The 60,948-nt window shown below is 46.7% G+C and overlaps 2 protein-coding genes across 2 annotated transcripts; both read right to left on the bottom strand.

Moving 5' to 3' along the window:
- Window positions 1–223: 223 nt before the first annotated feature.
- ECH1 (enoyl-CoA hydratase 1) lies at window positions 224–18,356 on the bottom strand. The gene is made up of 10 exons (XM_081869381.1): window positions 18,193–18,356; window positions 15,610–15,790; window positions 13,972–14,060; window positions 13,158–13,282; window positions 13,025–13,073; window positions 10,312–10,376; window positions 7,535–7,605; window positions 6,725–6,796; window positions 5,069–5,219; window positions 224–800 (listed from the first exon to the last, which is right to left on the bottom strand). The coding sequence occupies exons 1-10, from the start codon at window positions 18,323–18,325 to the stop codon at window positions 696–698; spliced, it is 1,041 nt and encodes a 346-aa protein (XP_081725507.1). The 5' UTR covers window positions 18,326–18,356; the 3' UTR covers window positions 224–695.
- Window positions 18,357–20,233: 1,877 nt separating this feature from the next.
- On the bottom strand, window positions 20,234–37,262 carry HNRNPL (heterogeneous nuclear ribonucleoprotein L). Its single transcript, XM_081869070.1, has 13 exons — window positions 37,095–37,262; window positions 31,962–32,080; window positions 31,609–31,846; window positions 31,092–31,177; window positions 29,796–29,892; window positions 28,314–28,386; window positions 24,758–24,829; window positions 24,385–24,665; window positions 23,177–23,298; window positions 22,856–23,057; window positions 22,401–22,458; window positions 21,955–22,050; window positions 20,234–20,568 (listed from the first exon to the last, which is right to left on the bottom strand). Exons 1-13 carry the CDS (start codon window positions 37,233–37,235, stop codon window positions 20,510–20,512), a joined length of 1,644 nt encoding a protein of 547 aa, XP_081725196.1. The 5' UTR covers window positions 37,236–37,262; the 3' UTR covers window positions 20,234–20,509.
- Window positions 37,263–60,948: the final 23,686 nt, after the last annotated feature.

Here is a 60,948-nt window from a genome sequence, read left to right as displayed (position 1 = left end):
TTGTGAGGCATTCGTCTTGCGGGGCACCACTGTATCCGCATGCTCAAACTGCGATGTGTCAAGCCACCAGACAGACAGCACAGCAGAATTTTGATGTGTATTATTATTCCACCTTCAAGTTTCAACGTGGCCCTGATGACAGACCGGTGGGATCTCAGGGAAAGGAAGAGGTCAGCTTGACTCTCAGCTTATTTACTCAGGCAGAGGGAAGAGAAGGGCAAACTTCACTTTGTCATACACTTCTATGAATATATTTCCAGCTTATTTGTTTACGGATTTTTTTTTTTTACCTTTTTATTTGCAAACAGAATTAAAGCGGTACACCAATATAAGCAAGTAAACTGAGCCGAGAACCAACATCCTCGCAGCGGCGTTAACTGAAGCAGGGTTTATTCTCTGCCCAAATCATCTCCTCTCCTCCCAGAGCGTTGATTGAGTTTTAAAGGTTTATTTCCGGTTCTACCACTAACCTTCCTTTGGGTGGGGAAAGCACCATTTTTCAGAAGGAAGGCCTCTCTACCCCCCTCTCCTAAGGCATTACGTGTCACTCAGCTGCATGGCTGAGCCGGTATCTGAAGGCACTTACAGCCCCCTTCCTCTCGCAGGGGGTCCTGGAGTCCAGTCTCGCCCACGGCCAAAGCGGCAGCCCACCCTTACTGATCTTTTTGGGGCCTTCTGCTGCAAGCACAGAGCAGCTACAGCTTGGAGTAGGTTATCTGCTTGGTTGTCTTCTTTTCCATGATGCCTTGGGCGGACTTCAAGATGTCCTCTGTCTGAAGCATGCTCATGTTCCAGGTAGCCTGCAGGGCAGAAACAAAACGGGCTCAGAAGACAGCTGAGCAACAGCCTTAGCTGTTTGTTCTTTATGCGAGCATATCTTAAAATAAACTACCGTATTTTTCACTCCGTAAGACACACTTTTTCTCTCCTAAAAAGGGGAAATGTGTGTGCGTCTTATGGAGCGAATGCAGGCGGGAAAAGCCCCCCAGAGCCGCACACATGCTCCGTGCAGCTCTTGCGGGCTTTTCCCCAGGAGGGAGAAGGGCCTGACTGGCCGCGTCAGTCCCTTCTCCCTCCTCATAGAAAAGCCCGCAGGAGCCACGCATCCTTTAAAGAGCGTGCTTTTGTGGGAGGTGGGGGAAGGGACAGAGGGCAGCCCCTCAGGCCCTTCCTCCATCTCCCGGAAAAGCCCCCAAGAGCAGCACTCCCTTTCACTAGCCCCATGGAGCATGTGTGCAGCTCTTGGGGCTTTTTCTCCCTCCTGGGGAAAAGCCTGCAAGCGCCGTGCAAACGCTCCACGCGGCATGCATTCAGGCTCTGCTCAGCGCTCCCTTGAAAAAATATTTTTTTTCTTGCATTCCCCTTCTAAAAACTAGATGCATCTCATGGAGTGAAAAATACGGTAATCTAAAGAAAAACAGAGGAAGAAAAATAAAGGCAGAGTCCTCTTTCAAAGATAGACCTTAACCCTTATGTCACACAGAAATGTGTGCAGCCTCGCAGCTCTTAGTTGGCAGCTTCCCATTCTCCTCCCAGCCTCTCACCCAAGCCCCTTTGCCAACCCCCTGTCACCTTCAGGGGTGTACAGTTCCAATGAAAACCCGGAGCAGAGGACACCAAGAAAAGGGGGAGGGGGGAGAAAAAGGAAGAAAAATGGAAGAGAGGGACAGAAAAGAGAAAGACAAGAGAGAGATCAAAGGGACTTCTGATTTGCATTTTTCAGTTACAGTGGTGCCCCGCAAGACGAATAACCCGCTAGACGAAAGGGTTTTCCATTCTTTGATGCGCTTCGCAAGACGAATTTCCCTATGGGCTTGCTTCGCAAGACGAAAACGTCTTGCGAGTCTTGTGATTTTTTTCACTCCCCCCCCCCTTTTTCTAAGCCGCTAAGCCGCTAATAGCCTTTTAGCCGCTAAGCCGCTAAGCCTTTAATAGCCGCTAAGCCGCTAATAGGGTTGCTTCGCAAGACGAAAAAACTGCTAGACGAAGAGACTTGCGGAACGGATTATTTTCGTCTTGCGAGGCACCACTGTATATACAAAAAATTTTTCAAAATATTTTCTCTCAGCTAACATCCAGTTATTCTGCCTTCTGCTAAGTGATACTTACCCATCCTTCAGACCTAAACATCTCAGATTCATACGTTACGGTCAAACTTCGGTTGTCGAACATACAGTAGTACCTCGGGGTTAAGAACTTAATTTGTTCCAGAGGTCCATTCTTAACCTGAAACTGTTCTTAACCTGAAGCACCACTTTAGCTAATGGGGCCTCCTGCTGCCGCCGTGCCGCCAGAACACAATTTCTGTTCTCATCCTGAAGCAAAGTTCTTAACCTGAAGCACTATTTCTGGGTTAGCGGAGTCTGTAACCTGAAGCATATGTAACCTGAGGTACCACTGTAATCCGTTCCGGAAGCCCGTTCGGCTTCCGAAACGTTCGGCAGCTGATGCGTGACTTCTGATTGGCTGCGGGAGCTTCCTGCACTCAAGCGGAAGCCGCGATGGACATTCGGCTTCCGAAAAACGTTTGAAAACTGGAACATTTAGCTTCTGGGTTTCCAGCGTTCGGGAGCCGAAACATTCCAAAACAATAGCAGAGGTTTGACTGTACAGTGGTGCCCCGCAAGACGAACGCCTCGCAAGATGGAAAACCTGCTAGACAAAAGGGTTTTACCGTTTTGGAGGCGCTTTGCAAAACGAATTTCCCTATGGGCTTGCTTCGCAAGACGAAAATGTCTTGCGAGTTCCTGCGGGTTTTTCCCCCTTCCCCCCCCCTTTTCCTAAGCCGCTAAGCCGCTTATCAGCTGATCCGCTGATAAGCCGCTTAACAGCTGATCGCTAAAAGCCGCTAAACCGCTAATCTGCTAAGCCGTCAATGGGCTTGCTTCGCAAGACAAAAAAACCGCTATACGAAGAGCCTCACGGAACAGATTAATTTCGTCTTGCGAGGCACCACTGTATATGGACCCCGCTCAAGAACTGTTACAGGTGACACATAACCCTTGTTCCACATTTGTCAGAAATCTGTTTTTTCAGTGGGGCAGCACTTGGGGGACTCCCTGCCTGCTCGCCCCAAGCAGGGGCCTTCACTTTTCCCAGTCCCTGCCGAAAACCTTTTAACTAGAAATGTTGTTGTGGCTCAGAGCAACCCCCCTTAGCATTCAAGATTAACTCAGGCCCATTCACTTCACTGGGCTTGATCTGAGCAGAACTTGGCTGGACACATCTCTGAAAGTCAGCTGGGCACCTTGGGGTTTTCCGTGGCACAGCAGAAACAGCTTTCTGAGTGCAAAAGTCAGAGCCTGGAATTCCGCAGCCCGGCAACCATGTTGTGCAAATCGCTTTATTGCTTTATTGCACTACACTTGCTTCTGCTGGTGCCAAATCCTAGAGACCAAGGGCGGCTGCACCTTGTTATTGTTGCAAAATGGGAACAAAGGGCGAAATGCATTTATGAGTTGCACGGAGCCAGTTTAGGCGGAAGCCTTCCTGCAAAGTGCTGCCTACTTCAGGGATGGGGGATGTATTTCATAGAATCATAGAGTTGGAAGAGACCTCAAGGGCCATCGAGTCCAACCCCCTGCCAAGCAGGAAACACCATCAGAGCACTCCTGACATATGGTTGTCAAGCCTCTGCTTAAAGACCTCCAAAGAAGGAGACTCCACCACACTCCTTGGCAGCAAATTCCACCGTCAAACAGCTCTTACTGTCAGGAAGTTCTTCCTAATGTTTAGGTGGAATCTTCTTTCTTGTAGTTTGGAACCATTGCTCCGTGTCCGCTTCTCTGGAGCAGCAGAAAACAACCTTTCTCCCTCCTCTATGTGACATCCTTTTATATATTTGAACATGGCTATCATATCACCCCTTAACCTCCTCTTCTCCAGGCTAAACATGCCCAGCTCCCTTAGCCGTTCTTCATAAGGCATCGTTTCCAGGCCTTTGACCATTTTGGTTGCCCTCCTCTGGACACGTTCCAGCTTGTCAGTGTCCTTCTTGAACTGTGGTGCCCAGAACTGGACACAGTACTCCAGGTGAGGTCTGACCAGAGCAGAATACAGTAGCACTATTACTTCCATATTTAAACCTGTGGGCTGCATTACCTTCCAGGGGCTGCATGCTGGTGGTGGGCGGGGCCAGAGGCAGAAGTGGGAGGAGCAACCCATGCAAATTTTGCTTTGTTAACAGTAGGCTAGTTTCCGTGAACAACCCTCTCGATCCTCCAGCCAGGCTTCATACACCCAATAGGTACCGTATTTTTTGCGCCATAAGGTGCACCGGACCATAAGGCGCACCTAGTTTTAAGAGGGGGAAATCAAGACAAAAAATATCCCCCCCCAAGCCCCAAAGAGCAGCGGACAGGCTGTGCTTCTCCCAGAGCTTCTGGGGCTGCTGGGGGAAGCCTGGGTTCCCGCCCCCCAGTCCCAAAGAGCAAAGAAGCCAAGACAACGAGTGGGATCCATCCTGCTCGCTGTCTTGGCTTCTGCCATAGCCGCGCGCAGCCTCTCCTGGCCGGAGGGGCAGCGCGCAGCTATGGCAATACCCCCACCTCCCGCAAAAGCCCACAGGAGCCGCGCACCCTTTAAGGAGCGCACGGCTCTTGCGGGCTTTTCTACGAGGAGGGAGAAGGGAATGACTGGCCGCGTCAGTCCCTTCTCCCTCCTGGGGAAAAGCCCGCAAGAGCGGAGCTTGTGTGCGGCTCTTGGGGGCTTTTCCTGCCTGCCTCCCCCTGCATTCACTCCATAAGACACACACACACATTTCCCCTTACTTTTTAGGAGGGAAAAAGTGCGTCTTATGGAGTGAAAAATACGGTACTGTCAGACTTGGAGGACATATTCCAGTCAGGCAAAAACAGGCAAGGAAGGTGTGAAGAAAGGCTGGTGAGGGGTGTAGCCCGGGGAAGAGTCCTGAGGGCCAGGTAGGAAGGACTGGAGGGCCACTCTTAGCCTCTGGCTTGGCAGTGGATGCAGCCAAAGGCCTTTGAAATCTCTGCTCTGTTTCTTGGAGGGTCTGGGCGGCAAACCCGAGACCCCCTACACTGCAAAGCCCGTGCCCCACAACACTCACCATATACTTCAGGCCTTCAGACACAGGGTGGTCCCTGGAGTAGACCAGGTTGACTTTGGTGCCCTGCACAGCAACCGGACTCTTGCTGGCAATCTCAGTGGCCAAGTCGAAAGCGCTCTGCATCATGGTCTCCTTGTCTTGGAAGACACGGCTGAGCAGAGGAGGGAAGAAGAAGAAGAAGAAGAAGAAGAGGAGCTTGGATTTGATATCCCGCCTTTCACTCCCTTTAAGGAGTCTCAAAGCGGCTCACATTCTCCTTTCCCTTCCTCCCCCACAACAAACACTCTGTGAGGTGAGTGGGGCTGAGAGACTTCAGAGAAGTGTGACTGGCCCAAGGTCACCCAGCAGCTGCATGTGGAGGAGCAGGGAAGCGAACCCAGTTCACCAGATTACGAGTCCACTGCTCTTAACCATTACACCACACTGGCTCTCATCAACATCCTCAACATTTCATTTCAATCGACAATAGGCTTTCCTAAACAGCACAACCCAGTCTATCCTTATTCAGTACTATTGAATGTTTTCTATCCTGCCTTTCTGATAAAAAAGAGCGCTCAGACCAGCTTACATCAACCCCCAAAAACGAAACCAGGTTCACCAGATTACGAGACTACCACTCTTAACCACTACACCACACTGCAAGGATGTTGTGGAGATTAAATGAGGGGAAGGAGAACCAAGCGTGCCACCTTGGGAGGAAAAGGTGGAATATAAACGTCATAATAAATGTGATCTTCAACTGTGGCCAGACCTCCTGCTTACCTGGAGGGGTGAGAGTCGCAGCCGTTGCCCCAGACACGCAGAAGACGGCCTACAAGAAAACACGGTCCCTACCCACCCCGCTTGCCAACCCATCACCTTGCCAACAAAGGTCTGTATAGTTAAAGCTACTGTTTTCCTGGTACTGATGTATGGAAGTGAGAGCTGGACCATAAAGAAGGCTGATCGCTGAAGAATTGATGTTTTTGAATTCTGGTGCTGGAGGAGACTCTTGAGAGTCCCATGGACTGCAAGAAGATCAAACCTCTCCATTCTTGAGGAAATCAACCCTGAGTGCTCACTGGAAGGACAAATCCTGAAGCTGAGGCTCCAAGACTATGGCCACCTCATGAGAAGAGAAGACTCCCTGGAAAAGACCCTGATGCTGGGAAAGATGGAGGGCACAAGAAGAAGGGGACAACAGAGGACGAGATGCTTGGACAGTGTTCTCGAAGATACCAACATGAGCTTGACCAAACTGCGGGAGGCAGTGGAAGACAGGAGGGCCTGGCGTGCTCTGGTCCAGGGGGTCACAAAGAGTCGGACACGACTAAACAACAACCCACCCCGCTTCAGTTTTTCCTCCTGTTTCACCTCGTTCAAGTGGTTCTTTGTTCCAGATCTTTCCTGGCTCTATAAGTATCTTTTTTCTTTTTTGAGATGTGGGCAGGAGATTTTGCATGGTGTTAGGGCCATTAGCCACTCTCGTTTGCATCCCCACCCCCAAACCCTTCCCCTAATAATTGCCCAACTCGTGACTTTGCTGGACAGAGGCCATGAAATGAAAAGGGGAACCTGCCTCCCTCAAAAGAGGGTTGTGGGTCGAGGAGGAAGTTGCTGTTATCAGCCCCACACAATTATGAATTGGCAGACTGTCTGGGGGAATGTGCCACATACCTGACCAAGCCGCTGCTCTCGGCTTCAGGCGCCATCATCTTCCTGGCAGTGAAAGCCAACTCATTGACCAGGCTGGGAGCAGGAGGAAAGAATCGGCAGGTCAGGAAAATTTCTCCTTCATGGAGAAGAAAGTGAGGCATTTTTCCCTGCAGGGCAAAGCCAAACTGTCGGCTGAACTGCCAACTCTTGTGGCATTGTAAACCGTTCTCCAGTTGGATGGGACAGCAAGGGTTTTATTATGTATTTTGCATTCCCATTTTGTCTTTCTGTTGTAGGGTGGTATAGTAAAGGTAAAGGGACCCCTGACAGTTAAGTCCAACTGCTCTGCTGGCTTCACGGCAAAGCGGGAGAAGGGATGGAATAGGTCTATATTTTTTGTCGTCATCCATATGCCAAAATATTTCATCTTTTTTTTTTTTTTGATCTGCAACCCTGAGATTCTTGGTAGCTCAGTTTTTTCTTAGTTCCCCATATTTTTAACTAATAGATTCGTTTTTTAATACTTTATCTTAAAGCCAGCTAGGTGTCCAAATTCATTTATACATGCTATTGCTCTTGGGATACATTCTATTGGATTTTCAGTAGTGGTGATCAAATTGTCTGCGAAGGCCCTTACTTTATACTCCCACCTCCCCATCACAATCCCTTTTATAGTCTCATCTTCTCTAATTTTATTCATTAATATCTCTAACACCGATATAAAGGGCTCGCTGTGCCCCAAACCAACGTCACCAATGCTAATACCTCCCTTACGAGCCACAAGAGGGAGGGAGGGAAGGAAGGGAAGTTGAAAGAGAAATGAACACTGACCTCCGATTTCCGACGATATGAGGTAGCCGTTGCAGAACGCCGACGTCGGCTGCCAAACCGACGTCCACTTCCTGGAGGAAGGAGGAGAGATGGGTTCAGGCATCCCATGACACAGAAGGAAAAGGTCAAAGCGCTTTGGACTGAGATAAAGGGAAGGGCTGTAGCTCGGGGGGGTGGGGGGATGAGCATCTGAAGAAGGTTCCATCTTTTGACACCTTCCTGGCAGGGCATATTAAGAACGTAAAATGATCAGGCCTTTGGCCCATGGAACCAGCATCCCCTTCTCACAGTGGCCAACCAGATGTCCTGTATACCTTAAGGAGCGTCTCCACCCCCATCGTTCAGCCCAGACACTGAGATCCAGCACCGAGGGCCTTCTGGCGGTTCCCTTGTTGTGAGAAGTGAGGTTACAGGGAACCAGGCAGAGGGCCTTCTCGGTGGTGGCGCCTGCCCTGTGGAACACTGTCCCAGGTGATGTCAAGGCAATAAACAACTATTTTACTTTTAAAAGACACCTGTTTAGGGAAGTTTTTAATGTCTGACGCTGTATTGTTTTTGATATTTCGTTGGAAGCCGCCCAGAGTGTCTGGGGAGACCCAGTCAGATGGGCGGGGTATAAGTAATAAATTATTATTATTATTATTATTATTATTATTACTATTACTATTATTATCATCATGTAACCTGCAAGCAGGACACAAGCAGAGGAGACCTCTCTCCGTCTGCAGTTTCCAGCTACTGGTATTCAGAAGCATTCCTGCCTCCGGCCACAGAGACAGAGCATAGCCATCATGGCTGCTAGCCGTCTTCTTTTAAAAGTCACCCAATACGGCAGCCATAATTGCTTTCTGCAGGAGCGAGTTCCATAGTTTAATTACAGACTCTCCAACTGTACACTAAGGAATATTTAATAAACATATTTAAGTTGCAAAAAAACAAAACATAACAAAAAACCTACATAATCTCCAAGTGTTCTTGCATTCCGAAGACAGTCCTGAATTTACAAAAGCCATCCCGGTTTCTGATTTGCTCCTGGAATGTCCTGCTTTTCCTTTAAAAAAGGTAAAGGGACCCCTGACCATTAGGCCCAGTCGTGACCGACTCTGGGGTTGTGGCGCTCATCTCGCTTTACTGGCTGAGGGAGCCGGCGTACAGCTTCTGGGTCATGTGGCCAGCATGACTAAGCTGCTTCTGGTGAACCAGAGCAGCGCACGGAAACGCCGTTTCCCTTCCCACCAGAGCGGTACCTATTTATCTACTTGCACTTTGACGTGCTTTTGAACTGCTAGGTGGGCAGGAGCAGGGACCGAGCAACGGGAGCTCACCCCGTTACGGAGATTCGAACTGCCGACCTTCTTATCGGCAAGTCCTAGGCTCTGTGGTTTAATAATAATAATAATAAATAATAAATTTTATTTATATCCCGCCCTCCCCAGCTGAAGCCGGGCTCAGGGCGGCTAACAACACCAAAACAGTGCAACATTATAAAAACATTATAAAAGTTAATTAAAATCCAAATTGATGGCAACCATAAACTAAAGTTTTGTAAAGATTGCCAAAGGAGGGGGTCAGGCTGCGCCGACCAAAGGCCTGGTGGAACAGCTCTGTCTTGCAGGCCCTGCGGAAAGATGTCAAGTCCTGCAGGGCCCTTGTCTGTTGTGACAGAGCGTGCTACCCGTGTCCCCTTCTTTTCCTTAAGACGTCCCTATTTTCACCCAATAAATGTTGGGAGGGTATGGCAAGATGTCCCTGGTTTTATTGGAGAAATGTTGCAAAGGATCTGGAGTTATGTGACCCCACCCCCCCAAGACAAGTAACTATGCAAACCTTCAGAAGACAACTGAAGGCAACCGTTCAGACCCTCCAAGTTCCCCTATTTACCAGGGACAGTCCCGGATTTACAGAAGCCGTCCCGGTTTCTGATTTGATCCCAAAATGTCCCACTTTTCTGGAGGACATCCCTATTTTCATTGGAGAAATGTTGGAGGGCATGGAGTTATATGATCCTTGACCCATCAAAATGCAGCCCTTGTTCAGGTTTTTAAATGTTTTTATTAGGCTTCTAGATACAGTGGTGCCCCGCAAGACAAACGCCTCGCAAGACGGAAAACCCGCTAGACGAAAGGGTTTTCCGTTTTGGAGGCGCTTCGCAAAACGAATTTCCTATGGGCTTGCTTCGCAAGACGAAAATGTCTTGCGAGTTCCTGTGGGGGTTTTTTTCCTCTTCCCCCCCTTTTTTCTAAGCCGCTTATCAGCTGATCCGCTAAGCCGATAAGCTGCTAAAAGCCGCTAAACCGCTAATAGCGCTAATCCGCTAAGCCGTCAATGGGCTTGCTTCGCAAGACGGAAAAACCGCTATATGAAGAGACTCGCGGAACGGATTAATTTCGTCTTGCGAGGCACCACTGTATGTTGGAAGCCACCCAGAGTGGCTGGGGCAACCAAGTCAGGGGGATGGGGTATAAATAATAAAATTAGTATTACTGTTGTTGTTGTTGTTGTTGTTGTTGTTGTTGTTGTGGAATAGGATGTCCCCCTTTTCATTGGAGAAATGTTGGCGGGTATGTAACTATGCACTGTAATATTTTCTTACGTTTCTCCTGAATTTTCCTGAATGTCCCTTGTCTGGAATCCTGGAGAGTTTCTGCCACTGTAGTTAATACTGAGCTAAACTTGGTGTAAGGAACCTTCCTTAGTTCCTAAGGGGCTTGGAGCAAGACTACCAAGCCGGGTAGGTTCCCCTGGGAAGAAAGGTGATAGGAGCTCTCACAACACACCTTAACCTGGAACCAGGCATCTTGAGTACAGTAGCGGATATCGCAGGCGGAGATGAGATTCATACCTGCAGAGGGAACAACAGATAAACAATGCTGTTCACGTCCCAATAGAAAGATGCTCAGCAGCTGAACATTCAGCACGTTTCCAGATCTAGGGCCAGAAGATGAATATGCATCAAGATAAGCATTTTCGGGTTGCGCTCCGTGGTGACCCGGAAGTAACGGAGCGCATTACTTCCAGGTTTCGCCGCTCGCACATGCGCTCAAAATGATGTCACGCGCATGCGCGGAAGCAGCGAAATGTAACCTCGCAGTCGCATCTTACGTTCGCTTCAGGATGCGAACAGGGCTCTGGAACGGATCCCATTTGCATCCAGAGGTACCACTGTATAATTTACATGCTGATTAATACGGCAGCGAATCTAAAGGGTTCACATAAAGCATGCTGAATGCAAAAAAACCAAATTTTATTTTTATTTTTATTAGATTTATTTACTGCCCTTCATCCAAAGATCTCAGGGCGGTTCACAAGATAAAAACAGTAGATAAAAGCACAAATAAATAGTTAAAGTACAGTGGTACCTCGGCTTAAGAACTTAATTCATTCCGGAGGTCCGTTCTTAACCTGAAACTGTTCTTAACCTGAAGCACCACTTTAGCTAATGGGGCCTCCTGCTGCTGCACCGCTGGAGCACGATTTCTGTTCTCATCCTGAAGCAATGTTCTTAACTCGAGGTAATATTTCTGGGTTAGCGGAGTCTGTAACCTGAAGCATCTGTAACCCGAGGTACCACTGTATTAGAAAAAGTCAGCGACATATTGATAACGTTGATAAACTTTGCAAACCACATGGTGTGGGTTTCTTTTATTACAGTCAAGCGGTATACACGCTTCGTTAAATATATAAGCGTGCTGCAATAATACTCAGCAGAACTTCATAAAAACCGAGGAAAACTATATATGTAAAACAGAGCAAGAAACACACACACCAAAAGGAAAGGGAAAAAAACAGGGTTGAGAGTCCAGGAAAGACTGGGTTATATGTTTTAAACGTTATATATTTAATACGTCTGGGAACCTGCAACCAGGTGCAAGACCTGATTCGCTTCAGCTGTGTGACATCCTCGGGTGCCTTCAGATTACACCCATTTAAGAGAAAGGAAAGTTGATTATGTAGCTGAAGCGTGGATCAAATGCTTTTCAGAATGGTGTGTGTGTGTGTGCATATATATATATATATATATATATATATATATATATATATGCAGGTTTTGGTGTCCTCGGGTGTCTTCCCGTGTAAAAGTTGGGGTGTCTAGGCGACGTTTCGACGAGGTCTCACTCGTCATCTTCAGGCTGGTGCTTTCGGCTTCTTGTTACTGGAACAGAGCAGGATCTCAGTGTTTGAGTTCCTATAAATACTGTAGAGGGGGTGTGGTGTATAGCCTCCAATGTTCTGGGCAGAGAGGAAGTTCCCAGGCTAGTGTGCCTTTTCTTCTTTTGTTCCTTAATTACTTGAGAGATATCTTGAGTGATTTCTTGAGTGATATCCTGAGTACCACTTAGGTGGGTCATTAGGTGTGGATTAGTTGTTAAAGTCTTTGTGTCTTGACCTCTTGAACTTTGTGAAGAGTTTTCCTGAGAAGATGGCTGTACTGTACTTAGTTGTGCTCTGGCTTGGCTTCGTGTATAGGGGCGAGCTGTGGTTTTGTGGCTTGTGTCAGCCAGATCTGTGTAGGGATTGCAGGGGGGTGCAGCATCCGGAGGTGCCACCATGGATTGGCTACTGGATGGTGTCTGTAATTCATCTGTGGAGAGGGTCTGGGTTTGGGTCTGGTGTGGTTGATTGGTGTTGGCGTTCTGTGTGCCAACAACACGTTTTATATATATATAAAATAAACGTTACAACACTGCCCCCTGCAGTTGGGATAGCTGAGGGAGTTTAAAAGTCACATATTAGAAGCAAAAAAACTTGTCTTAATGAATTGCAAGAGCCGCAAAAAGATTCCATTGAGCACATGGATCGATAATATGGACAGGTTAGCTACATACGAACAAATTGCATGTCGAAGCAAATTAAGAATGGATGAATATGAAAAGATCTGGAAAGAATATTTAAGCGATAAGACGGATAGTAGTGGGAAGTAGAGGGAGGAGAGAGAGAGGTGGGAAAACATTGTTAAAAAGGTGTAGTCATAGGTATTCAAATCTGAACTGTCATATTGTGTACAGTGTTATGTATTGATTTTTGTTTCTATTTCTTTTTTCTTTTCTTGTAATATAGTGGTACCTCGGGTTAAGTACTTAATTCGTTCCGGAGGTCTGTTCGTAACCTGAAACTGTTCTTAACCTGAAGCACCACTTTAGCTAATGGGGCCTCCTGCTGCTGGAGCACAATTTCTGTTCTCATCCTGAAGCAAAGTTCTTTAACCTGAAGCACTATTTCTGGGTTAGCGGAGTCTGTAACCTGAAGTGTATGTAACCCGAGGTACTACTGCATTAAAAAAAAAAACTAATAAAAAAATAAAAAAGCAAGATCAAAATACATAATAAAGAAAAAGAAATAAAAGCCGCTGCTGAAATGCCAGATTTGGCCCACGGTTACCTTTTGCAACTTGCAACATCCACAAAACTACTGCAGTTGTGAGGGGGGAATGGTGGAAGCGGGGAAGAGGGGGGTTTCAGGTTATTTATGACGCAAGTGTTGCAGACTCACCTCCTCCAATGCAGCCCCCGTGGACGGCAACAATTACGGGCTTAGGGCACTAAAAGACAAAGGAACGGTTAGCCGTGGATGGAGATGGTTTCTCATCCAAGGGTGGAGCCAACTGCAGGATCAGCCCACTCACCTTCTCCAAGACCGTGAAGGTTTCTTGATACTCCCGGATCTTCTGGCGGATGTTCCAAGCCTTCCGGGCTGTGTCGTCTCCTGGTATCATCAGGAATGTGCTGCCCATCTCCATCAAGTCAATACCTGCCGGGCGAGAGCATGGGAGAACCAGGACGGTCCACATTACTCCCAAATAAGTGACACATCCCCTTCTCCTTGTGCCCTCCATCTTTCCCAACAGGGTCTTTTCCAGGGAGTCTTCTCTTCTCATGAGGTGGCCAAAGTCTTGGAGCCTCAGCTTCAGGATCTGTCCTTCCAGTGACCACTCAGGGCTGATTTCCTTCAGAATGGAGAGGTTTGATCTTCTTGCAGTCCATGGGACTCTCAAGAGTCTCCTCCAGCACCATAATTCAAAAGCATCCATTCTTCGGCAATCAGCCTTCTTTAGGGTCCAGCTCTCACTTCCATACATCACTACTGGGGAAACCATGGCTTTAACTATACGGACCTTTGTTGGCAAGGTGATGTCTCTGCTTTTTAAGATGCTGTCTAGGTTTGTCGTTGCTTTCCTCCCAAGAAGCAGGCGCCTTTTAATTTCGTGGCTGCTGTCACCATCTGCAGTGACCATGGAGCCCAAGAAAGTAAAATCTCTCACTGCCTCCATTTCTTCCCCTTCTATTCGCCAGGAGGTGATGGGACCAGTGGCCAGGGGTGCCCCACTATAAGAAGAGTTAATTTTTTCCCCAGGAGCCAGCCTCTACAACAGCCCAGGAACTTTCTACCCTAAAGCAGGAGAAACATCTTTCTAGTCCTCAGTATCTCTCCTCACCTACCTGAGGTGAACATTTTCCCAGCGCCAGATACCACCACCACATGGCATTCGGAGTCCTGAGCAATCTTGTTGAAGCACTCCACCATCTCCCTAGGACAAGAGGGGAGGGTGAGAGAGACCAAAAAAGAGGGTGAGTTTGGGAACACCTCCTGCCACCTGAAGAACACCTGCTAGCAGTGGGAGGAAGCCATTTGACTGAAACAGGTTGATGCATGTCTTGCCTAACAAGTCTTCTAAGCAATCTCATGTGGCGCCGCATGGAGGCGACAGCGCACACAACTGTGTGCTGGGCTTCGACTTCAGAGAAGGGAATACAATGGCACATTCATTTTCTGCTAGACCTACGCTGGGGCAGCATAAGCAGCCATCAGCCACGCCACCTACTGAGTTTATTCTGTGGCTTTTTCCTCCTCTGCAATCGCCAGTGTATCTTCTGATGTTGTGCAAAAGACCAGCTTCCGGGGCGGCGGGGGGGGGGGGGAGCATCGACAGAATACCTATCGCTGTTTCCTTTACGAATAATTATTAAGAATGTTCTTACAAGATGTAAATAAGGAGGCCAGATACAGGATAAAGGAAGTCTTTTATTTGGTTGTTTGTATTGTTGTATGTTATGTGTATTGTATTTCTGTACTGGGGGTGGTGGTGGGGTTTATGTTATGTTGTAAATAAAATTTCCAATAAAAATTAAAATTTTCAGAATACCTATCGCTTGGGCACTTCCTTTGCTGGAGACAAGAGAGCTGAGGAGGTGGGACATTTCATCTTATCCATAAAAGAAATTCTGAGCCCCTCCCCACCAACCTCCATTGCCCAGACAATTTGTTTCCGTGCTCTAAAGCCTACACACCCAGTCTTCAAAAACTGGCATGAATTCAGCCTGTAAAACTGTAAAAACTGAATTCAGTTGTAAAACTGAAAAGATTCTTGCTGCTGAGAAATCCAAGTTCTTGTTGCTTAAAGGTAAAGGTAAAGGGACCCCTGACCATTAGGTCCAGTCGTGGCCAACTCTGGTGTTGTGGCGCTCATCTCGCTTTATTGGCCGAGGGAGCCGGTGTACAGCTTCCGGGTCATGTGGCCAGCATGACTAAGCTGCTTCTGGCGAACCAGAGCAGCGCACGGAAACACCGTTTACCTTCCCGCCAGAGTGATACCTATTTATCTACTTGCACTTTGACGTGCTTTTGAACTGCTAGGTTGGCAGGAGCAGGGACCGAGCAACGGGAGCTCACCCCGTCGCGGGGATTTGAACCGCCGACCTTCTGATCGGCAAGTCCTAGGCTCTGTGGTTTAACCCACAGTGCCACCCACGTCTCATTGCTTAGATTGCTCTAAAGTTGTGTTGGGGATGAGGATGGGGAAGAAACAAACAAACAAAACAAAACACTTGCTGATGAAAATGATCCAAGGTCACATGCTTTAGTTTCTTATCCAATGGCTGAATGAATGCGCCTTGCTGTGTTAGGCTGCAAGTACTGGGCCAATGAGAAACAGCAATGTTGCTGGGTCTTCTGCCCTTACCAAGCCTCTTAAAAAGCAGGTAGCTGGCGTCTTATCTACCATCTTCAAAACGCTCAGATGGTTGCATACTGAAAACAGATGCACCCTCCTGCGATCTTTTCCATTACGTCCCTGTTACCTCCAGAAAGCAGCATTCATGGCGTTCCTTTTCTCCGGCCGGTTGAGCTCCACGTGCAAAACCTTGTCTTTCACCCGCTCCAGCTTCAGGGTTTCATAGGTGTCCAAGGCTTTGGGCTTCTCTGGCGGTTGCGACGACATCGTCCTTAAACTGAGGCAGGGAGCAGGACGGGTCAGCAGGTCTGGGGGCAAAAACGCACTGTTAATGGGGAAACCAAGAAATATCAACAACCTCAGATATGCAGATGACACAACCTTGGTGGCAGAAAGTGAGGAGGAATTGAAGAACCTTTTAATGAGGGTGAAAGAGGAGAGCGCAAAATATGGTCTGAAGCTCAACATCGGGGAAAAACGAAGATCATGGCCACTGGTCCCATCACCTCCTGGCAAATAGTAGGGGAAGAAATGGAGGCAGTGAGAGATTTTACTTTCTTGGGCTCCATGATCACTACAGATGGTGACAGCAGCCATGAAATTAAAAGGTGCCTGCTTCTTGGGAGAAAAGCAATGACAAACCTAGACAGCATCTTAAAAAGCAGAGACATCACCTTGCCAACAAAGGTCCGTATAGTTAAAGCTATGGTTTTCCCAGTAGTGATGTATGAAAGTGAGAGCTGAACCCTAAAGAAGGCTGATCGCCGAAGAATGGATGCTTTTGAATTATGGTCCTGGAGGAGACTCTTGAGAGTCCCATGGACTGCAAGAAGATCAAACCTCTCCATTCTGAAGGAAATCAGCCCTGAGTGCTCACTGGAAGGGCAGATCCTGAAGCTGAGGCTCCAAGACTTTGGCCACCTCATGAGAAGAGAAGACTCCCTGGAAAAGACCCTGATGTTGGGCAAGATGGAGGGCACAAGGAGAAGGGGACGACAGAGGACGAGATGGTGGGACAGGGTTCTCGAAGCTACCAGCATGAGTTTCACCAAACTGCGGGAGGCAGTGGAAGACAGGAGTGCCTGGCATGCTCTGGTCCAGGGGGTCACGAAGAGTCGGACAAGACTAAATGACTAAACAACAACAACAACAAATGGGGAAACCCCTCTGTGGACTCAGAAGGGGGTCAAATAAAATGAAGGGGACTGAGCAAGGAGAGAGAAAACAATGTAGGTGCCACCTTGAGCTAGTTGAAGGAAAAGGCTGGATAGAAATACAATGCAATAAAGCAGCTTAGGGTTCAAAGTGCCTGGAAAGGGGTGACTCATATAACACTCATTTTTCTTTCTTTTTTTTAAGCCCCCAATGCACCCACCAAAAAAAAGAGAGAGAAAACCCCTAGCAAAGTGTCTTCACAATCCTTCCTGGGCTCAGGAAGCTGTTTTAAAACAGGAGACCTTATTTACTGTCGAGTCACCTTTGCCCTACTTCGGAGAGCGGAAGGACGACACGAAAGGCAAAAGAGTCTCTGACGGGGGAAAAGGTGGTGGATAATAAATAAGTAAATAAACGAATGAATAAATAAAGAAAAACAACAACAGAGCTTTGGGGTTCAGTGCCACCCGTTGTGCCAATGACACCATCCGCTCCATTTCTCTTTTCCGTCTAAATCCAAGGAAGCAGCGGTCATTTCTTATTGGTATATATCCTTATATTCTTGAACAGATTATATATACGCAAGTAATAAAATAAAATAATAATAATAATAATAATTTATTATTTATACCCCGCCCACCTGGCTGGGTTTTCCCAGCCACCTTGGGTGGCTTCCAATAAAGTATTAAAATACAGTGGTCTGTTAAATGTTAAAAGCTCCCCTAAAGGTAGTTTTTGAATCCTATTAGTGCTTAAACGCCCCCCCCAAAAAATATTGTTTTCCAAACATACACACGCACACACACACCAAACCCCCCCTGTTTTAAGGCGGTTCTTGTTTTTAACCCGCAGGCTGGCTGCCTTGAGCCTCTGCAACAAAATAAATAAAAAATAAAAAATAAAATAATAAAATAAAATAATAAAATAAAATAAAATAAAATAGATAACTAAATAAATAAATAGAATAAAAATAAAAAAATAAAATAGATAACTAAATAAATAAATAGAATAAAAATAAATAAAATAGATCACTAAATAAATAGAATAAAAATAAAAAAATAAAATAGGTAACTAAATTAAATAAATAGAATAAACATAAAAAAATAGATCACTAAATAAATAGAATAAAAATAAAAAAATAAAATAGGTAACTAAATTAAATAAATAGAATAAACATAAAAAATAGATAACTAACTAAATAAATAAAATTTAAAAAAAATAGATAACTAAATAAAGAAAGAAATAGAATAAACATAAAAAAGATAACTAACTAAATAAATAGAATAAAAATAAAAAAATAAAATAGATAACTAAATAAACAAATAGAATAAAAATAAATAAGTAAATTGAAATGAAAATGAAAAATAAATAAAAATAAATAAATATAAAATAAAATAAAATAAAAATAAAAATAAAAATAAAAATAAAAATAAAAATAAAAATAATAGGGGAAAGACACCCCTTCCCTCCACAAGGAGAGCAAAAAGAGGAGAGAAATAGGGCAGGTGAGAAGGAAAACCACCCCCTCCAAGGAAGTGGGGAGCCCCTCACTCACGCCTGGGCAGGAGACCCCTCAGAACAGCTCCCGCAGACGCCGCCATGTCTTCCTCCGACTGACGGGAGGGCGAAGGTGGGCGGGGAGGCTGGAGGCCGCACCACAGAGCCGGAAGGCTAGAAGATCCCCTCATCTAGCTCCGCCTCCGCTCCAGCCAGCCAATCGTCGCCCCCGCCGCTCCCACTACTACTTCTTCTTCTTTTCTCTGCTCCGCAAAGAACATTGCAAGCGGAAGGGGCGGGACCTATTCGCGCACTATCCAATCGGTTCGTCGCCTCCACCCCTCTTCCCACCTTCTTGTTGCGCCGGAAGGAGCACGTGGGAAAGGGGAAAGGGGAAGGTCCGCTTGAAGTTTGCCTTGCCATGGAATCGAGGGACCATCTTGGGAGTCCAGTAACACAGAAAAACTAAGTTTTAATTTATATATATTTTTAACTGTTGCTATTTCTGTATTGCCCCTGTTTTACCTAATGGTAAATTCAAATGTATCCCTATCGACTTCCTTGGTATTGTATGTGGGCTGGAACTGGTCTGTGACCGAAATAATAAAATTCAATACGCAATTCAACACAAAGGGGAGTTCAGCAGTTGATCCCCGGAGATCATCTAGTCCAGGCACGTCCAAACTCGGCTCCCGTTGTTTTGGGACTACAACTCCCATCATGCCTAGCTAACCAGATCTAGTGGGATGATGGGAGTTGTAGTCCCAAAACATCTGGAGGACCAAGTTTGACCTGTAGATCACTGGATGTCTAGTAGATCACCGGCTTTCCCCAAAGCTCAACAACTTTGCACCCCCAAAAAAGCTCAACAAGTTTGACCCAAACCCCCCAAAAGAGGCCTTCCTCCTGCCTCTCAACAATGTAGACCTGAACCACCCAAAATGGGGTAGATCACTGCTAGTTTTTAACTGAGAGTAGATGGCAGCTTCTTGGGAGTTGGCCCCTGGATCTAGTCCATTCCTCTGCAATGGAGGAATCTCTCGCTCAACATCCCTGTTACAAGTCATTGCAAGGGAAGTTGGGGAAGGGGTGTGTGTTGAATTTATGCCAATTATTACTAACCTCAAGGCTGGATAGACATTGGTTTTTCACCGTTACAAAAATTGAAGCGTTGCTTCTGTTAAAATATTATGGTAGGGAAGATCAGGAACCACAGTCACACCGCCTCATTACCTGTTTTTCCAACTTTGGAGCGAGTATGAAAATTTAACTGGTACACAAACCAGTTGCAGGCAGGTGGCGGTCACCTCTTAGCATCCATGGCAGTTTTTGATGTTTCGTTCATGACTGGAAGCCACTGAATTTTTAAAGCAGGCACTGTATAAATATTTAGCCTGCAATGCTGCTAAATGCACTCTCTCATAAGAGAAATCCACTTCCAAGTAAATAAGGTTGGCCCTTGACTATAGAACAGTTGAGCCCTCTGGGAGAGAGCACCATACGGAGTCAAGCACATCTCACACATTACCATTGCACTTTTTATTTCTGTAGTCTTTGCTTACGACATCAAATTCTCAAAATCAGAATATACAAGAAGAAATGGAAGATTCTGAGTCCACATTTGAATTAGTATGTCCTGTGGAACTCCCTACTGGTAAAAGATTGAAGAGAGAAGAGTGTTTTTTGCCAGACCTATTTTGAAAAGGTTTATGTTTAGACAAGTAAGTATTTCGTACTTGTTTACCAATATTTTATTTTTTAATCCAAGCAGTGTTTATGATTTGTATGTTTCTGTTGATTTTATTTTTAAACGCTGCATTCCACATTGCTATTATTTTTCATGAAAGTGCAGATTATAAATCCAGAAATAAGTAAATTATTCTAGTTAGTGTTTTTGATTTCTGAGCAGTCAATCTTGACAATTCCATTATGCCTCCTTCCATGAAATCAAAGGTTAAGGGGACAAAACCACACACCAAGGCCCCACACCAATACTAACCATGTACATCCCTCCTCTGTACTTGAAAAATTCCTGCCAAAGTTCAAGCAAACTTTTTCAAGAGCCCCACTACACCACCAATATAGACAACCACCAGAGGTATTTTCCAAACAGCTTTATTAAGGTGTGCCAAGTTGCACAGGCAGCACATTGTAAGACTGGGGGGGTGGGGGGAACAAGTCACATGTACAATAGTTTTAAAATGTCGCCCGAACTCCACAGGGCTTCTTCTTCCCAGCTGACATAGCTGCAGGCAGCCTCTACTTAAGCTTTTTCTTTCTTTTTTTAAAAAAAGGAATGCAGGGCACTTTGAAAAAACCCACACACACAAAAAGAGTAACGGAGGAAGTCTTCCTTGGCAGGAGCCAAACAAAATTTACGAGGCATGCTGAGCAGTCGAGAAGCACAGTTTCAGTGTGTACGGATACGGCCCATCTAGGCAGAAGAGGAGACATGCATCAGGGTCCCCTGAGCTTTATTTGTTTTTGTGGCAACACAAGGGATGTAGGTATTCAGAGGGATGAACCAGTGAAAAGAGGCTTTACATAAATTTCAAGATTTGTTGTCTCCACACACTCCAATCTACTTAAGAGTATGTGTCATGCCCATGGGTGCATATGCAGAGTCTAGGCCCCCACAGCCAACAGGCTTGACTGAAGAATTCTATTGTAACCACTGGAAGCCTTTTTAAAAAACATCTAATTGCAATATGGGAAAATGCCCCCACTTCCAACTAAGCTTGGAAAAAACTCCTTCACTGGCTACAGAAGAAAACATTTTTTAGGGGTAACTACAATGGAGACAGGGAGACGGGTGGCGCTGTGGATTAAACCACAGAGCCTAGGACTTGCTGATCAGAAGGTGGGTGAGCTCCTGTTGCTCGATCCCTGCTCCTGCCCACCTAGCAGTTCGAAAGCACCTCAAAGTGCAAGTAGATAAATAGGTACCGCTCCAGTGGGAAGCTAAACGGCGTTCCCGTGCGCTGCTCTGGTTTGCCAGGAGCGGCTTAGTCATGCTGGCCACATGACCCGGAAGCTGTACGCCGGCTCCCTCAGCCAATAAAGCGAGATGAGTGCCGCAACCAGAGTCATCCGCGACTGGACCTAATGGTCAGGGGTCCCTTTACCTTTACAATGGAGATGGGGCAATTTCCAGGGGGTGGGTGTCACTGCTGGGATGCCCCATGACAGTTCCTCCAGTTTGCTAGTGTGCTCATGGGACAAGTTTTTAAAGTTTGGCGATCTCTGATCTGGACCAATCTGATGGGACCTGCTTACCTACTTACGTAGGCAAAAGCAATGGTATCAAGAGTATTGAAAGAGGGGGGGGGGGTGAGAAAAATGAGCCCATTACAATACAGGCTGAACCTCAAAGTTCAGGCCCAGTTGGCAGTGAGCCCATGCAGGAACCTGCCCTCCCCCCTGCCCTTTTCAACATAGTTTATGTTCGTGGTAGTGGCAGCAGCAGCCCAACAGCAGAGCTTCTAGTAGGCCCTAGATCAGGTGTGCAGAAACTGTGGCCCTTCAAACATCACAGTAACTCCCATCAGCCCCAGCCAGTGTGGCCAATGGTAAAGAATGAAGTTGCAGGCCAGCAACATGGAGGGAGCATATAGATGATGCTGCCTTAACAATTCCAAGTGTCAGAAACCTATTGGCATCTACTCCACTTCCCACTTCCTGCCAGCAGGAAGTTTTAGGAAAAAAGCAGCTCACCCATTACCCATTGAGGAAACTGTTCTACATAAAATGAGACCAGAAAAAATGAGTAAGGGGGGAAAAAGGCCTCCAGCCCACAACATGCACACCCCACAGAGCTTACTTGGGTTTTTCATCTGGTAATGGTTGAGGAATGCCAGAGTCTCCAGGGCATCACCCTTGGTTTCCCATTCCAGCAAGCCAGAGGAGCTCCTTTCACCTATGAAGATGTTAACAGCGAAGACATAGTTGGGCCAACATGGAGAATGTGCACAGGACTGGCTGGCTGGCTGGTTAGGGTGGCTAAGAAAGGGGAACAATGCTGTTTCCTCACCAATACACCATTTAAATCTTCAAGGCTCTTCCCTGGCCCAAGTGAAAGCATGTTGCAGCCAGCCTTAGTTTTGCTGCCTCAACAAACACTGTTCTGAACACCAGTATAAGGTAAAATGGACGACCTGATGTGGAACACGGTGTTTTAACTAGCCAGCTGAGTTGCACCCTCCAGCCCCTATTCCTGCTTGCTGAGTAGCAGCATTTTGAGGCTTGAAAACTGCAGCATGTACTTACTTTTCCCCGAAAACACCTTGACTGAAGCTGGTCTCTTCACCCCCAGTTCATCACAGATCTGACAGGATAAAAATACAACGCAAGTGTTAAATTATGAAACTGATTGCAGTGTTTTTTTATAACATGCATGTTAAGTCATGTTCCGTTTCCAAATCCGAGAGAAGAAAAACGCTTTTGCACCGCGAACAGTTACTTATCTACAACGTAAGGTGCCGGGGACATGACAAATAACTTGTAGTCCTATTTTCACAGAATGTTTTAGCACTGCCACATAGTCCCTTCCTTCCCACACCTATGATGTGGCAATCTGCCTAGGGAGCCAAATACCGGGCGAGGCCTGTGACCCATCTGGGCAGCAGGCCTTGGCACACCTCTTGAGACTCTCCCTTTGCCAGACCAACTGCCAAACTCCCTTTTCTATGTTACCTGACTCCAAGATGGGCCTGAAGCATTACCTCGTAGAAGTTATCTTCTGTCACCTCCAGAGGAGCATTGAAGAAATGAAGCACATTACTGGGGTGCTGGATCCTGTTCTTGGCTGCTTGCTCTGGGGTTGAAAACCGGTTGTTCCGAGAGCCACTGAAATCCTTGTAGCTGCATGAACCATCTTCAAGGCCGTAAGACTGGCCAGGCATGATGGCCTGTTGCTTGGAAACACTGTCGGAAGGAAACGCACAGCTTAAGAGCGGGCAAACATTAAGGTCAAGGAGCAGCCTTCAAGGGCAGAGAACGAAGCAGAATGAGCCCTGAGGAAAATTAGGAGTAGCAGCACTCACCATACATTCAGCTTTTGATCAAACATGAAGTTGTTGTTCAGGTGAGTGATTGCTCGGTCCACCGCGTAACCGTCAGCCATCTCCACCATGGCAGCTCCAGGCTTGCTCTTCATGAACTTCACCTAACAAAACACATACCTTTGCTGAAACACAATCAACTGTTGGCATAGATTGATCCCTTTTGGAGACAAAACCCCAACTCTAAGGTACAGCCACAAACCTGCACTCCAGGCATTTACTGTGTGGACACTGGGCCCAAGAGTGTAGCCAGTGTATCCAGTATTAACTTTCCTCAGTCGCCTGTAGATTCCTTAGCCAATCCCGCCACCATCTTTCATTTTGCCACTGGTTTGCAGGAGGCACATTTTTTAATTGAATTGCAAGTACGAGCTTCCCTTACTCAGCAACCACTTGCCTTTTTAAAATTCAGCCTTGTTTTCCTGCTGCATTAGGAACGAGGTTCTATACTCTTGGCATTCTGGATACTCTGGTTCAACTTTCAGTGACTGAGAACCTATGAGAATCGTCTTCTCAAAAGAGTAAATTCCCAGTATCAGAAAGCCCCCCGTCACTGCAGCAAGACATAAGAAACCTACTGCCATCAAATTCCATTCTCATCAGTTTCAGGGGTTGGCATTATCAAGCATCTGCTGCAACCAACACCTCTCTTCCTTTTTCCTGTTGCTGCCTGGTCATCTGACCTCAACAGAGCAGTGAGAGGAACCAGGAACAAGAACAGCAGCAGCAATCTTTGAAGCTTTGCCCTGCTCATCACCCTGGGTGTGTTGGTGAAATGGCCCCAGAAAGATGGGGCACACAAGTGGGCGGTACGAGCAGGGAGAGGAAGAGGAGATGGAGCCTGAAGACCAGACATGGAAGTAATCTCAATGCCATATACAACTCATATCATGACGAAGAGAGCTCAGAGCTAGACCACAGCGAAGAGAACTGAGAGTGTCTCTTTCCAGTGGCATCAAGTCATTTGCACAGGTCTGCTTCCAAATCAAGGGGGAAGAGTAATCTGCTGCTGCCTAACCTCTACTGCTGAAAGATAATCTAGGCCCATCCATCATCACGATGGCAAGCAGAACTGCACTGTCCTTTTGCCAGCAAGCTCAACGTGTGTTCTCCGACTGAGCTTCTCAAATTTGGGTAAAAGGAGCAAGACAGAGCAGGCTCTGGGAGAAGGAGACAGTCAGCTTAATTACCTTCTCCACATTTCCGTACAGGCAGAAGACGTTGAACACTCTGTCACAGTTCATCTTGGACTGATCCAAGCCATACACCATCAGGACTGCGCTGTCAGCATGGGGGCCATACTCTGGGGGTGGGGGTGGAGGAGGGGGGTGTCCATACTGAGGCCCGTAGCGGCTCGGCCCCCTATGGCGGCCCCCGACAGGTGGGCCCATCCGCCTCCCTTCATAATGAGGCGGTGGAGGGCCATAGCCTTCATCGTGATAGTGCCCATGGTAGCCACCGTGAGGTCCTCCTGGGGAGGGAACAAACATCGAGAGCTCAAGGCGAGGCTAGAGATTTGGGGTTTGTTCCCCCGGATGCTGATGCTGTGTGCCGACTTCTTACCATATTCAGCAGGATGGTCCCCAAGGAGAGGAGGCTGCCTCTGACGCTTGTTGGGGTTCCCGCCTGGCTCACCTGTCCAAAAAGAGGAGGCCATTAGGAAAAGGCAGCAAAAGCCCGGCACTTGTATCTCTGGGGCACGTGTTGGATGCTAGAAAGTCACAAGTCCACCCCCGTGGCTCTCCTTAAGTTAAATATTTCCAACACCTTGAGAATAAGATCTGCCTCCAGCCACTGGAAGACAGAAGGTGGCGAAAGGTCTACCCATTTTCAAGGGTCCAAAGTGCACCTAACTTTTCTCCTGAGGCAGACAAATAGCTCCACCCACCCCCCAAACACAAACTTTGAGCTAGGGAGGTGGGGCGGCAGCTCTGGAAGGGGACAATTGGCTTTCTCTTGCAACGCTACAAATCCAGCCATTTTTTTCTAGGCCGATATGCCTTTTAAGCAGAGCACTGCCACTTGTCTGACCTACTCCGAGGTCGTGGTCGGCACAGGTTTGCATTTGGATCCAGTGTTCTCCTCGAAACAGCTGCTTTTTGGCCTAAGTGAAGTTCAATTTCTGCACCCAGTGGTGTCTGAGAGCATGCCAAACCTTATCAACATGGAAACGAGTTATAAAGATAGGTGACCTTCGCTGAGGGGAGGAGGGAGGAAGAGAAGGGAGTCAAAGGACTTGACAGTTCTACTCAGGGCAACAAGAATAATAATATAAAAAACTAACATCCCCACCCAACCCTAGCAAAGGTAAAGGGACTAAGCAAGAGACTGAGGAGAGTACGCCAAAAGCAAAGCAAAAAAAAACAGCAGTCAAGTTAAAACACGTGATTGTATACAAGGCAGAAGAATTTAAGCAATCCATACAATATCACTGTTGCTCTAACAAAACAAAAAAGGGGTGTTTTGCAGTTTATTTCGATAGTCATTACAAAGATTGAAAAGGGCTACTTACAGCAGTAGTACACAGTACAATGTCCATTGTCACATACATATTCTGCATTTCTCTTACCATTGGACGCTTCAACAGTGTAAGCACAGTTCTGAAAGATGGCGTCCCATCAAACATACACTGCGACCCTGCGTTACATGGTTTCAGAGTCAAATACAAGTCAACAGGCACCAAACTGATACAATTTCAAGTAAAAAAAAGTTTTTTTAAAGTAAAAATAGGGCTCACAGAGATGTTTTTTGTTTGTCTTCAGATGGTATCAAGGAAAAAAAGGACATAACAAAGGTGTAATAATGAGTGTCCCTTCCGTGTTGCATCTCCTGATGTTTTTGTCATGTGCTGTTAACAGGTTTGGTGCTTCTGGCTCTGTGTAGGTCTCCCGTGTGCATGTCTCTCCTCTGATAATGGAATGTGCCTTGGATCCCAAGTGCCCCCTGGAACAGAAAGCACCCCCAAGTCTCTAGGGAGCTGGGGGCTCTGGGTACTTGGGGTTTTTTTGTCTGTCTCCGCTCGGCGCTGATAAATGTTGGCAGCCGTGGACTGCGAGAAAAGGAGTGATAAACTGCCCTCCCAAACCAAACCGTGTTGATATGGAGAGCGTCCTATGTCTTGGAGGGTCTCTGGGATCTACTCCGTTCTCCGGTAAGAGCGCTGGTGCATTTGTCTGAGACCCATCTGGTCTGTGTTTTCCTAGTTTCTGTGTAACATTCTTGGGTTCAAGGTTTGGTTTGTTTGTTTTGGATTTGTAAGAATGTCGTGGCCTGGTGCGTCTTTCTCTCTCTCTCATTCTCTCTCTGTCTCACTCTGTGCTTGTAGATGTTTCTTGGATCACGGTGTGGTGTTCTTGATGTAAAAGGATTGGAACTCAAATCTGCTGCTTTTCAGGTACTTTGTTAAGATGCTGCGTGTTTTCTCCAGGCAGAGCTAGTGGAAGGTTGGCTTTTTTTTTTCCTACACTGTGTGGTGTTAAAGCATGTGTAGCAGAAGGCAGATCACAGGCAATTCAGGACTTCGGCTGCAGTAGCATACGGTTCCCCAGGGTCATGTGTGAACGCACTGTTCAGAGCTGGGGAAAGGCCAGGTTAATGTACCTCCTCTTTGCCCAGCCTAAAGACAGGAGAGCCAGGAGGCAGCTAACTGAATTGCACAGCCCTGCCAACTAGCCACTGCCAATCTGTACAATCTTCTAGTTATGTACCTTGGAGGAGAAAGTGAGTCATGTTCATGTCAAGTCATGTAATGCCATTGCTTGCTTTGCTATGGGGTGGGGCCCAAAATGACCTTGGCCAGCCCCCTCGATCAACAGCTTCCTCCAGCCCGCCCCCCACAACTGCCTTCCTGCAGCACTCGGTGATCTCTACATCCATGGAAGAAGGCAGTGCAACGCCGAAGTATTAAGGGTCCAAGACCACACAAAACCCATCTTTAAGCCAATTTAATGCCTGTTGTGTGAATTACACTGCTTGTGGTGTAACACACAAAAAGACAGCATCACCCTTGCACACAAGCCGCTAAAATAAGGTGGGTCAGATAAGACTTGCCACTCCCCTCCGGTTCAGAAACCAAGACACGGCTCTTCAGCCGATTGTGGGCTGATCTGGAGCATGTTAACGTTCTAACTTGTTCATCCTCCTTAATTCCATTTTCAAGGAAATGGCGCTTGAGACCACCAGCTGAAAGGCCACATTCCTCGCCCCTAAAAAGATCTGTGAGCTTAATGCACAGCTTTACCTTCGGCCTGAGCAAAGCCCCCTTCCTTCACCATCTCTGTGCTACGTGCACAGCGAGGTGTCGCCTGAGACTTCTCAGTGGGAAGGAGCCCACACCCAACCCACTGAATGGCAAGGCACGCTATGCAACCACCCCCAGCTGGATCAGGGTTGGGGCAATAGGCCATTTTGACGCTCCTGCTTTCAACAATGCACCTTGTTTTTCAAGCAGATGAGAACCGCCATTCCCTGAAGTGATACCTCCAGGATCAAGCGCTTCCTGAAAAGTCCATTTGGCGTTGCCTTTTGCAAAATAGTATGAGCGATGCCCGTTCTTCACCCTGGTTAGCTGTACCTTACACAGGCTCCACACGTGCCCTGAAGTTCAACTTCAGGAACCACCTCCTTTTAACTGTGCCACCATATTCCCAATGCTGTGTTCCAGTTCTCGAATCTTGCCACAAGTAGATTGGAGACTATCCTAGGCAAGGGAAGGAAAGGAAGGTGGAGCCAGAGAAACTGGCGCTTGTGACTGAAGCCTGGTCACATGGCCCTGCCTATACTGGGTGGAGGAAGTGAATTCATTGTTGTCCCAGAGACCTTAAACACGCCAGTGAGAATGCACATTTCCCTTCGAAACTACTTGTCACTATTTACAACCGCTTATCTTAAATGTCTTATTAGGCCTCCTTAACAAAAGGCTCTGGTGGCCTGATAACGCCTTACCAAAAACGTCAGAAGTCAAAGCACAGCTGCACTAGCTCAAGACTTCCAAAATCAGCCACAATGCTGGACAGCAGGCAAATGGCATTACATCACACAAATCAGATCTATGAAGTGTGCTACTCAACGGGAAAGGCAAGGGTTCATGTGTGGCTGCAAAGCAGTCTATCAAGGTTACCTTGTCCACTGAGGTTAGGGTTGGTGTAGTCCCATGTGTCTTGGTCGTTCTTGAACACATTCAGGCGGGTTGGCTAAAAAACAAACACACACAGCCATACAAAAGTAATGCAATACAGTGGTACCTTGCAAGACGAAATTAATTCGTTCTGCGAGTTTTTTCATCTTGCAATTTTTTCGTCTTGCGAAGCACGGATTTTGGAAAAGCTTCAAAAATCACCAAAGTCTTCAAAAACCTCAAAAAAGGCTACCACACCGCGTGCTATGAGTTGCTCCTCGAAGTCAAGTCGCAACTGCACCCCCTGAATGCACGGTTTTAAGGGAAAGGAAACAAAATTGCAAGACAAAGGAAACTAACTTGCAAGACGTTTTCGTCTTGCGAAGCAAGCCCATAGGGAAATTCGTCTTGCGAAGCAACTAAAAAATGAAAAACTCTTTCGTCTTGCGAGTTTTTCATCGTACGAGGCATTCGTCTTGCGAGGTACCACTGTATGTCCAAATTACGTGGCCAACGCTTAGCTATGCCTCTTCCAAAAGCTTGATTGCACTGATGGTTGAGTGCAAGACAGTGAAGACCAACTAGGCCAGACCAGCAATTCATCCAGCTCAGTCTAAGAGCCATCAACAAGATACAGTGACCATTACTGAGCCAACTTTAGCCCATTAGTAACTTTTTAGCAGCATGTTCCACAGACTAGTCGACATGTGAAGACTTTGTGCCCTTTCCACTTATGTGATTCGGAACGGCTAAGGGAGCTGGGAATGTTTAGCCTGGAGAAGAGGAGGTTAAGGGGTGATATGATAGCCATGTTCAAATATATAAAAGGATGTCACATAGAAGAGGGAGAAAGGTTGTTTTCTGCTGCTCCAGAGAAGCAGACACGGAGCAATGGTTCCAAACTACAAGAAAGAAGATTCCACCTAAACATTAGGAAGAACTTCCTGACAGTAAGAGCTGTTCGACAGTGGAATTTGCTGCCAAGGAGTGTGGTGGAGTCTCCTTCTTTGGAGGTCTTTAAGCAGAGGCTTGAGAACCATGTCAGGAGTGCTCTGATGGTGTTTCCTGCTTGGCAGGGGGTTGGACTCGATGGCCCTTGTGGTCTCTTCCAACTCTATGATTCTATGATTCCCCTTATGGCCAGCAGTAACATAATGTAGCTAATGCCATGATGGATGAGAAAGCAAGACTCAACACAAATCAGAGCACAAACCAGTATGTTTTAGGAGTGGTTTTTTTGAGGGAGCGGCATTAGAAAGGAAGGCTTTAGGGCTGGAAAAAACATACTGTAGAATAGTGTGACTACCCATAAGTCCTGGAACAGGGAGTGACATACCTGAACTAAGGGACAGAATACTTATACATATTTTTGATGGCAAGGGTCATCTCCCTTTCTACAGGACCCTTTCAACTCACCAAGGATCACACAGAAGATCCTTCAGCGGGCACAAAGAACCCTATCAAATTCTTCAAAGCGACACTCACCTTTGCATATTCAATCTTCAGAGTACAGCATCCAGAATAAATGTCAGCCCCATTCAGAGAAGCTTTTGCTCTCTGAGCACTCTGCACAGAGTCAAATGTTTGTAGTGTTAAGGAAGCCTTGGAGAAATTGGGGCAGCCTTTTGGCCATCGGAAAAACTTAACGCTTCAACTTTGAAGTTCTTATTGTTGGACCCTTTCAGAAGTACATCAGTGTCTGAGAATTGCCTTCCCTTCCACTTTCACCTCGTATGTCCAACTTGAGATTCACATGCATTCAGAACTAAACCCACCCCACTGAAACTGCAATTGCCTCTTGCCTTTTATTGTAGAGACTGCTCCTTCAGGTTAGTGGTGGAGATACCTGTGGTGTGGAAGCATAGTGCTCAGGTAATCAGGTGAGGGCCACGTGAACAAGCCTGACACAGTGTTCTGCCAATTCCCAGATGGCTCCAGGCCTTGACCAAAGCCAGAGGCTCAAACAGGACTTGGGGATTTGTAAACCTATGCTCTCACAGTAGAGCAGACTATCAAGGGCAGGGGTCGGCAAGGTTTACCTCGCCTGGGCCGGTTCACTCCAGCGGAGATCCCTCCGTGGGCCGGATTATGCGCGCATGTGAGTGCCTGCAATTTCTGGCGTCTGCATCTGGTGCAGAGGCGATTTCCGGTGCTGTGGAAGCGAGCCCCCCCCCCCCCGTGCAACCCGCAGGGACTCACCAAGTAGGCGGCTTGTGGGCCAGTTAAACAACCCCCATGGGCCGCTTGTGACCCATGGGCCTTAGGTTGCCTACCCCTGATCAAGGGAGTCCACAAAACAGAAGTACAGTGGTACCTCTGTTTTCGAACACAATCCGTTCCGGAAGTCTGTTCAAGTTCCGAAATGTCAGAAAACCGAAAGTGGAAGTCTCAAAACGCAAGCCTCAATACAGAAAACTCAAAACTGTAGCCGTGTTTCCTGTTCAACTTCCGAGGTGCATTCGAAAACCAAGGTACTTACTTCTGGGTTTTCGGCGTTTTGAGTTCCAAAACGTACGACTATGGAGGCGTCCAAAAACCAAGGTACCACTGTAACTGTCTTCTGAGGAGCTGAGACCACTCACTGAAACTCAAATGAAGACAGAACAGTAATAATCTTTCTTCAGGCTAGTTGCACAGCAAATGTTATTGTCCAAAAGCCTGAGACAACAGATAAAAGCAATTTGTTTGCCCAAGCTGCAAGGCACTTATTTTGAACTATTCCAAGGAAAAACATAGTTCCATTACTACAGGCTTCCTAGACACCAGGGGGAAAAAGGATATTCCACCATAGCCTGGACACCATTCTTTCGGAAGATAACAATCCGCTGCACTGGGCCACATGGGTTGCAGATCGTGTACAGCACATCCTGTAAGATGAAAAACAATCACATATTTCTAAAACTGGGAACATGTGGCCCTTAAGATGTTGTTGGCCTACAACCCTCCTAATCCCTGATCATTGGCCACAGTGAAAAAGACTGATGAGACCTGGAGTCCAACATCTGGAAGGTCAGACCCTAACCTAGTAGATCTGACTACTAGTCACAAGACCACAGGCAACAGAGAAAAGACAACAGAGCATCTTCAAAAACAATGGAACACACTGCTGCCATCCACCCTAGGATCCAGGCAAGCTATTTTGTGGACCTGGATGGACTTGCAAGGACAGCAATTATCCTGGGTGCTATAATTTATTCATCTGCACAGTGCATGAAATGAACCCTGGGGCCCCCAACAAAGACATGGACCAATTACGTTCAAGTGTTTCTGGCCGAGTACACGCAGCATCACTACGCACCGTTGTGATGGAGTAGATGGGGTTCAGGATGGTGAAGAGAAGAACATTGTTGACTCCCCTAGAATCATCCGAGTCGCCGGGGCGTGAAATCTTCTGGCTAGTGGAGTAGTTGACAAAGGCTGGGTGCCCAGCGATGTAGATCTGGTTGTCAGCTGCGTAGTTCACAGCATTGCAGGCTCCCAAGATATCCTCAAACTCCACCAGAGCCTGCCTCTTTTTGGGCATCACCACCACATAGCTTGGGGGAAGAAAAGGAACCAGACTGTTTACACTGCCGAAGCAGTCAACACTATACAAACATCCAACCATCCTCCATTCCATCTTATCAGATGCCCAATTTGCCCACTCCTGACCTTATGGGGCCAAATTCCTGCAGGGCCTCTACAAGGTCAGCTTCCACAACACCATCGATCAGGCCCCTGATGTGGACAACAGGGGAAGCAGCTGGCTTGTGGGGATCATCATAGTTCTCCTGCCAGGGACGAAAGAAGAGAAAAACTTTGTTCTCTACTGCAAACCATTCTAGCTGCAAATGAAGAATAGCCTCTTTACACAAAGGTTAGTTCTCTCTAGGAATTGCCCCACATGCAAAAAGACATGGAGCCTCCTCAGTGGAGTAATCAAACATTAAGGAAAAACTTTTTGTATTAACTTGACTCTCCAAAGCCTCCTTTGCTACACTCAGGCATTTTATTTTATACTCCATACTGATACTACACATTTCTAGATCGAAATATAGGCTTCATCTCCAACACCACAAAGTCACTGTATTTCTGTGAGAAAAGTAACTACCCCTCCCAATGGCAAGTAAATTTGAAAAAAACCTAGACTCTTTATTTTTAAAATAACAAAACAAAACCAGTCTTGTCAGTCTGAGCAAAGATAACAAAGTTGCCCTTGGGCAGCTGGAGAGGTTACTGCCAAGAACTGTAGAAGACAGTTATTTCCCCCAGAGAAATTAAGACTCATGCCTTCATCTGAGACTCTTTTTTTGGGGGGGGGGGAGACTACTTTGCAACTGATGGTTACAAAATTCTCCCAATTCTCAATCTGGGCACACTGTGAAAATCACCCTCTATTCAAGTCATCATTATTTCTCTTACCTCTCACAAGCCAATCAAACTCCTTCCAGAGATGCCCATGTTGCTAGTAGCAGACAGTGAAGTCTACTAGCAGAGGATGTCTGGATTTGTCTTAGTTTGGAAGCCTGATCCCAATGACTTTTTCTGTCCCCATCCCAATTTTGGTGGCAGAGGCAAAAGTAGAAGAAACAGTGCTGCGGCGGATGAGCCCAACACCCTGACGACAGCATCACTTGATGAGTGGAGAAGGGGCAATAATCATCCCCCTTGGCTAATCTGCACAGATCAGCTGAGGAGGATCACAGAATCATAGAGTTGGAAGAGACCACAAGGGCCATCAAGTCCAACCCCCTGCCAAGCAGGAAGCACCAGGAGGCTGTGCACCTTTGTGTGTTTACCTGTATGTGCTAGCCGAGTATACCCAAGCGTGGTGCAGCCACAGCCAGCACTCATATGTGGCTCCAGGAGGGTGAGCTAAAAGTAAATGTGGCCCTCTGGTTAAAAAAGGTTGGCCACCTCTGGCCAAGAGGTTCGGTCCTTATTTCAACACAAACCCTCATCCAAGGTTCCCTCTGCCTGTGGTTCCACTGTGTTAGCAATGAACTGTCCTAATCCCACCAGAAATCTGAAAAAGAGCTTTTGTCCTGCCTAGCACCTCACAGAGTGTGTGGAGCAAGGCATCTTTCTCAGATTTATCCACCAATGTTATTACATTTTATTTCCTCCACACCACGATGTATTGGGGGGGGGGGCAGGGGGTGTTTGCTTTTCCTGAAATGTGCTTTTGACAGCTGAACTATAGCTAATTTGGTGTTAATTTTAAAAAACCCCCAAACTTTCTCCTATTATCAATATAATTTTACTAGCAACACACTACTTTGCCTCTGTATTAAAGATGAGGCGAAGGAAAAACCCAGTGAATCAGAATGAAGGGCACCATCTTACTGAGCCTGCCATTTCCAACTGGTGCAGAAACGGAGGAGAAATAGTGACAACGACCCCATGTTCTGTGCCGTGTATCTGGTACTTGAGAGCTATGCTGCCCTATATACTCCCAGGCTCTGCTTGCAAGTTATGAGTTAAGTACCTCTACTTCACAGGTGTAATGTCTATTTTAAAGTGTCACCCAGTCTACCAGCCATCAAAGTTTGTGGCACTTGCTAAAGATAAAGAGTCCCTTAGGTAAAGGGACCCCTGACCATTAGGTCCAGTCGTGACCGACTCTGGGGTTGTGGTGCTCATCTCGCTTTATTGGCCGAGGGAGCCGGCGTACAGCTTCCGGGTCATGTGGCCAGCATGACTAAGCCACTTCTGGCGAGCCAGAGCAGCGCACGGAAACGCCGTTTACCTTCCCGCCGGAGCGGTACCTATTTATCTACTTGCACTTTGACATGCTTTCGAACTGCTAGGTTGGCAGGAGCTGGGACCGAGCAACGGGAGCTCACCCCATCGCAGGGATTCGAACCACTGACCTTCTGATCGGCAAGCCCTAGGCTCTGTGGTTGAAGCCACAGCGCCACCCGCGTCCCCAAAGATTCCTTTAGTGGAGCACAAAACAGTACCACCTCACACCTACTACTACCCTGTTCAATTACGTCAGTACATTCTTTCTCACTCTGCTGCCCTCCATGTTTTGGACTATAACTGGCGCTGCAGTCCAAAACATCTGGTGGGCAGCAGGGTAGGAAAGGGCACACAAAGTGAGGCGTCATGGGGGCATTCAATGCTAATCCTTCTCATAGTAGACCCTAGGAAGTTAATTGACTCTGTATTCATTCAGAATTTCTAAGTGGTGGGGATTTTTTTTTTTTTAAACCAACCATCATAAAGAGAATAAGAGCCATGAATATTCATTACAAAAGCAAAAGAACTACCTTAAAATACCTGCTAAACTAAATGAGGCCTTTGCCATGCGCCTGACATTCAGCAGGGACTATTATGGGTTTCATCTTTGCCACCTGGGGGGAAAAACAGCACCCTCCCAAATTCCCCTCCCAACCTTTGCAAAAAACGAGACAGCTGAACTCCAGGTTTACACAGGTCTCCTTGTGTGCATTTATAAACACGTACAGTGGTACCTCGGGTTAAGAACTTAATTCGTTCTGGAGGTCTGTTCCTAACCCGAAACTGTTCTTAACCTGAAGCACCATTTTAGCTAATAGGGCCTCCTTCTGCTGCTGCCGCACCGCCAGAGCACGATTTCTGTTCTCATCCCAAAGCAAATTTCTCAACCCAAAGTAATATTTCTGGTTACAGATAGGTAGCCGTGTTGGTCTGCCATAGTCAAAACAAAAAAATTCCTTCCAGTAGCACCTTAAAGACCAACTAAGTCAGTTCTTGGTATGAGCTTTCGTGTGCAAAGCTCATACCAAGAACTGACTTAGTTGGTCTTTAAGGTGCTACTGGAAGGAATTTTTTTGTTTTAATATTTCTGGGTTAGCGGAGTCTGTAACCTAAAGTGTATGTAACCCGAGGTACCACTGTATCTATATCTATCTACAGTGGTACCTCGGGTTAAGAACTTAATTCGTTCTGGAGGTCTGTTCTTTACCTGAAACTGTTCATAACCTGAAGCACCACTTTCGCTAATGCTGCCGCCGTGTGATTTCTGTTCTCATCCTGAAGCAAAGTTCTTAACCCTTAGTAAAGGTAAAGGTACCCCTGCCCGTACAGGCCAGTCTTGACAGACTCTAGGGTTGTGTGCTCATCTCACTCTAGAGGCCGGGAGCCAGCGCTGTCCGCAGACACTTCCGGGTCACGTGGCCAGCATGACAAGCTGCATCTGGCAAGCCAGCGCAGCACACGGAACGCCGTTTACCTTCCCGCTGGTATTTATCTACTTGCACCCGGGGGTGCTTTCAAACTGCTAGGTTGGCAGGCGCTGGGACCGAACGACGGGAGCGCACCCCGCCGCGGGGATTCGAACCGCCGACCATGCGATCGGCAAGTCCTAGGCACTGAGGTTTTACCCACAGCGCCACCCGCATCCCACTTAATACCTTAACCCTTAATACCTCTTAATACCTTAATACCTGAAGGAGCGTCTCCACCCCCATCCTTCTGCCCGGACACTGAGGTCCAGCGCCGAGGGCCTTCTGGCGGTTCCCTCGCTGCGAGAAGCCAAGTTACAGGGAACCAGGCAGAGGGCCTTCTCGGTGGTGGCGCCCGCCTGTGGAACGCCCTCCCCCAGATGTCAAAGAGAAAAATAACTACCAAACTTTTAGAAGACATCTAAAGGCAGCCATGTTTAGGGAAGTTTTTAATGTTGAATAGGTTATTGTATTTCAGTGTCTTGTTGGAAGCCGCCCAGAGTAGCTGGGGAAACCCAGCCAGATGGGAAGGGTATAAATACAGTGGTACCTCGGGTTACAGACGCTTCAGGTTACAGACTCCACTAACCCAGAAATAGTGCTTCAGCTTAAGAACTTTGCTTCAGAATGAGAACAGAAATCGGACTCTGGCGGCGCGGCAGCAGCAGGAGGTGCCATTAGCTTAAGTGGTGCTTCAGGTTAAGAACGGACCTCCGGAACGAATTAAGTACTTAACCCGAGGTACCACTGTAATAAATTATTATTAACCCTTTCTGGGCTAGCGGAGTCTGTAACCTGAAGCATCTGTAACCCGAGGTACAGCTGTATATGTGTGTGTTTACGTACTGTACGTACGCGTGCACTACACCGAATTTGAAATCCAAAGTGTTTTTAGGGTTCGATATACGATATATTTATTGTCATTGTCCCATACTGAACAATGAAATTGAAAAACTACATAAAAGATTCAAAAACCCCTAAAAACTCAGAAACCCCATTTTTAAAGCCCTGTTCAGGGAAGTTTTTAATCTGTGATATTTTAGTGTATTTTGGGTTTCTATGGAAGCCGCCCAGAGTGGCTGGGGAAACCCAGCCAGATGGGCGGGGTACAAATAATAAAATTATTATTATTATTTATTATTATTAAATACACTATACTATACTATACAATACAATAAAATATACTATACTGAAAAACACACTATACTGCCATAGAGACCCCTTATGCTGCGTTTAGAACCAGAATGGCATTCGCGTAGAATTAGGGCCCCTGTTTCCCTCTTAGGAAAGCCGGCGCATGCGCGGAAAGGCAGCCGCCCGCCTGCTCCTGGTAGACTGCTCCCGCACGTGGAGGCTCCGCTTTTGAGCTTCCGCTACGTCCGGCGAAGGCGGCGCGAGGTTCCCGGGAGGGGCAGGCTGCTCCTGCGCCTGGAGGTTCCGCCGGGGCCGCGACCAGGCCCGCTTCGCTTCGTTTTCCACCCTGCGCGCGCACGTCCCCCTCCCCCCCCCACGTACCGCCGCGCGGCCTTCCTCCTCCTCCTCCTCCTCCTCCTCCTCAGGCCTATCCCGCCCCGCCGGCCCCGGCTCTCCTCACCCCGCCTCCGCCGGCCGCTCCTCCCGGGCCGTGATCCGCGTTTTCCGTTTTCTGGCGCTTGGGCGCGCGGCCTCCGTCAGGGCCTCCCCCATAGTAGCGCCCCGACCCGCCTCCTCCGCCTCCGCCGGCCATCTTCACCATCTCTCCGCCGCGTCCCGAGCCGCCGCCGCCGCCGCCGCCCTCGCCGCTCTGCGAACCGCGCCACCTCCGCCGCGACATGGCGCCCGCACTACAGCAGCCCACCCTCGCTCCCACCTTAGCTACGCCTCGATTGGGCGCGCCTCCCGTCATTCAGCAGCGCCCAGGCGCCCATTGGGTCCAGCGGCTCCCTTACCCACCTGCGTCCCGCCCTCCGACGCCATTGGATCGGGTGTCTCCCCGCCTGCCGGCTTGATTCGCTTCCGTGCCTGCTTTTCAAGCGGCTCCGCAAGCCCGGTTGGGCGGCGGCAGCGTCCATCAGACGTCCCTTCAAATTAATTGGACGGGAACGACGTCTCTCCAGTCGGCATCCCGCCCCACCGCATTGCCTCTCACGGAGCGCCCTCCTTCTTCTACAGAAAACCGTTGGCTCCCAGAAAACGCTGCAGTTCGCTCCTGTTGTCTTATTGGGTACTTGGAGTATCTATCATAGCAACGCAAAGTCTGATTGGGCCATATCGCAAGAAGACACCCTCTTATGTATTTGTTCCTATAACGGAACGCATTGTCTCCCTGCGTCAATTTTATTGGCTAGTTTTTGTGTCCGTCGCCCTGCTCGCTGAAAGCCATTGGACTTAAAGCCTGTGCTCTTTATTTTCATTGGTGAGCGCGATTTCAGTCCCTCCCCCCTCCGTCCCTTGTGAGTTTGAGCCAATAAAATAAAACAGGAGGCGGGATTTTCCCGCCACAAAAGGCCTATCCACTCTAATCGTTAAGACGAAAAGAATCCCGCCTACATATCTCAGGCCGAGGACAACGCAAAGCATTGTGGGAGTTTTCCTGGATGTTGGCCAAGAAAGTCAACGGGCGTCTAGCAGCAAAGGATTGTGGGAGTAGCTCTTCACTTTAGCCAATGGGCTTCTTGGCTGAGCAAGATACTGCAAGACACTGGCTAGAACCCAGTCAGGTTGCAAAGGATCATGGGAGCCACCATGCCATTAGGACTAGGGACCCAATGAGCTTCTGGCACAAGTGCAAAGGATTCTGGGAGCCACCTGGCACTTTGGCCAATGAAGCTAATGAGCCTCTGGTGTGACCAAGGGTATATTTGGCTAGGTTTGGTTAAGTTGCAAAGGTCATGGGAGCAGCCCTGCACCTTCCTGAGGGAGCCAATGGGTGCACAGCTGCAAAGGCTTGTAATCAAAAAATTAAGGTCATATATATATATATATATATATATATATATACACACATACAGTGGTGCCTCGCAAGATGAAAAGAATCCGTTCCGCGATTCTCTTCGTCTAGCGGTTTTTTCGTCTTGTGAAGCAAGCCCATTGACGGATTAGCGGATTAGCACTATTAGCAGCTTAGCGGCTTTTAGCGGCTTTTAGCGGCTTAACGGATAAGCAGATAAGCGGCTTAGCGGCTTAGAAAAAGGGAAAAAAACGGAAAAAACCCCGCAGGAACTCGCAAGACATTATCGTCTTGCGAAGCAAGCCCATAGGAAATTCGTTTTGCGAAGCACCTCCAAAACGGAAAACTCTTTCTTCTAGCGAGTTTTCCGTCTTGCGAGGCGTTCGTCTTGCGGGGCACCACTGTACACACATCCATATATATATATATATATATATATAGGTTTTGGTGTCCTCGGGTGTCTTCCCGTGTAAAAGTTGGGGTGTCTAGGCGACGTTTCGACGTGAAAATCTACGAAAGCATATATATATATATATATATATATATATATATATATATATATAATTAGGGATGCGGGTGGCGCTGTGGATTAAACCACAGAGCCTAGGGCTTGCCGATCAGAAGGTCGGCGATTCGAATCCCCGCAACGGGGTGAGCTCCCGTTGCTCGGTCCCTGCTCCTGCCCACCTAGCAGTTTGAAAGCACCTCAGAGTGCAAGTAGATAAATAGGTACCACTCCGGCAGGAAGGTAAACGGCGTTTCCGTGCGCTGCTCTGGTTCGCCAGAAGTGGCTCAGTCATGCTGGCCACATGACCCGGAAGCTGTACGCCGGCACCCTCGGCCAGTAAAGCGAGATGAGCGCCGCAACCCCAGAGTCGGTCACGACTGGACCTAATGGTCAGAGGTCCCTTTACCTTTATATATATAATAAACGTTCATAAATGTACCAACCAAGCACGTACATAGATATGTGGACCACATGTCTGGAGCAGCACAGGAAGACCGTCCTGAAACCATTTTGACTCCCAAACAGTCCAAATGTTTTCTCTGCAAGGAGGGAGGGTGTGAGGGAACCTTCCCATTGTCTCAGGAATTGGGAAAACAAAAAATTCCTTCCAGTAGCACCTTAAAGACCAACTAAGTTAGTTCTAGGTATGAGCTTTCGTGTGCATGACTATGGTAGACCAACACGGCCACCTATCTGTATCAGGAATTGGGAAATCACCATCTCAAAGGAATGGCCAGACTACCAGGAAAGGCAACCAGATAAGTCGTTATCAGATAACCTGACAGACAGGGGAAAAAACAACATTCAAATTTCTGTTGTAAACCACATTTTCTGTGATGTAGGTATGATGTTTGTGGGGTGTGGTCTTGGGTTACATCCCTTCTGTGATGTAGGTATGATGTATGGAAGGGTGGTCTTCAGCACCAGGGAAGGCAATTATAAGGGCAAGCACACCTTTGTTCTGGGTCCTCCTCCTTTCCTGCGTGTGAGGGGAGCACCCTGTTGCAACAGTTCAATAAAGATTAGGCTTACGAGCTGCTTTGCTTCTCAATATTCTCTGGTTGGCCTCTGTTATTTTCTCCGACCGATGGAGAACCTGCAAAGGACTCTAAAAGGGCTCTTGTGTCCCCCATAAGGGCAAATTTTCTTTTATTACACTAGGTTAGGGTTGCCACAATGGAATGTCTAGGGGCTTCTTTTTTTGCCATTGAGTTTTTTTTATTATTAATTTCATTTCTATATTGTTTTATATTTTAAAGAACAAATCTCAAAGCGGTTTACAAAACATTAAAACATAAAATAAAACAATCCTGAATAAAACAAATCCAATCTTCCAGGAAAATAGTTCAGAACTTTCTACAAGTGACATTTATTATTCCCCAGTCGCCAAAGTGGCATCCAAGATCACATGGTCGCAGTTGGATCCACATCAGTTGCAAAACATGCCTAGTGCCTGGCCTCACTGTCACCTGTGGACCCTCAAGGCCTCTACCTGGCCCCCAGGACTCTCCCAGGCTACACCCCTCACCAGCCCTATTTCTTATTTCTCCGTAAGTGTTTTCACCTGGCTGGAATGTGTCCTTGCTTGTCTGAAAGGAAGTTAGTGAGGGTCATGGAAACCAGACTACTATTCAAGGAGGAAATGTGCTGCTCCCCCCACTTTTGCCCCTGGCTCCTCCCTCCACTGGCATGCGGCCCCCACAAGGTTGCCCAGGAGGAAGTGTGGTCCTCAGGTGGAAAAGGTTCCCTAGGATGTGTCCTGAGAGCATAGCTGTCAACCTTCCCTTTTTTTGTGGGAAATTCCCTTATTCCAGCGCCGTTTCCTGCTGCTATCCCGGATTGTTAGATATCCTGTACACTGTCCCTGGGACAGGTGAGGCTGCTGATCCCTTAATTTCAAATCTGAAAGTTGACAGCTATGCCTAAGAGCCCTCTACGGCCACACGGGGGCCTGGACAGCAACAGTTAACTGGATCAGGATTTACGGAGATTGCTCAGCAGTTTAATAGCAGGGGATTACTATGCAGCCAAAGGGATTACTCAGCAAAAAGGAGGCAGCACAGCCTGTTCTACTGCAGCTATTTTGAGCACCACCTCACCCATCTCTGCTATGGGAGGGAGGCCCCCTTGCTTCTTCTGTCCAAAGCTTCGTCAGATTAGAGCAGGGGTCCCCAAACTATGGCCCACGGGCCGGATAAGACTCAAGGGACTCGTTTATCTGGCCCATGGCAACCCTTGCCGCCCACTCTTACCGGTGATGTGCTGTGCAAGCAATATTTCCAGTGCACATCCGGGTCAGAGGAGACTCGTACACATGCGCATAAGCTATTTTCGGTGCAACAGGATGAGCTCCTGTTGCTCGGTCCCAGCTCCTGCCCACCTACCAGTTCGAAAGCACATCAAAGTGCAAGTAGATAAATAGGTACCACTCCAGCGGGAAGGTAAACGGCGTTTCCGTGCGCTGCTCTGGTTCGCCAGAAGCGGCTTAGTCATGCTGGCCACATGATCCGGAAGCTGTACGCCGGCTCCCTCGGCCAATAAAGCGAGATGAGCGCCGCAACCCCAGAGTCGTTCATGACTGGACCTAATGGTCAGCGGTCCCTTTACCTTTTTTCTAGGAAAAGTGTTCTCTCCCCCTGCGATTCTGCAGAACTTTGGTAGCATTAGGAGGCAAGATATATCCAAAGGAGAGTGAATCAGACAACTACTGCTATAGATCATCCGATTCTATCTGAAAGGGTGTGGGTTTCAGGTCACAAGATTGTCATAACCAGAGCAGAAACATCTAAAATATTAATACGCTCTGGTAACCTCAAGGTTAGATTACTGCAACACGTTATACGTAGGGCTGCCTCTGAAGGCGGGTCAGAAACTTCAGCCGGTCCAGAATTCAGCAGCCAGGTTGCTCACCCAGCAGGACGGTTTGAGCATATCACATCGACCCTGGCCCGACTGCAGATTAGTTTCCGGGCCCAATTCAAAGTGCTGGTTTTGACCTATAAAGCCTTAAACAACCCAGGACCACAATTCAAACTATCCTACCCTCTACAAACTATCCTGGACTTTGTGTTCATCCTCTGAGGCCCTTCTTTGTGTGCCTCCTTCATGAGAGGTCCCGAGGGAGGCAACACAAATACTGGGCCTTTTCTGCTGTGGCTCCCTGTTTGAGGAATCCTCTCCCCAGGGAGGCTCACCTGACACCTTCATCGTGCACCTTTAGGCGCCAAGCAAAAACATTCCTCTTCAACCAGGCCTTTGGCTGATAAACATCAGATACCCTTTTAAATATGTTTATGGGAAAGGGGTGGGAATAGCGTGATGGGCTTGTGGAAAGGAGAGGTCAGGCTGTGCCTTTCTGTTTCACCCACTGTTTCCAGCCTCTTTTTGAAGGGAGTGTTGTAAACAAAATCTGCCCTGATTCCCTTATGGGGGACACAAGAGCCCTTATAGAGTCCTTTGTAGGTTCTCCATTGGTCGGAGAAAAGAACAGAGGCCAACCAGAGAATATTGAGAAGCAAAGCAGCTCGTAAGCCTGATCTTTATTGAACTGTTGCAACAGGGTGCCCCCTTCAGACGCAGGAGAAGGAGGTTACATACGCTTCAGGTTACAGACTCCGCTAACCCAGAAATAGTACCTCAAGTTAAGAACTTTGCTTCAGGATGAGAACAGAAATCGCACAGCGGTGGTGCAGCGGCAGGCCCCATTAGATAAAGTGGTGCTTCAGGTTAAGAACAATTTCAGGTTAAGAACGGACCTCCGGAATGAATTAAGTTCTTAACCCGAGGTACCACTGTACAAAAATGCTTTGTGCACCTGCATCTAATCTTGCCCCTTTGTAAAATTTACGTATAGTGGCTCAGATTACAGACGCTTCAGCTTACGGACTCCGCTAACCCAGAAATAGTACCTCAGGTTAAGAACTTGGCTTCAGGATGAGAACAGAAATCGCGCAGCGGCCGTAGCGGGAGGCCCCATTAGCTAAAGTGGTACCTCAGGTTAAGAACATTTTCAGGTTAAGAATGGACCTCCAGAACGAATTACGGTAAATTCTTAACCTGAGGTACCACTGTATTGGTGTGTGTGTTTCCTTTTTGTAAATCTACCAAAGAATTTTTTAAAAAGGGATTAAGGGGTTTTCTCAGGATGGCAGAGGGCATGTGTGTTGTGTCCTCTTCATTCAGTGGTAGTGGAAATATTTTTGAGGGGTGGAAGGGCAAAAAAGGAGGGTTGAGGAGAGTCAGTTGTGCAGGGGAGTGAGAAATGTCCCTGTTTTCATCTGAGGGATGTTGGAGGTTATGTTATGGGGCTCCGCTTCCACCTCCTTCAAAACCAGCTGCTTCAGAGGGCAGTCTGTTCTGCTGCCCAGAACAAAGGCACAGCCAGGTCAGCCACTCAGGCAGAAACATAATGATTTGACCACCTCTGCAGCAGGTATTTCTTATATTCTCACAGTGTAACAGGAAGCCTCTCTCTGTGTGTGCATCTGCATGTTCAGAGTGGACTGTGCCCTCCATTTTAATCCAGGAAGAAGAAGCATGTGGGGAAGCGTGCTTCTGCTATCAGAAGTTTGGGGAACCTGCGGATTTTGGCATTTCCCAAACAGCCGACTGTAAACTGTGACGGAGTCTGTAGCCATTGCACCCCCTTGCTCTGGATTCACAGCAGCGTGGTTCTGCAGATAACCCTCTGCTCCTAAATCCTGCTTACTTGAGTAACCACAGATTTAACTGACTTGCGATATGGAAAAGCAGACGAGGCAGCCAGAGGGAGGGCGAGAGCGGCGGAAAGTTTGACACAGGCGACACTGGCTTTCAACGCTCGCAGGGTACCAGTGGAGAGACGGGTTTCAGGGCTCCCTCCCCTTTTAACCACAAAGCTTGAAGAGATCTCACTTCTAACAAGCAGTCTCTCAAGTGTCGGCTGCAGCTGCAGAAGCCTCACACCAGTGATGGCATTCAGGGACAGCTGCCCAGGTTGCAGCTGTTACCAAAAACAGTCTTTCTCTCTCCCCCCCCCCCCACTCCCAATGCAATCCCCTTTTCCTGTTCACTCAAATCCTATTTGGAGTAAAATACATTTTTGCTACCTAGCTCCTGAAATAAAATTGTTTAGGTCATATATATATAATGTGAGAGCTGGACCATAAATGATCGCCAAAGAATGGATGCTTTTGAATTCTGGTGCTGGAGGAGACTCTTGAGAGGCCCATGGACTGCAAGAAGATCAGACCTCTCCATTCTGAAGGAAATCAGCCCTGAGTGCTCACTGGAAGGACAGATCCTGAAGCTGAGGCTCCAAGACTTTGGCCACCTCATGAGAAGAGAAGACTCCCTGGAAAAGACCTTGATGTTGGGAAAGATGGAGGGCACAAGGAGAAGGGGACGACAGAGGACGAGATGGTGGGACAGTGTTCTCGAAGCTACCAGCATGAGTTTGACCAAACTGCGGGAGGCAGTGGAAGATAGGAGTGCCTGGCGTGCTCTGGTCCATGGGGTCATGAAGAGTTGGACACGACTAAACAACAACAAAAACAACATGAGTTACAGTCATACCTCGGGTTAAATATGCTTCAGGTTGAGCATTTTCAGGTTACGCTCCGCGGCGACCCGGAGTAGCGGAACGCATTACTTCCGTGTTTTGCTGCTCGCGCATGCACAGACGCCCAAAATTACGGCATGCGCGGAAGCGGCGAATCACGACCAGCATAGACGCGGGTTGCGTTCGCTTCAGGATGCGAATGGGGCTCTGGAACGGATCCCCTTTGCATCCAGAGGTACCACTGTACTTCCGATGAAATTTATAATTTGATACTATGAATAGTGTACCTATTAGACAGCCAGTGTGGTGTAGTGGTTAAGAGTGGTGGACTCGTAATCTGGTGAACCGGGTTCGCTTCCCCACTCCTCCACATGCAGCTGCTGGGTGACCTTGGGCCAGTCACACTTCTCTGAAGTCTCTCAGCCCCACTCACCTCACAGAGTGTTCGTGGTGGGGGAGGAAGAGAAAGATTGTTAGCCGCTTTGAGAGTCCTTCGGGTAGTGTTAAAGCAGGATATCAAATCCAAAACTCTTCTCTCTTCTCTTTCTAAGAACACAGCCAGTTATGTCTCGTGTGTTTATTGGGCGCTGCTTTGCCAGCACGTAGGTGATGCTCTGATGAAGCAGGCCTCCCCGCCCGCATGGGACCACCCACCTGTTGGCCACAGGACGCCACAGGACGCCACAGAACGATCGAGTTGGAAGGGACCACAAGGGCCATCAAGTCTAACCCCCTGCAATGCACAACTCTCTTGCCCCATGTGGGACTCAAACCCACAACCCTGAGATTAAGATGCTCCACTGCCTCAGCCAAGAGAGCCTGTCAGTGCCAACCAGTTGGCAATCCCGGACCACAAAGAGAGGAGACCCATCTGCGCACTGGCTTCTGCTGCAGGAGGGCAAGTTGCATCACTCGGCTGAAGGATGCAGTGCATTGAAATAAGCGCTTGCAACTTGTGGCACGAGCTGATCTCTGGCACGGTCCGCCCCCCCCCCCGTTTGCCGCCCCCTCTGCAAGTTCAAAGACCAGCTGACTGAGCAAACTTAATGCCCGGAAGGGCATCAGTTCACACTTTGATGGCCGGTGGAACATTAACCGCCGTTAACCTGTTTGGCTGCTTTTTCCGGGCATGCACGCTCACCTTGTGAGATGCAAGTCCGTTCAGAGGCGGATTTTTCCCCCTCTTTAAATAACTTTTTTATTCAAAATTTAAAAAAACATATTATCCAGAAACATATCATCCTTACTTCCCCCCCATTTTACCTCCCCCCTCCCTCCCCCCACAGAACTCACCCCCCACCCCCCCGAATTCCCTCAGTTCTAGTCTTTGATTTCTCTAAAAATGCTGTTTTCTGCATGTTCCACAGTTGTATGGATCCTCAAACTATTTAGCTGATTATTATCAATAAAAAGTTTGTGAATGTTTATTCAAAACCAGCCAAGGAGTCCAGTTTGCTTTGTTGCGTCTTCAGATACTTTGTAAAGGGTTCCCATTCATCCTTAAAGTCACAGTTATCCTTGTCCCGTAGCTTATATGTCAGTTTTGCCAGTTCCGCATAGTCCGTCAATTTTTCTTGCCGTGATTCTTTAGTTGGGGTTTCTTCAGTCTTCCATCCTTGTGCTATTAAAACTCTCGCGGCCGTTGTCGCATACATGAAGAGGCAGATTATAAAACCGCTGGCTCCACCTTGTCTGCTGTCCCTCAAAAGCCCCAGAGATTATGGCAGATGAAAGTAATAGACTATATGGAATTGGCGGAAATGACTGGCAGAATCCGAGACCAGGGAGAAGAGTCGGTGGAAGAAGATTGGAAGAAATTTAAAGACTATTTGCAGAAATATTGTAAAATTAATGAAAGTTAAAAATGATGTTGGATTGAAACGAAGTAGTTTTAGCAATAAAGTTAGAATGAATTTGCAAAAATAGATTGATAACAGATGAAAATATAAAGTTACAATGTGTTAAGACATTGGATTAAGATTAAAACAAAGAGGGAAAGGATTTGCTGAATTAAATATGTGAATTGGAATACAGAAAAGGGAGGTGTGAGGGGGTCAGGGAAATAAGTAAATGAAGTATAAGCTATGAAAAGATGGATTTGTTTTTAATTGTGTTTCCCCCCCCCCCGTTTTTTTCTTTTTCCTATTTTGTATTTCGTAACTTTTATTTTTGTATCTCTGTATTTTTGTACCTTTTCTTATTTTTTCCTTTTGACATCTATTTTGTAATCCATTTCTTCTACTAAAACCTTAATAAATATATTTTAAAAAAAAAAAAAGCCCCAGAGATTAATCCGAGAGCGGGTTTCGTTTCCCCACCTGCGTCTTAAAACAGGGAACACTGATCACAGCTGCACCTGTAAGGCGCTTTTGTGCTCAAGAGCCCTGTGAGATACCTTCCTATTGCAGCCAAGAGAGAAAGGGACCTGCGTTTCCATAAGGCCACCTAATCAGGCAATGCTTGGGTAACATGGAGACAGCATGGTGTAGTGGTTAGAGTGTCGGACTAGGACTTAGGAGACCAGGGTTCGAATCCGCCCTCGGCTATGAAGCTCAGTGGGGTGAGACCGTGGGCCATTCACTGCCCCTCAGCCTAACCTACTTCTTTTTTAAAAAAAATAAATAATATTTATTACTTTTAAACCTTACAAACAAGAAGAAAAAGAAAAGGAGAAAAAAGAAGAAAAAAACAAAAGAAAGAAAAAACAATACAATACAATATATAAACAATACATCACACAACATTAACGCATTAAACTAAACAAAACAGAACAAAAACAATTTAAAAACATACATCATACCATTTCAATGCCTTATCTTTCATTCCCTTGTTTCATCGACTTCCTCTCACTCTCCTTTTTGTATTCCACTTCTATTAATTGTTTCAGCAAATCCTTTCCATCTTTCCCTATTTTCTGTCATATAAACATCTTAACTTAGTTTAACCTTATTTTCCATTAATACTATAATACTTATTTATGCTTAACTCCTTATAACACTTCTACTAAGGCCATATAATTTCATTCCAACATTTTTCTAACACTCATTAATTTTACCATATTTCTATAAATAAACTTTAAACTTTTCCCAATCTTCTTCCACCGTCCCTTCTCCCTGGTAGCCTAACCTACTTCACAAGGGTGTCTCGGGGATTATATGAGAAGAGGGAAAACTAGGTCTGCCAGCTTAAGTTCCTTGAAGGAAAAGTTGGGGTATAAAAGAAATACGTTTGAACTAAAGACGCAAAACAAATCTTCACATATCTCTTTTTTTTTTTTTAGAATAATATTTATTCAGGTTTTAAAACATTACAAAAAAAAAGAAGAAAACACAATACAGAAAAACAAGACATTTCCAAGAAAAAAGGCAAAAAATAAAAAAGCAAAAAAGCAAAAACAGATAAAAAGGAAAAAAAATAATTAGAAAATACATACAATCAAAACAGAAAAAACCAAGTTAAAGCTTTGCATAATTTTCTTTCTATGACTTATTTCCTTGACCTCCTCATACCTCCCCTCTTTGTTTTCTGGTTCAAATAGATATTTCAGCAAATCCTTCATCTTTATTTTTATCCTAATAATTTATCTTAATATACTGTAATTTTCCATTCTCTCTTTCACCAATTAGCCATCCACTTTTACTTTATTTAATCTTATTTCTCATTAAAACTGATATATTTAAACCTATTCTCTTAAAACATTTCCCCTAGGGTCATAAAATCTTCACATATCTCTCTTTTTTTTAAAAAAAATAATAATTTTTATTAATTTTACAACATAAACAAAATACAAACAAACATAACACGACTTCCCCATACCTCCCCTTCACTGCATCCTTGTTTTAAAATTTTTTAGCAATCCTTCATCCATTTTTATATTTAATTCTCTTTAAAATTTTCTTAAGCTTAAATTTTTACAGCTGTAATTCTTTATATCAAATCCCTTGACATCTTAACATTCCGAAATTTTACAACAATTTTTAAGATAAATTTTAAATTTTTTCCAGTCCTCTTCCACTGTCTCTCTCCTCTGGTCACGAATTCTGCCGGTCATCTCTGCCAGTCCCATAAATTCAGTCACCTTGGTCTGCCATTCTTCCAGAGTAGGTAATTCTTGCATCTTCCAATACTTTGCCAAAAGGATTCTTGCTGCTGTTGTTGCGTACATAAAAAATGTTCTATCTTTCTTTGGAATCATTTGGCCTACCATGCCCAAGAGAAAAGCCTCCGGTTTCTTTGCAAATGTCCACTTAAGGATTTTCTTAATTTCATTATAGATCATTTCCCAGTAGGCCTTAATCTTCGGGCAGGTCCACCAAAGATGATAAAAAGTTCCTTCGCATTCATTACACTTCCAACAGTTGTTATTGGGCAAATGATATATCTTTGCAAGCTTGACTGGGGTCATGTACCACCTATAGATCATTTTCATTATATTCTCTTTTAAGGCACTACATGCCGTGAATTTAATACCTGTGGTCCATAACTGCTCCCAGTCAGCAAACATAATATCATGACCAATGTCTTGTGCCCACTTAATCATAGCTGATTTGACCGTTTCATCCTGTGTGTTCCATTTTAGCAGCAGATTGTACATTCTAGACAGATTCTTAGTATTGGGTTCTAACAATTCTGTTTCTAGCTTTGACCTCTCCTTCTGGAATCCTAGTTTCCTGTCCAAATCTTCACATATCTCAAGGGCTGTCACATGGAAGAGGGTAGGAATCAAACCAACAGCTTCAAATTACAAGAAAGGAAATTCCAACTAATAATAATAATAAATTTTATTTATACCTCGAGCTCCCTGACCAGAGCCAGGCTCAGGGTGGCTAACACCAGTAAAATTACAGTAAAAACATAATGGGGGGGGTACAATTTAAAATACAGGTTAAAATGCAATTTAAAATGCAGCCTCATTTTAAAGTAGCCGATAAATCAAGGGGAAGGAAACATAAGGGTCAGACCGAATCCAAACCAAAGGCCAGGCGGAACAGATCTGTCTTGCAGGCCCTGCGGAAAGGTGTCAAGTCCCGCAGGGCCCTGGTCTCTTGTGTTCCACCAAGTCGGGGCCAGTACTGAAAAGGCCCTGGCCCTGGTTGAGACCAATCTAACCACCTTGCAACCTGGGACCTCCAAAATGTTGTTATTTGTGGACCTTCAGGTCCTCCGCGGGGCATACCAGGAGAGTCGGTCCTGTAGGTACGTGGGTCCTAGGCCGGGATGAACTTTCTGACGGTTCGACCGGGAAACGGTCTCTCTCTCGGGCTGTGGACCCTCCTTCCTTGGAGGTTTTTAAGCAGAGGTTGGGTGACCATCTGTCATGGATGCTTTAGCTGAGAAATCTGCCTTGCCAGGGGTTGGACTAGATGATTTTTAGTGGTCCCATCCAACTCTACAATTATATGATTCTAGGAACACCACATGCTCTGCATCAGTACACCATGCCAACTCCTATTAAATCAACAGCCCTGCAGGGTGGTGTCACTATTAACCACATATTGCAGACGGAGGGCTAAGAGACAATTCGCACTAGTCACCTTACCAAGTTCGTGGCCAGGGTGAGATTTGTTGTTGTTTTTTAAAAGATATTTTATTAAATTTTCACAATAAAGAAATTATAAGACAATCAATAAAAGAAACACAAGAAAAAATACAAAAACACAAAAATACAAAAATACAAAAATACAAACAATTAACATAAAAAAAAGAAAAGAGAAAAACAAGAATCCCTCTTTTTTTTTAGTTTCTCCTCTTTAGTTAACTTATTTTCCTGACTTCCTCACGCCTCCCTTTTTTGTATTCCACTTAAAAATTGGTTCAGCAAATTCATATTCTTTTTCCTCACATATTTTAGCTTCAAGCTTTCATCTAGTATCAATCCATTCTTACATAATCTTTTACCTTATTACTAGAACCCCTTCATTTCATTTCAATGTCATCAACATTCAAAAATTTTACAATGTTTCTGTAAGTAGATTTTAAATTTCCTCCAATCCTCTTCCACCAACTCTTCTCCCTGGTCTCGGATTCTGCCAGTCATTTCCGCCATTTCCATGTAGTCCATTACTTGCATCTGCCATTCTTCCAGAGTGGGTAGATCTTGCGTCTTCCAGTGCTTTGCGATGAGTATTCTTGCTGCTGCTGTGGCATACATAAAGAAAGTTCTATCCTTCTTTGACACCAATTGGCCGACTATGCCCAGGAGAAAGGCCTCTGATTTCTTCAGGAAAGTATATTTAAATACCTTTTTCATTTCATTATAGATCATCTCCCAGAAAGCCTTAATCCTTGGGCACGTCCACCAAAGGTGAAAGAATGTACCTTCAGTTTCTTTACATTTCCAACATTTGTTATCGGGCAAATGATAGATTTTTGCAAGCTTGACTGGGGTCATGTACCACCTGTACATCATTTTCATAATATTCTCTCGTGGCCAGGGTGAGATTTGAGTAACGGATTCCCAGAGCTGAGAGGGACCATCCAGTCCGATGATGGAATTTTCAGAGCTGGCCAACCTGACTGGAAGAGTCCGCGACCAGAAGGAGGAGGATAACCAGGAAGAATGGAAGAAATTTAGAGACTACCTAGCGTATTTTTCGCTCTATAAGACGCACCAGGCCACAACACGCACCTAGTTTTTGGAGGAGGAAAACAAGAAAAAAAATATTCTGAATCTCAGAAGCCAGAACAGCAAGAGGGGTCGCTGTGCAGCGAAAGCAGCGATCCCTCTTGCTGTTCTGGCTTCTGTGATAGCTGCGCAGCCTGCATTCGCTCCATAAGACGCACACATTTCCCCTTACTTTTTAGGAGGGAAAAAGTGAGTCTTATAGAGCAAAAAAATACGGTAGTTAAATATGTTAAGTTAAATTAATCGGAAAAGCTTGCAAATACCGGATAGGCTTAGGATTTAGATATGTAATGTGATGAATTAATATGTTTAATGCTGAATTGGAAAGAAAGAAAGATGTTAAGTGTTTACCGGTAAGTAATTTTAAAAAGAATTTAGGTTTTGGAAAACCGTTAAAATGTCATACACTGAAAGTCAACCAGGGGGATACGAGGAAGTCACCTAAGAATGATACAAAGTTTGGTTTAAATACGGTTGAGATTTATGTTTGTTTGTTTTTTTAAAAAAATGGAAAAACAATAAAAAAAAATTGGCCCCATGTGGGGCTTGAACCCACAACCCTGAGATTAAGAGTCTCGTGCTCTAGAGCGACCGAGCCATCCCAGCCGGTCAAACACCCTGGCTTCAATCTCCTGTTAAGCAGTACTGTGTTAGAGGGATGGTCGGTCCAACTCTGTATAAGGTAGATTTCCTTTGTTCCAAAGCGGCAGGTGCCGTCCGGAAAGACTTCTCTGTCTGAGATCACGGGGAGCCAAAACCAGTCAGAATAAATACCAGTCATACTTCACAAGCCTGACTCAGTCTCAAAGGCGGATTCTTGGGCTCTTGGGACCGGTTACACACACACACACACACACACACACACACGTCCCTTTGCGGTTTTGGTGGAGCCACGAATCTGCAACCTCTTTGCCACCCACTTCCTGCCTGATGCATTCGCTCTTCCTTTCTGCAAAGGTTCCTCATTTTTAAGAAGAAGATGTTGCTACAGGGGAAAAAAATATTTACTGCATGCATATATATATATATATATATATATATATATATATATATATATAATCTGTATATCATTTCATAATATCCTGCATCCACAAAAAAATGTCAATTGCGGTTTAGGGAGCATTACTTAACTTATTAGGTGTCCTTGGTTTCCATTATATTTTAAGCAGAAGGTCAAATCATACGAGAGAAAATAATAGATAAGGTTGAGCGGTCACGGAACTTCACCTTCTGATAAATAACGTTTCCCAATACAGTGGTACCTTGGGTTAAGTACTTAATTCGTTCCGGAGGTCTGTTCTTAACCTGGAACTGTTCTTAACCTGAAGCACCACTTTAGCTAATGGGGCCTCCTGCTGTGCCGCCGCAGCATGATTTCTGTTCTCATCCCGAAGCAAAGTTCTTAACCCGAGGTACTATTTTTGAGTTAGCGGAGTCTGTAACCTGAAGCGTATGTAACCTGAAGCATATGTAACCTGAGGTACCACTGTACGTTCAGTGCAGGTCTTACCTCTTTATTCTGACTCTTGAGACTTGGGGTGCATATTCCCACCTTATTTCTGTAATTTTTAAGTTGTGCCAAACTGTTTTCAATACAGTGGTACCTCGGTGGTACTCCACTAACCCAGAAATAGTACCTCGGGTTAAGAACTTTGCTTCAGGATGAGAACAGAAATCGTGCTCCGGCGGCATGGCAGCAGCAGGAGGCCCCATTAGCTAAAGTGGTGCTTCAGGTTAAGAACAGTTTCAGATTAAGAACGGACCTCCGGAACGAATTAAGTTCTTAAACCCGAGGTACCACCGTATTGCGTTTTGACTGTTGCAACTTGTCGTAATAAACAACAACAACAACAACAACAACAACAACAACAACAACAACATCTCTTTTATAAGATTGGCCAACCGTGCTATTATCCCCTGCCTTATCAGATTCCCAGCTTCTTGCCGGGACTAGCCTGCATGTGGCGATAATCCCTGCTGTTGAGCGCCAGTTCCTCCTCTTTGACTCTGCCTTGCCAAAGTGTTAACGGAAAAATCCGAGGGCTCCCTTGGACAAAAAACAAAGACACCAACCAGGATAACTTGGAGCAAAACAGCAGCCTGTAGGCTTGGCCTTTATTGATCTGTTGCAACAGGGTGCTCCCCTCACCTGCAGGAGAGAGGAGGGACCCAGAAAAATGGTGTGCAAGGCCTTATAAAGATTTTTGAAATTGCCACCCTGTAGATAAGACCACCCCCAGAAACATCATGCATACATCACAGAAGGGGTGTAACCTAAGACCACCCCTCCGATACATCATACCTACATCACAGAAAAGGTGGTCTACAACAGAAATTTGAATGTTGTTTTTCTCCTGTCTTTGTTTATCTCCTGTCTGGCAGGTCACTTGATTGGATTGCCTGGGTAGCCTGGCCAGTCTTTTGTAGTGATACTTAGTTCCTGGGCCAGGTCACAGGCTCACACCCTATTCAAACACAGACATACCCTTAAGACAGGATTTGTGAAGGAAAAGACAACGGGGAGGCTTTTCCACTTTGACCTTGCAGAGAAAACATTTGCTCAGTTTAGGAATCAAAACGGTTCCAGGTTGGCCTTCCTGTGCTGATCTATGTATATGCTTGGTTGGTGCACTTATGAACATTACCATATATCTAAGGCCATAAAATTCCTATCACAACAGAAAAACCTTGCTTGGACTCTCTCTGTGTTCCTGCAACCAGCCATCGCTCCAAACAGAACTGCCAGACGGGAACAATTCAAAAGACAGGCTCGGCTTCTGTGCCTTCTTCCCCCACCCTCCGGCATTTAATATTTGGCTTGGACCGGCCCCAAAAGGCCGCAGCTGCCTCTGCGCCGCTGCCCCACAAGGCGTCGCCGTCGTAGTGAGACGTTCCAGACCTCAGCACGTGCAGGACTGTGGATTGGCAAAGCTCGCCAGCTTGCCAACTCCTGGCTGGCACCCTTCCTCTCTGCTCTTTTTCCTCCTACGCTCAGGCCTGGCTCCAGGATTTTGAGGACTGCAAATCCCACACACCCCCAAAGCCCACTCTCTCTGGAACAGAGTGGCCTGAGAAAAGCAGAAAGAGTTGGCCTTCGGACACCTTGCTACACTGTCCATCCCATTAGGAAACCCGGCAACAAAGAATCTTTAAGGAGCTGAAGGAAGCTGCCAGAGGCATGTTGGGTTTTGAAATAAAACGAAGGGAGCCTTTTCTCCCACGGGCTCGATTCAGTTCCCCACGTAAACCTTGAGCCTCGGCTCGCAAGAGGCAGGCGCTGGGTTCATCAGGACCCTCCAACGCAAAAGAGGAATGTTTCCTAAGACACAAGGGAGGTTGGCTTTGTCAGAGAGAAGGGAGCTGGTGGGTTTGAGCGCCTGGCATTTGAAAGCTTTTGAAGTGCGTGTAGGGGAAAGATCCTTTTTAAAAAAAAATAATATTTATTAAAGTTTCCAATTAATACAAAAAAAAGAGATAAACATACACAAAAAAAGAAGTAATAAAAATACAAAAATACAAAACCAAAAAAGAACAGTTAAAACAAATGTAGTTTCCATTACTCATTTCCATTAACTTATTTCCCAGACCTCCTCTCACCTCCCCCTTTTGTATTCCAGTTCAAGTTCTTAATTCAGCAAATCCTTATTATAACTTGTTGTAACTTATTGTAACTTATTACTCAACCTCTACATTACAGCTGGTAACCACTTAATTTTTATCCAACATCACACTAATGTCCATTAATTTTATAATGCCTCTGCAGATAGTCTTTGAATTTCTTCCAGTCTTTCTCCACCGTCTCTTTTCCCTGGTCTCGGATTCTGCTGGTCATTTCTGCCAATCCCATATAGTCTATCACCTTCATCTGCCATTCTTCCAGAGCGTGTAGAGGAAAGATTCATACGCACAGGCAGTTCAGGGCGATGTCATAGAACAGGGGTCAGCAAACCTTTTCAGCAGGGGGCCGGTCCACTGTCCCTCAGACCTTGTGGGGGGCCGGATTATATTTTGGGGGAGAAAAAAATGAACGAATTCCTGTGCCCCACAAATAACCCAGAGATGCATTTTAAATCAAAGGACACATTCTACTCATGTAAAAACACCAGGCAGGCCCCACAAATACAGTGGTACCTCAGGTTAAGAACTTAATTTGTTCCGGAGGTCTGTTCTTAACCTGAAACTGTTCTTAACCTGAAGCACCACTTTAGCTAATGGGGCCTCCCGCTGCTGCTGCGCTGCCAGAGCACGATTTCTGTTCTCATCCTGAAGCAAAGTTCTTAACCCAAGGTAATATTTCTGGGTTAGCGGAGTCTGTAACCTGAAGCATACGTAACCTGAAGTGTGTGTAACCCGAGGTACCACTATAACCCAGAGATGCATTGTAAATAAAAGGACGCATTCTACTCATGTAAAAACACACTGATTTCTGGACCGTCCGCGGGCCGGATTTAGAAGGCGAAACTTTTGCCCGACATGGGACTCAAACCCACAACCCTGAGGTTAAGTGTCTCTACTGAATGAGCCTACAGTCGGGGAAGGGTGAGACATCTCAGGGTAGAGGGTACAGGTAACAGAAAGAGCTGCATCCCTGGAGGGTGGGAGGCCTTGCTTGGCTACACAAGCTGCTCACTAAAATCTTGAGGACTAGAAAGTTGGTCTTCTTTGCCTCCCTTCTTTTAAAAAAAACCTCCCAGCACTGAAGGCTTTTGGTGGTGGCTGGTACCCCTTTGCATGGAAGGTAGGATAGACGGGGCCAGATATTTTTCTTCCACTGGGTGTTCCCAGTTTTCGTCTCTACCCTGAGTGTCCCATTTGTTAGGGCCTCAGCTGTGTTTTAAACGCATCTGTTGTTTTTGTGTTTCTCACAGTGTTTATGTGGTTTAGCTCGGTCAGGAGAGCATGAGACTCTTATCCTCAAGGTTGTGAGTTCGGCCGTATTGTGCGGATGCCTGATGATCATCTTCCAAAGCAACTAGAGTCATACCTCGGGTTGTGATAGCTGCGGGTTGGGCGTTTTCAGGTTACGGATGCGCTGAAACCTGGAAGTACTGGAACGGGTTACATCCAGGTTTCGGTGCTCGCGCATGCACAGAACTGCTAAATTGCACTTTGCGCATACTCAGAAGCACTGGATCGCGTCACACGCATGCGCAGACACGGCGCTGTGGGTTGCGGACGTGCCTCCCACACGGATCATGTTTGCAACCTGAGGTTTCAACGTACTCTATTCTGAACTTAAAAATGGAAAGCGTAAATGCTGGTGGTCAACAAAAGAGGTTTAAAGACTCTCTCAAGGCAAATCTAAAAAATGTAGTATAAACACCGACAATTGGGAAACACTGGCCTGTGAGCGCTCCAGTTGGAGAACAGCCTTTACCAAAGGTGACATGGGCTTTGAAGACACTCGAACTCAGGACGCAAGGGAGAAACGGGCTAAGAGGAAGGCACGCTTGGCAAATCCACACCGTGATCAGCTCCCGGCCAGAAACCAATGTCCCCACTGTGGAAGGATGTGTGGATCCAGAATTGGCCTCCACAGTCACTTACGGACTCATTGTTAAAACCGTGTTTGTGGAAGACAATCTTACTCGGCTACGAGTGATCGCCAAAGAAGAAGGAGCGAAATATTCTCACATTGCAGAGGGTTGGACTAGATGACACCGGTGCCCCTTCCACCTCTACCATTCTAACAGCAACTATTATCTTTAAGCCTCTATCAGAGAAAAAAGGTGGGAAATAAATAAATATTGCTATCAGTTTTGCAGCCGATTTCCATGGCAGGATTCCAGTTGTGCCTTTTAAAAAAAATAAAAGCTACATGGCAGCTGGTAGCAATTAAAGGGTAAAGGGGGCCCCTGATCATTAGGTCCAGTCGTGACCGACTCTGGGGTTGCGACGCTCATCTCGCTTTATTGGTTGAGGGAGCCGGCGTACAGCTTCCGGGTCATGTGGCCAGCAGGACTAAGCCGCTTCTGGTGAACCACAGGAGTGCACGGAAACACCGTTTACCTTCCCGCCAGAGCGGTACCTATTTATCTACTTGGATTTCACGTGCTTTCGAACTGCTAGGTTGGCAGGAGCAGGGACTGAGAAACGGGAGCTCACCCCGTCGCAGGGATTCGAACTGCCGACCTTCTGATCAGCAAGCCCTAGGCTCTGTGGTTTAACCCACAGCGCCACCAGCATCCCGTGGTAGCAATTAGACTGGGATTATTGTTTCCCGGCGTGGAGATGAAATGCAACAGCAAAAGCTAGACCCGTGGAATTCCTGCCTGCCACACAGCTGCCAAAGGCATGAGAGTCTTGCTGGGAAAGCGCGAATGAATGGAAACCGCAACGGCCTTGCAAGCTGCGTGGCTCACGGCCCTTGAACCCCCACCCTGGAGCCCTGCCAGTGACAAAGCCCTACCTGCTTAAGAGGAGAAAGAATAAAGGTGTTGTGTTCAAAAGTAGGTGCGGCGCCACACCTTCAAGCCACAAAACCCCACCCACTTCGCACAACCCACTGGTGTCGCAGCGAGGCGTTGGGGGACTGCCAGGAGCCGCACCTCGCACGAACCATTTTCCCCAGGTGTCTCGGTGCTTTTAAGAGTCCTCTCTTGAGTTATCCTGGGGCCGCGTGCAAAAAATCAGAATTCAAAATGACCTGAACAGATTGGAGACGTGCCCAGGCCCAAGCTCACAAAATGAATTTCGACGGGGACAAATGTCAGGTTCTGCACTTAGGCAGGAAAAGACAGGTGCACAAACCTAGGATGGGGGATACCTGGCTTACTAGCAGTGCATGTGAAAAGGATTTAGGGGCAGAAGAGAGGTTCTGGACGTTATTGCTTCTGTTAATGCAGGCTAGAATAGAATTAGCCGCCTAATAGCAACAAGGAACATTCCTCAATACCAGGAAAATATTGTTGTTGTTAGTTGTTTAGTCATGTCCGACTCTTTGTGACCCCCTGGACCAGAGCACGCCAGGCACTCCTGTCTTCCACTGCCTCCCGCAGTTTGGTCAAACTCATGCTGGTAGCCTCGAGAACACTGCCCAAGCATCTCGTCCTCTGTCGTCCCCTTCTCCTTGTGCCCTCCATCTTTCCCAACATCAGGGTCTTTTCCAGGGAGTCTTCTCTTCTCATGAGGTGGCCAAAGTATTGGAGCCTCAGCTTCAGAATCTGTCCTTCCAGTGAGCACTCAGGGCTAATTTCCCTAAGAATGGATTGGTTTGATCTTCTTGCAGTCCATGGGCCTCTCAGTGGCGTAGCGTGGGTTGTCAGCACCCGGGGCAAGGCAAGTAATTTGCGCCCCCTAACCCGTGGATTTTAGCACTCGAGTGCGAGCGCGCCCCCCAGATGTTGCGCCCGGTGCCGCCGGCCCCCCCCCGCACCCCCCACGCTACGCCACTGGGGCCTCTCAAGAGTCTCCTCCAGCACCATCATTCAAAAGCATCAATTCTTCGGCGATCAGCCTTCTTTATGGTCCAGCTCTCACTTCCATACATCACTACTGGGAAAACCATACAGAAATTGCTTTAAAGCCTTTAAAGCCCTAAGCGGCCTCGGTCCAGTATACCTGAAGGAGCGTCTCCACCCCCATCGTTCACTCCGGACACTGAGATCCAGCTCCAAGGGCCTTCTGACGGTTCCCTCACTGCAAGAAGCCAAGTTACAGGGAACCAGGCAGAGGGCCTTCTTGGTTGTGGCTCCCACCTTGTGGAACACCATCCCACCAGATGTCAAAGAGAAAAACAACTACCAGACTTTTAGAAGACATCTGAAGGCAGCCCCGTTTAGGGAAGCTTTTAATGTTTAATAGACGACAGTGGTACCTCGGGTTAAGTACTTAATTCGTTCCGGAGGTTCGTTCTTAACCTAAACTGTTCTTAATCTGAAGACCACTTTAGCTAATGGGGCCTCCTGCTGCTGCCGTGCCACCGGAGCACGATTTCTATTCTCATCCTGAAGCAAAGTTCTTAACCTGAAGAACTATTTTTGTGTTAGCAGAGTCTGTAACTTGAAGCGTATGTAATCTGAAGCGTATGTAACCCGAGGTACCACTGTATTGTATTTTAATATTCTGTTGAAAGCCGCCCAGAGTGGCTGGGGAAACCCAGCCAGATGTGTAGGGTATAATTAATAATAATAATAATAATAAAGTACCTGAACATTTTGATGCATAACTTTCTTTCTAGGAGGCCTAGACTTGCCCGTGGGCATCAGGTTGGCAATAAACAACCCATGTACACCGTTTGCCAGCCTGATGCCCCTTCAAATGTTTTGCACGATGGAGGCTGATGGGAAGTATCAGCCCCAAACATCTGGAGGGCACCATGTTGGAGAATGGGTGTAGGGAGAAAACGGTGTCTCGTGTTTTGCTTTTTGAAATGCAGGCGGCTGTTCTGAGCGGGTTTTCCCTCTGCTGGCTAAGAGGGTGCCCCGAATTGCAGTCCAAACCATCTGGGCACAGGGTTGCAGGAGGCGGCTGCAGAGGCGATGCAATATTTCCCTCTCAACAGCAGAAGAAACAAACAAACCTCTCTTTTGTTATGTTTAGAAAAGGGGAAATGAAAACCTGTTGACAACAGCACATCCGCCTGGCAGCTCCCCGGTCATTGGTGCAAAGTCCCAGCTTCACCTCGCCTCTTAAATTAAAGGGGAACCAGAAAAAGACTCGGCGGACGTCACAAGCGGGTTAAGTCACAGGAGAAAAGCAGAAATTAATTGCCCCTCTCTTCCCTTCACCCTCCGTGAGGATCAGAGCTGCCCCGAAAGAGACTCGTGCCAGAAATTGTGGATATCTTCATACTGCACATGTAAATGGCTTCCCGCAGAGAATCCTGGGAACTGTAGTTTAAGGGCGCTGAGGCATTAGGAGAGCCCCTCCTTATCCCCTCATAAAGCTACAATTCCCAGAGTGCTTTAACCTGTCCCTCTTCCTAGGGAGCTCTGGGAATTGTAGTTCTCCGAGGGGAAGAGGGGCCTCACCATACATTTCAGTCCAATTCTACAGCTTCCCACTATTTCTGGGTTAGCGGAGTCTGTAACCTGAAGCATATGTAACCCAAGGTACCACTGTACGTTCTTTCAGGTTACATCCCGCGGCGATCCAGAAGTACCAGAAAGGGTTACTTCGGGTTTCGCCACTCGCACATGCGCAGAAGTGCAAAATGACGTCACGAGCATGCACAGAAGCAGCGAATCACAACCCATGCGTGCATAGACGCGCCGCTGCAGGTTGCGCTCTTTTCATGTTCCGAACAGGCCTCCGGAACGGATCCCGTTCACAACCAGAGGTACCACTGTACACTGAATTTCCACATCCAAGAAAAATGGACCTGCTGAATGTCTGACTGCTGCGCAGCTGTTAAGAGACAAAGAAGGAAAATACACTACTAGAGGTGTTGTGCTTGAAGAAAATAACCACTTTTGAATTACAAACGTAAGCCACAGCCTTGTACTTACCTGGTTGCCTGTGGAGAGTTGGAAGTCTCTAGGCGACCAGCAGGCAAGTGCGCCCCCCAAGTCTTAATCTGGACACGGGTGGTGCTGTGGTCTAAACCACAGAACCTAGGGCTTGCCGATCAGAAGGTCGGCAGTTCGAATCCCCGCGACGGGGTGAGCTCCCATTGCTCGGTCCCTGCTCCTGCCAACCTAGCAGTTAGAAAGCACGTCTAAGTGCAAGTAGATAAATAGGCACCGCTCGGGAAGGTAAACGGCGTTTCCGTGCGCTGCTCTGGTTCGCCAGAAGCGGCTTAGCCATGCTGGCCACATGACCCAGAAGCTGTACGCCGGCTCCCTCGGCCAATAAAGCGAGATGAGCGCCGCAACCCCAGAGTCGTCCGCGACTGGACCTAACAGTC

Source organism: Podarcis erhardii (genome assembly GCF_964252035.2).
Source record: "Podarcis erhardii genome assembly, chromosome: 7".
Classification (NCBI taxonomy): Eukaryota; Metazoa; Chordata; class Lepidosauria; order Squamata; family Lacertidae; genus Podarcis; species Podarcis erhardii.
Note: the sequence above shows the minus strand (reverse complement) of the source record. Positions and strands in the feature narration are given on the sequence as shown.

Coding starts and splice junctions, on each gene's coding strand:
- HNRNPL (XM_081869070.1), bottom strand. CDS start 37,235: ATGGTGAAGATGGCCGGCGGAGGCGGAGGAGGCGGGTCGGGGCGCTAC. Junction 31,178..31,608: donor CCATCTACTCCATCACAACG/GTGCGTAGTGAT, acceptor TTCATCTTACAG/GATGTGCTGTACACGATCTG. Junction 22,051..22,400: donor CAAGGTGTTTTCGGGGAAAA/GTAAGTACATGC, acceptor ACATCTTCATAG/GTGAAAGGAGCTCCTCTGGC.
- ECH1 (XM_081869381.1), bottom strand. CDS start 18,325: ATGAGGGGATCTTCTAGCCTTCCGGCTCTGTGGTGCGGCCTCCAGCCT. Junction 10,377..13,024: donor CGGGGGCTGCATTGGAGGAG/GTGAGTCTGCAA, acceptor TTCCCTCTGCAG/GTATGAATCTCATCTCCGCC. Junction 6,797..7,534: donor CATATCGTCGGAAATCGGAG/GTCAGTGTTCAT, acceptor TCCTGCTCCCAG/CCTGGTCAATGAGTTGGCTT.